The 69277-nt window shown below is 54.0% G+C and overlaps 3 long non-coding RNA genes across 3 annotated transcripts; all 3 read left to right on the top strand.

Moving 5' to 3' along the window:
* Window positions 1–16241: 16241 nt before the first annotated feature.
* LOC142028228 (uncharacterized) lies at window positions 16242–22326 on the top strand. The gene is made up of 3 exons (XR_012649484.1): window positions 16242–16697; window positions 17028–17086; window positions 19622–22326. It is a non-coding gene; the product is annotated as an uncharacterized LOC142028228 (long non-coding RNA).
* Window positions 22327–37529: 15203 nt separating this feature from the next.
* LOC142028231 (uncharacterized) lies at window positions 37530–43486 on the top strand. The gene is made up of 3 exons (XR_012649487.1): window positions 37530–37874; window positions 38205–38263; window positions 40779–43486. It is a non-coding gene; the product is annotated as an uncharacterized LOC142028231 (long non-coding RNA).
* Window positions 43487–58791: 15305 nt separating this feature from the next.
* On the top strand, window positions 58792–64572 carry LOC142028230 (uncharacterized). Its single transcript, XR_012649486.1, has 3 exons — window positions 58792–59136; window positions 59467–59525; window positions 62041–64572. It is a non-coding gene; the product is annotated as an uncharacterized LOC142028230 (long non-coding RNA).
* The last annotated feature ends 4705 nt before the right edge of the window (window positions 64573–69277 follow it).

Genomic DNA, 69277 nt, shown 5'->3' with positions numbered 1-69277 from the left:
AGGAAAATCAAATACTTTTATAGTATAAGTATTTTTATTGGATGTATATAAACATGGGCACACCTTTTTAGTGTAAAGTGAATGATTGAGATTTGTTCTTTATTTTTCATTTTGCTCTTTGAAGTTTTCCACTTCGCTTTCAGCTTTATTCACCAAACAAGCAAGATGCAAAGCAGCAGCAGCAGCAGCAGCGCAAGGGCTGTAGCTGTTGCGGTGGATCCGTAAGCGTAGATTCTGATTGTGTACGACCTCGTCCCGCAGCCTCCCGGGGTTATCTCCCTGCAGCAGTGCTGTAAGGAAGGGAGGAGACGTTTTCCAACACCGGCGAGAGTGTTTACTTGTATGCTAAGAAGGTGTTCAAAATGGTATCGATTAGCCTAAGTGCTGATTTTAAGTGTTCAAATCGCTCTTAACTTTTAAAGGTGGTGGTGTATTTCGAGCTGACCTGTTTACCTGGCATCCTCCTTTAGCTCAGCGACTCTTCTTGTGCACCCCCAGCCTCTGCTGGCAGGGCGGTATGAGAAGCTGGAAGGTCCCTGACTTAGTCTAAACGCTGCTTAGCAACAACTACAGCATCGGTGTGTTGTCAACATTGTTCTCATTCTAAATCCAAAATGGCCCTGTACCAGCTAGTCAGAAGAAAATGAACTTTATTCCAGCCGAAACCAGGACAACCCCAAACCCCCTGGTTCTGGGTCTGCAACGGAAAAAACCAAACAAATTTGGGACTCCTGGGAAAGCCAAATCCGCCTGGATTTGTGCAGCTGGAAAGCAAAAAACCCACCCCATTTTCATGCACAAAACCACAACCAAAAGATCACCCCTTTTTATGTTGTGGAAAAGCACTGAAACACACCCCAAACGGAGTATTTTGAAAAAGCAGAAAACTCCCCAGTTTGGGGAAGATTGGGGGTGAAGCACAGGCAGTTTGAGGGGTGTTGCTGGGGGTCCTCCCAGTGTGGATTATCTGGTGTGGATGCTCTGTTGCGGGTTATCCCAGGCGAGTTACCTGCTGTGGATCATCCTGGGTGGACTCCCTGGGGTAGGTCATCCCTACCCGTGTCCCCCCATGCACCTCTGTACCCTCACCTACCCCCCCCCCCCCCCCCCGCGTGTGTTTCTCCCCCATATGCCCCCTGCTGCTCCAGCCCGCCCCCTTCACCCATGCGAGTTTTTAACCCACGCGAGTTGTTTCCCCCCCGCATGCCCTGCTCTTCTGTCTCCTGTCCCGTCCCCCCTGTCGTCCCCCCCCGCTTCCTTTCCCTCTTCCATAATCCACACCACCACCACCACCCCCCCCCCCCCCCCCCCCCCCGCATCATCCATCAGGCTCCAGACCCCTGGCATGCTGCCTGCACCCCATTCTCTGTCATTTTTCCTTCTTCTTTTCCTTGCAAGTTGTTGTTGTTGTTTCTTTTTAATGATTAGACTGTTTTCGTTTCAAGCCACGAGTTTTCTCACTTTCGCCCTTCCGATTGTCTCCCTGTCCCACTGGGGGCGGGGGAGCGAGTGAGCGGTCGCATGGGGCTTTGTTGCTGGCTGGCGTTAAACCACGACACGAGGTGAGTTGCAAGCCCCGCCTGGCTAATGCTGGAGGCTCTCTATGTTCGTCCTGCCATCTTGACGGGCCGTCCTTGTTCTTCATTGCCGCTTTATAGCGAGCGCCTCTCGCTCTGTAAGCGGCAGTACTGGGGCCGTGCAGGTACTGCGTGTTGCAGGCGGCAAAGGGCAATTGTGTCGCTTGCTGGCGGGAGCGGCAAGGAGTGCGGAGCCACGCTCCTGTAGGGAGCAAAGATGGAACCTCGAGGGCTCTGCGGTCATCTGCTGAGGACTACTACTATCCCGACAGGCCTCTTTGCTATCCCTGCTTCACGGCTGATTCCTTTGCACGCCGGAGGGCGGGGCGGTAAGTAACACCGTGCAGCGTCTCTTCGATAAGAGACAAGCCCCGCACAAGAAGCCTTGTGTGCGCGCAGGATTGGGAGAGCAGAGTTCTGACAGCACGGAGGTGAGGAAAGGTGCGCCCACCCCAACTGAGCCCCAGGGTCGCCAGGGTATCGCTCGCTTGCAGGTGGGCCGCTGGCATCTGGTGCGCGGCGTTCCCTGCTGAACAGAGCTGCCCCTCTGGCACAGAGCAGCTTTGGGTCTCTTGTGGCCTGCCTTCAGGCTGTCAGCTGCACCAGGCGTTATGTTTTTGTTTTTAAAATCTGTCGCCAGCATCTGTTGACTGGCTGCTGTCACTCCCGCAACCCTGATGCCACATGCAGAGGGCTACAGCAGTCCCTGGGGGCTTGGTCCAGGGGACCACCCCCCCTCCCCCCTGCCGTTTGCAGGCTCCCTGTGCTGCTTCTCCTCTCTAGATAATGGGGTGGGGGGGCAGGGACAGAAGCGAGCACCCGAATGGTCTGTTCTTTGCACTTGACTGCTGTAAACGCTCCAGGCCCTCGGGTGCTTTTTGGAACGGAGGCGATGAAGATGACTGCCTGGGCTGCGAGTGGGGAAAGGGCAGGGCAACGTAAGCCCTGTGCCCCCAGTAAGTAGTTGCCGCCTGTGTCTGGTCTCTGCTGGGCTGAGCTGTCAGTCATCCCTCATCCAGCCGCTGCTCCGAAGAGGATCGTTGTGGGGATGCTGCTGCCCGGCGACCAAAATGGGGTCCTACAGCTCGGAGGCTGCAAAGGCGCGGTGGTGCCCCTGTAACGGCACCCGTGGTCCAACGGTAACGGCAGTGCGGCACGGGGGGAGAGTGCCGGCGCGCTCGTTGCTTCCTCCCGGTAAGGAAACGCCGCTGCCGCCCCCCGTGCGCGGTGTGGGCGGGCGCTCAGCGGGCAAAGCGCGGAACAGCAGCGCCGGCACCGCACAGGTGCGCAGCAGCGCCGCCGCCTCGGGTGCTGCCGCCTTGTGGGCAAAGTGTGGTACTGCAGCCCGGCGTTGGCGCGCCGGCTCTGACACCCCCCCCCCCCCCCCCCCCCCCCGGCGCGCCGTCGAGGGCGGGCGCATGCGCGGCGCCCGGGAGCACCGTGGCGGCGCGCAGGGCGCGGGTCTCGGCGGCAGCGGGCGAGCGCCGGGACCGCGGGTGAGGCGAGCGATCCGCTCCGGCGGGGGATGCCTCCTGGCCGCCCGGGGCTGGCGGGACGGGAAGCTGCGAAGCGGCCGCCACGGCAGGCTCCCGGTCCGCCGGAGGCGAGCCGGGCCAGGGCAGCGCTGGGCAGTTCCCCGAGAGCCGATAGAAGGGAAGAGGGGACGGAGGCGGGCGCCCCCCAGGCGCGGCCAACGGGCGCCTCCCCGAGTCGCCGGAGCTCCGACACGGCGTGGCGGCAACCGCGCATGCGCGGCGGCGCTCCTGGTGTTGCCCAGCGACCGGGACGCTTTACGGCAGCTCGGCATCCGCGCATGCGCAGTGCGCCTTTTACGGCGCTCGCCGCTGTTGCCTGGCAACCAAAGCGCGACACGACGCCTCGGCCACCGCGCATGCGCGGCGACGCGGTTTACGGCGCTCGTGCCGTTGCCCGGCAACCAGAGCGCGTTACGGCAGCTCGGCACCGCGCATGCGCGATGCGCCTTTTACGGCGCTCGCCGCTGTTGCCTGGCAACCAAAGCGCGACACGACGCCTCGGCCACCGCGCATGCGCGGCTGCGCGGTTTACGGCGCTCGTGCTGTTGCCTGGCAACCGAAACGCCGCACTGGCGTTCGGGAGCCGCGCATGCGCGGTGGCGGCCTTTGCCGCCCTCCTGCTGTTGCCTGGCAACCAAAACGCGGTACAGCGGCTCGGGAGCCGCGCATGCGCGGTAGCGGCGCGTTTCTCCAGCGCTCTCTTCCGCCACCTATTGAACAGAGTTCGGTACTGCAGCTGGGGTGCCGCGCATGCGCGCTGGCGCGTTGTGCCAAGCGCTCGCCGCTGCCACCCCGCGACCAATGTTCGGTACTGCAGCCCGGAGGCTGCGAGTGCGCGGGGCTGCCCCGGTCCTGCACGTGCCGTCCGACGGTAACGGCAATGCGGCACCGGCGGGAGGTGCCGCCGCGCTCGTTGCTTCCTCCCGGTAAGGAAACGCCGCCGGCAAGGAAAGCTGGCACGCGCTGTCTCTGCCCGGCCTCCCTCTCCTCGCGGCGCGGGAGCACGAGGGGACAGGCGGGGCGCTTACCGGCTGCGGGCAGGAGCTGCTGCGGCTGAAGCTGGAGAGGCCACAGAAAGGTAGAGAAGAAGAAATGGAAGGCCGGCCGGCCGGCAGCTGCCTCCCGCTGCAGGCAAGAGAGAGCCTGCCTCTCCACGTGTGGAAGGATCCCTCTTTGTAGTCCGCAGGGTCCGTATGCAGCACCGACGGCGCGGTACGGCCACGTAGTGTGCGAGCGAGCGAGCGAGGCTCCGTGCCTGGGAAGCCTCGTCTTGCAAGACCTACGAGGCGCGTGTTCTCCTAGGGGGAGGACGGCCGTGGCGCCGGAGTTACAGAAGAGGAGGGGAGCGGGAGAGGAGCGGAAAGAAGCGTCTGAACTGGCAAATTCTCCTGGCAGCGCCAAGAACAAGAGCTGTGGTGAGCCCCGGGCCCTCGGGGCCCTGACTCCCCTCTTCTGCGTTCTGGTCCCTCCCTGCCCCTCCCCTGGTCCCCTCTCTTTCCCACACCGCTGCCTGTTTTTTTTCTTTTTTCTTTTGTTTCTTTTTCCTTCCTCCCTTGTACCTCTGATACTGAAAAGCCGGTCGAAGAAACTCCCTAAGACTCGTTTTGGAGTTTTAGAAAGCAGGCATTCTTCATTGCAGCGCTGGATGCACGGGGGATAGTTCCACCTAGCGTGCATGCCACCGCTTTAGCACAAACAGGTTATATAGAATAAGTAATTGCATGTTAATCAGATTAGAATACATATACGTAAAAACGATGGCAACCGATTATCATAGTACTGCCTACATCCGATCACGCGCAATGAAGGATCCATTTGAGTCGAAGGGCTGCTTTTGCGACCACCGACCCATTTGAAGTTCTTGCTGGCTGTCCTCGAAGTCTTTATTCTTGTCCTTGTTCTTTGATCTTGAAGCTTAACGCAGTTTCAATCACGTGTGGTCAGTTTCAGCATTGTTCTCATCTAGCGTCCAGGAACATCTAGTCATAAGAGCAAAGAACTGCAAAACTTAGGAGTACCTACCTCTGCTAGTCGATTGCTTGGCTATACTTTTGTCTATTGTTTCAATGGTAGTGTTAGTATAAGATTTCTAATAATTATTTACCAAATCTCACTTTTGCAGTCACCTAGCAGCAAACCAGTTTCCACAGCTGGTACAAAATATTAAAACCATACCAATATTTAGACGTGCCATACAGAATGTATGGAAATAGGCTATCAGAGGTGTCTGAGGGGCAGGGGGAGCGCCGGGGGGCGCCCCGAGCCCCGGAGCAGACTCGCTGGCGGGACTCGATGGGCACGCGACTGACTGAATAAACGCTGGCCGTCCGTCCTCTTTGCCCTCCGGGCTGCGTTTGCGCTCCCTCTGCACGGGGTGAGGGGCCGTGAGGGAGCCCAGGGGAGGAGGAGGAGGTGAGGCGCTGGGGGGGTCGGGCCGTGCCCCCCCTGTTCCTGCTGGGCTCCGGCTGTTGCAAGTATTCTGGTAAAGAAATCAAAATTTAATCACATAGAAGAGTTAGGTTTGATTAAGAAGTAAAATTGTGAAGCATAACGTATAGGATTGTCAAGTTTGAAACGTAGCCATAGAAACTTTAGGAACTGTGTTACGCGTGACTCTAGGAACCTTAACATTGTTAAAGTTTGAAAGAGCTAACCCTAGAAACCTCACCAGGAAGTTACTGGCTTTTCTACGTTCTGTTTCAGGAAACCAAGGAAACTGTCGTGGACACCAGTTTGCTGCTTGGAAACCCCCTTACCCTTCCCATCTCGATTTGAGTATCGAAGATGCCAGTCAGCAGAGCTAAGTGTAACTGACCAATGATTGTTTTTAAATAAGAATATTGATAAGGTTATATAATCAAAGGACCGATCATTATAAAGGTTAAATTTAAGAACGAGCATAGTATGCATTTTTACAGAAGGAGCTTAGGTAACAATGACCTGACAGAAAAAGTCTGTGAAAACTGGTGGATTTTGATACTAAGTGGGGCACGCCTTTGGAGGAGCGATCCCCCGTGTCCCCAGCGCTGCGATAAACAAAGTGCCCGCTTCTTAACTTCACGTTGGTGTTAAGGAGTTTTATTCTGGATTTTGGTAACGGTTTTGGCGACCCAGATGGGACCTTGCGAGTGAGACTGGACGAGATCGAGTGTCGATCGAACTCCGGCCGGCACCGAGGTATTGTCGGGGAGAACCATCACCCTCGACTCGCAAAGCTCCTCGCAGCGTTCCCTGGAAAAAAGGTGAGGCGCCGCTGCTTTGGAATTTGTTTGGAAAGCCTGCCCGTGAGGCGTGGCGAAAGCTTCGCAGGGTTGGGGCTTGGAGGGTCCCCGTCTGCAGTGGAAGCCTAGGCGTCTGCCCGTAAGTCATAAGCGAAAGCTATTGCTGGGTTGGACTTTGTGTATTATTTGGGACGATTGTCATTTGCATTTGTTTGGTAGTTGGTATTTGAATGTATAGAAGTATAATGGCATTAGCAAAATTGTTTAAGAATAAGAGTGCAGGAAATGGAACTGCTGATGAAAAGATACCAAAAACATCAGCGTCGGGATGTTTATTGGCACGTTGGGGTGAGTTGCAGGAAAAATGGTAAACGAACAGAACTTTGAGTTACAATACTATATTGCAATTACTGTCGTTTTGTAGGAGAGAGAGTAACTGGAATAAAGTGCCACATGTAGATTTGTTCTTTTTAAGTGAACGTATCTGACGGGGACCGGAAGGGAGTCTCCCAGCAGAACCTCTGGTTACAGCTAAACTGGGAGAACAGAAAATTGAATTTGCATTGACACTAGAGTCACCTTTTCAGCTTTAAATACCTTAGAGGGAGAGTTAAGTTTTGAAGAAATTGGTGGTGTCGGTGCAACAGGTGAACGAGAAACTAGACCCTTCTTTAAGTCTTTAACAATGAAATTAGGAAAGCAACGGGTCACTCAGCAGTTTTTGTATGTGCCAAATTCTCCTAAACTCCTGTTAAGGAGAGATCTATTTGAGAACTTAGAGGCAGAAATTAAATTTAAAAATGGAGAGATTAAAATTTTAATTCCAGAAACTAAACGTATCGAAGCAGTGGCTTTGTTGTTAACAGGATGGTTACCGACAGCAGAAGATTATACCAGTCAAAGTCTAATGCTGTAATTCCAATCGTCTGGACTGGGAAGTTCCTGGTAAATCCGAAAAGCAGAACCCGTGAGAGTTGATTTAAAGCCAGGATGGAATCCGGTAAGAATTAAACAATACCCCCTAAAACCGGAAAGTCAGAAAGGGTTAGTAATGGTAATACAAAAATTTTTAAGATACAAATTGTTAATAGAATGTGAATCCAGATATAACACCCCGATCTTGCCTGTTAAAAGGCTAATGAAAAAAGATGATAGATTAGTTCAAGACCTCCTCAGAGCAATAAATCAAATAGTACAAGATATTCATCCGGTAGTAGCAAATCCTTATACTTTGTTAACGACCCTAACGGAGAAACAAGAATGGTTCACAGTGTTAGACCGAAAAGATGCCTTTTTCCGTATTCCCTTGGATCCCAATAGTCAAGAGGTTTTTGCTTTGGAATGGGAAAATCCTGAGACTGGGAGAAAAACACAATATACGTCGACAGTCTTGCCTCAAGGCTTTAAGAATAGTCTTACCGTTTTTGGAAATCAATTGGCACGAGACTTAGAGATTTGGAAGAAAGAAAGTAATCAAGAAATCTTGCCGGAATATATGGATGATCTGTTAATTGTAGCCGAGACGGAAGAACAATGCACAAAGTTAACTATTAACTTTTTGAACTTTTGGGGAATCGGTGGATATCGAGCGTCAAAAGAAAAAAACCAAATAACCCAGAAAGAAGAAACTTATGTAAATGAGTTTTAAAATCCTAAAAGGGCAGAGACAATTGGGAACTGAGAGAAAAGAGGCAATTTGTCGTCTCCCCGAACCTAAGACGAAAAAAATTAATGACGAGCATTTCCGGGAATGGTCGAGTGGTGTCACCTGTAGATGATAAATTGTGGCTTGCTGGCCTGACCTTTATAGGAGCAGCTCAAAACCTCAAACAATGGATTGGACCGATGCCCAGAAAGCTACTTTCCAAGAATTGAAACAGGCTGTAATAGGGGTGCCAGCCCTAGGCCTGCCAGATCTCACAAAGACACTTGAACTTTTTGCTTGTGAAAGAAGAGGTATAGCTCTGGGTATCCTGGCCCAATATTTAGGGCCAAGTGGGCGAGCTGTGGCCTACTTCTCGAAGCGATTAGGTAATGTGAGTCTGGGATGCTCTGGTCGTCCGAGAGCCGTCGCTGCAACTGTGCTACTGATCCAGGAAGCTCGTAAGTTTAACCTGAGGACAAAGGATTACTGTACGTTTCCCATATGATAACGGTTGTGCTAAAACAGAAAGGGGGGCATTGGTTATCCCCTAGCAGGATGCTGAAATACCAAGTGGTGTTGCTGGAACAAGATGATGTTTACCTAAAAACTACTACCACCGTTAACCCTGTTGCGTTTTCCACAACTGATCAAGTTAAAGGAGAACTGGAACGTGACTGCTTGCAGACAATCGAAAGAGTTTACTCCAGCCGACTGGATCTCTGAGATGTGCCGCTAGAAGAAACGGATTGGGAACTATATGCCGACGGAAGCGGTTCCATCTGTGAAGGAAAACGTTTATCAAGATAGACAATAACTACTGAGGAGGTAATTGCGTTGCCAACTTTGCCTTCGACGATATCTGCCCAAAAGGCTGAATTGATAGCTCTTATTCGAGCTCTGGAACTAAGTCAAGGAAAGCGAGTCAACACTTGGACAGACTCAAAGTATGCTTTTGGAGCAGTACGCGCACATGGAGCGATACGGAGAGAAAGAGGACTGTTACCTGCGCAAGGAACCACCATTCAGCACGCAGAACAAATACTGAAATTGTTAGAAACCATTCAAAAACCAACAGCAGTCACGATAATGCACTGTAAAGCACATCAGTTAGGTAAGACCGGTCCGAACGCAGGTAACCGACTGGCTGATAAAGCTGCTAAAGAGGCTGCAGAAAAAGGCATCCTAGCACTAGTTCCAGAGAAAAGTATAAAGTTGCCTAAAGAAACTCCAATGTATAATGAAAAAGATGAAGAATTAATTATTAGATGGCAGGCTAACAAAATGAAACAGGATAGGCTGTAACACCGACAGGTCAAATAAGAGTCCCACCCACAATAATAAGAGAAGTTGCCCGAGCTGAACATCACAAAGTATACTGGGGAACAGAAAGCGAAATACGACAAAGATTGCTTAAACAATTATAAGCGGATGTGAAATTTATATATAAAATTATCCCCGAATCAGTAATACGATCATCTTTGGGATTATTAAAGAAGGAAATTTTTTTAGGAGAATATTAGCAAATTGATTTTATAGAATTGCCTTGAAAAGAAGGATCTATCCTAGTTTTAGTTGATATCTTTACTGGGTGGCCCGAGGCTTTCCCTTGTCGCACCGAGAAAGCAAGGGAAGTAGTCAAAGTCTTGCTCAAAGAGATAATACCAAAATGTGGGGTGCCTGTAAGAATGTCATCTGACAATGGCCCTCATTTTATAGCAAAGATTAGGAGACAAGTTGAGCAAAGTATTATCTATAGATTGAGACTATCACACCCCACATAGACCACAAGCAAGTGGGGGGGAAAAAAAAAAAGAGAGAGAGAGAGAATGAACTATACCCTTAAGCAACAGTCGAGTAAAATTTGTCAGGAAACCTCTCACATGGGTTAGAGCATTACCCATGGCTCTATTAAGAATCAGAGTATAGCCAGAAGAGAAAGCAAATTGAAGTCACTATGAAATATTGTATGAAAGACCATATCAAGAGTCCTACGTTCTGAGTATCTTGAATGCCTTTGGAGATAGGTTTTTAAAAGGTGTTATGATTTCTTTAAGCAATTCTTTTCAGGAACTTTGTCAGTATGTCTCCACAGCTGGACCCTTAGAATTGGACGTAGCAGCGCATCCCTTCCGACCGGGAGATTAGATTGAATATATATAAAATCACGGAGAAGTGGAAAGGACCGTATCGAGTCATTTTAACAACCCTTATAGCAGTAAAGGTCTGGGAGAAGAACCTTGGCTTCATTATTCAAGAATAAAGAAAGCACCAACAAGAAATTGGAAGTCTAAAGAAACTGGCCCTTTAAACCTGAAAATCTATAAGTAAGTTTCACGTTATCTATTTGGGAAAACAGTTGTGTAAAGTTTATACGGTTGGGGTTGCTATTAGGAATATTGTCGAGGGCAGTAATCTTTTTGTGTGTGTATAGGGTTTATGTGGGTTTTTTTGAGGGGTTCTAAACATGAGATAAACAAAATGAAACAAGTATTGTTTGAGCTATTAATCTTGATGTTAACCGTTTTTGTAATTTGGATTAAAAAAAAAAAAAATCTAGTTTTGTAATTGATTCAAAGTTTGGTAAAGACACAAAATTGAACCTCAGTAACAGGCTGCCTTCCGATTCCAAAGTCAGATGAAAATCTAGTTCTGTGAAGAATATTGACATTGAATTTAACCAAAACTTGAGAAAAGATGCAGAACAATGAGAATCATTTTAGCAAATTAAATGGGATGGATTTAAAAGGCAATTATTTTTTTTTAAATTTGAAAGAAGGAATTAGAGCGTTGTGAATTATAACATTACCAAACCATCCACCTCGTGGACAAAAGAATTAATTTAATCGCCCTTCGGGAGACACTTGTACGGGCACCCCTTGGGGCTGTCAGTTGCCAAAACCGTAGAGACAAGTGCAAAAAGGAACTTGGCATCATATTTGAAATATAAAACGCTGTTTAGAATTTCCTGGAGTTCCAGGATCCTTGTTAGAGCCACCCAGAGTCGGGACCGTCTGTGGAAATTTAGACTGCTTTAGACAACCAGAGAAAAATCACACATCCTCAACAGAGCTGTATGAAAGTTTATACTTGCAGCTCCTCTGACCCCAAAACTCCAAAGACTTTCTCTAGTAGCTAAAGCTCTAAGATGGGGATGTATTTGTAGAAAGTATAATAATATTTTAAATGATCTTTGGTCCCCTCTTAATGACGGAAAAAATTTAGCTTGGAGTTGACTGTATTAAAGGACAGGTGAAAAGTTCAGGGTTAACTGTTTGGGTGACTAGTGATGATAAATGATCCACTCATCTTTTCATGAAGGAGAAAAGCAAATGGTGGACTTTAGACTTAATAACTCTATCCTCTCTCTGGAAGAAATCTCCCTTGTGGCCTCGCTGGTGGACCTGGGTAAATGGAAAAGATGATACCTGGCAATCGCCAAGTCTTAGAACTAAAATAAGATGGGTATTAAAATCTGTATTTTGACCCCAGTTAACACCTCTTCCAAATGAGATGACTCTTGCCATCTTTCATTCAATCGAGGAAGTGCCTGCTGCTTAACTTCCCATGGGTGTTGAGGAGTTTTGTTCCGGATTTCGGTCCCCCAGCTGCGGGCCGGGGCTGGAGGAGCCGCAGGTGCGGGCAGTGAGGCTGCTGGGGCCGGCCCCTCCCTGGAAAGGGGGGGCTGCCGGGGGAGGGGCCGGGGCGGGGCCGGTGGGAGCCCAGGCAGGAGCGGAGCGGGGTGGAGCGGTGGCCGGGCTGCGGCTGCCCCTCGGGAGAAGGTGAGCGGGGCCGGGCGCCCCTCGGACGGCGAACGTCGGAGGCGGGGGTGGCCCGGGGGAGGTGGGGTCGCCTGTGCCGAAGGCCGGGGGCGGGGGGGGGAGCTGGGGGCTCACAGGGGGGCTGGGAGCACGTGCGCGCGCGGGGGGGGGGGCGGCGGCTGGGAGCACGTGCGCGTGGGGGGGGGTGCTCACCGGGCCCCGTGGCGGGGCTGCGCAGTCGCCCGGCGGGTCCCGGGGAAAGCCCCGAGGAGGATGGCGGGGTCTGTGTCGCACGCACGGAGCGGCAGCGGGGCTGTGCCGTGCCGGGGCGGCGGCGGCGGCGGGCGCTGCCCGAAGCTGGAGCCGGGCGGGGGGGGGCCGCGCCGTGCCGCGGCGGCGGCGGGCGCTGCCCGAAGCTGGAGCCGGGCGGGGGGGGGCCGCGCCGTGCCGGGGCGGCGGCGGCGGCGGGCGCTGCCCGAAGCTGGAGCCGGGCGGGGGGGGGCCGCGCCGTGCCGGGGCGGCGGCGGGCGCTGCCCGAAGCTGGAGCCGGGCGGGGGGGGGCCGCGCCGTGCCGGGGCGGCGGCGGCGGCGGGCGCTGCCCGAAGCTGGAGCCGGGCGGGGGGGGGCCGCGCCGTGCCGGGGCGGCGGCGGCGGCGGGCGCTGCCCGAAGCTGGAGCCGGGCGGGGGGGGGCCGCGCCGTGCCGGGGCGGCGGCGGCGGCGGGCGCTGCCCGAAGCTGGAGCCGGGCGGGGGGGGGCCGCGCCGTGCCGGGGCGGCGGCGGCGGCGGGCGCTGCCCGAAGCTGGAGCCGGGCGGGGGGGGGCCGCGCCGTGCCGGGGCGGCGGCGGGCGCTGCCCGAAGCTGGAGCCGGGCGGGGGGTTGCCGCGCCGTGCCGGGGCGGCGGCGGCGGGAGCGCGCTGGAGCCGCCCGGACCGGCCCTGGGGGCTCGGCGGGGACTGCGGCTGCGCCGGCGTGGGGGTGGGCGGAAACGGAAGCGGCGTCCCCTCGGGGTCAGGCAGCAGGGCAGGCTGCCTCCCGGGGCATGCCGGGAGCTGTAGTTTTCGCGGACTCGGCGGCCGGGCAGCAGCGCGGCTCTCGGGCGCGGCGTAGTCCTCGCTGCCGCCGCGGCCCCCGGAGTCCGACCAGGTCAGACTCGGGAGCGTTGCCGGTTTCGCGTGGTTTTCCGCGGGCTTCCCGCCGCGCCCGCTCCCCGACCAGCCGTGCGGACGCGCCTCCCAGGCGCATGTGCCGTCCTGCGCGTGGGGCAGCCCGGCGTTCGCTCGCCGGCTCCGGCCCCTCCGGCGCATGCGCGGTGTCCGGGAGCAGCGTGGCGGCGGCGGGCGGTTGCCGAGACCGTGGGTGAGGCGAGCGATCCCCTCCGGCGGGGGCCGGGGCGGTGGCGGGGGGGTGCCTCCTGCCCGCCGGCCGCCCGGGGCTGGCGGGACGGGAAGCTGCGAAGCGGCCGCCGCGGCAGGCTCCCGGTCCGCCGGAGGCGAGCCGGGCCAGGGCAGCGCCGGGCGGTTCCCCGAGAGCCGATAGAAGGGAAGAGGGGACGGAGGCGGGCACCCCCCAGGCGCGGCCAGCGGGCACCTCCCCGAGTCGCCGGAGCTCCCCCGGCGCCTTCCCCCGGCCCCGCTCGGCCCGTGCGGCTGCCCCCAGCTCCAGCCCCTCCCCTGAAGCCCGTGCTGTAGCCGCAGGCAGCCCCCGAGCCCTGTCGTGAGGGCAGCAAGCTGGCTCTCCCATGTTCTCGAGTCTCCCTGAACGTGGGTGCCGTTAGCAGCGGCGCGGGGAACGAGCGGCGTCTGCGGAAGCCCCTGCGGAAGGAGGGGTTCCGGCCAGGGTCGAGCTACGGTAATAACGGTCACTGCTGCCTCTTTCCCTCTCCCAGAGGCCACGCTGTGAGTGCGGTTGTCCGCTCGTCCCCGGGGATGCCGTTGACTGCGGCAGCCTCAGGCTCGCGTGGGCTGTCTCTGCCTGGCCTCCCTCTCCTCGCGGCACGGGAGCACAGAGGGACAGGCGGAGCGCTTGCTGGCTGTGGACGGGAGCTGCTGAAGCTGGAGAGGCCACAGAAAGGTAGAGAAGAAGAAACGGAAGGCCGGCCGGCAGCTGCGTCCCGCTGCAGGCAAGAGAGAGCTTGCCTCTCTGGGTGTGGGAGGATCCCTCCTCGTAGTCCACAGCAGGTCAGACCGCCGGGGTCTGTATGCATGACCAGCAGCGCGGTACGGCCACGTAGTGAGCGAGCGAGCGAGGCTACGTGTCTAGGGGGCCTCATCTCGTAAGAGCAGCGAGGCGCTCGCGTGTTCCGTTATGTGGAGGACAGCCAGGCGACTGGAGTTACAGAAGAGGAAGGCAGGAGAGAAGGAGAAGGAAGATTCTGAGCTGGCAAGGCCTCCTGGCAGCTCCAAGAGCGAGAGCTGCGGTGAGTGCTGGGCCCTCGGGGCCCTGTCGCTCCTCTTGTGCGTCCCGGTCGCTCCCTCCCTCCCCCTCGCTTTCTCATGCTGCTGTGACATTTGGTTTTTGTTTTTTTTTTTAAATTTTGCTTCCCCGTACCTCTCCTCTTCTGTCTATTCTCTTGTCCTACTCCCTCTTCCTCCCCCCCCCCCGCCCCTCCCCGTCTTTGTCCTGCAGCCAGTTGCTGTTTTTTCCTTTTCCATCTCCTTGTCCTGATCTGCATCCGCCTCTTTCCCCGCCTCCCGATTTCTCTGGCCTGTTCTCTGGCGTTCTTTTCCTCTCTGTGCCTCTATGTGCTGCTCTGTGTCCCTGCCTTCCTATCTCTCGTCTTCCTACTTTCTGTTTCTCTCTCTCTCCCTTTGTCTTGCTCGCTGTTGCTGTTTATTTTTGTCATTCTGGATCTCACTGGCCCCGTCCTCCTTCCTGGTCATCTCTTACTCTCTGTGACCCTTTGTGCTGCTTCCTGCCCCTTTTTTATTCACCCTCCCTCTCTCTGCAGGGCTCCTGATACCTCGCTTTCTAATTCCCCACCGCCCCGTGCTTCTCACGGTCTTTGTCTTTCTCGCTTGCTCTCTCTCGTTGTCATCGTTCTTGTCTGTCGCTCTGTCTTGCTTCCTGTCCCGTCGTTTCTCGCTGTATCCCTTTGTCCTGCTCCCTGCTCGTATTCGTATTCCTCTCTGTCCTGAGGACCGTCCCAGTTTTTGATCTCCGTCCTGACGCTGTCCTGATTTTTCCTTCTCTGCCATGTTCCCTGTCCCTCTTTCTGTCTCTTTTCCTCTGTCCTTGCTGCTTATTTCTCCATCTCTGTCCAGACCCCTGTCCCTTCCCCCCTGCCCCGCCTTGCTGTCCCTCTGCCTTGCTTTCTTTCACTACCTTCTCTGTCTGTCTTTCTCTGCCCCGTTCCCTCTCCCGCCCTTTCTAACGGTGTCCCCCTGTCCAGCTAGCTGTCGCTGCTTTCTTTTTTCTGTTCCTCAGTATTTTTTTCTTTTTTCCGTATCTCTCTCCCACTGCCCATCGCAGTTGTTTTTTTTTCCCCTCCGATGCTGGCCTGCTCTTTGTCCCTTTTGTCTGTCTCCTCTCTGTCCTTCTGTCATGCTCCCTGTGTCTATTGAATCCCTTCATCTCTGTCCTGCAGCCCGTCGCTAATTTTTTTCCCTCTTCCGTCCCTTTGTCCTGCTCCCTGTCCTTGTCTCTTTCCCTTGGTTCTGCCTCCTGTCCTTTTTTCCTTTCTTGCTCCATCTCTCTGTCCTGCTCCCTATCCCTCCCGCGCTCTCTCTGTTTCTGTGTCCTTCTCCTTGCCTTTCCCCACGTTGTCTGTCTTGTTGTCCCTTCTTTGGTTTTCTTGTTTTCTGGGTGGCTGGGCCCGGCTACCCGCGGGGGTGCTTCGGCTGGGAGGTTTGGGGTGGGGGGCCTGGCCGTGCCGGTGATGGCGGGGAAATAAAGCCTGAAACGGCAATCGAGAAGCGACGCCCTGCCTGTGCTGGGGCTGCCCTGCAGAGGCGTGGGGCCGGGCCCTCTGCAGGTCCCGAGCACTCCCCGAAACTGCGCGTGGGGCCCCGGGGGTGCAGGGCTGTGGGGTGGCTACGCTCGGCGTCGCCCGTGGGCACTGCAGGGTCAGAAATGGAGAACAAGTTTTCTGTTCCTGGGGCTTGACAACAGGCTCGCGTGGCTGATTTGGGGGCTCGGAAACAGACCGAGCTGCGCGGCTTTGGGCCCAGAAACAGAGGTCCGGCCCTGCGTGTTTGGGCCTTGAGAACAGGCTCAGCAGCCGGGTTTTTTGGCTCCCAAATGGGCCCCGAGTCAGGTGGTGTGGGGGCCAAAAGCGGGAGCCGGCTTGGCTGGTTTTGCAGGCGGGTGGGAGGGTGTTGGGGGCTGCGGGGGGAAGCGGGGGGCGGGCGGGCAGGGTGCGTGGTCCCTCCCCGTAGATGGGGGTCTGGTTGTGTCGGACGCCGAAGTTCGGGAGGCCGGCACGCAGCCGGCCGAGCTCAACATCTGCGATGGTCTGTGGGGGGGGGAAAAGGCGCTTTTCAGACCCCACGTGCCCTCTTTGAGTCCAGCTCTTCTTTCTGCGCTGCTCAGAATAGTTATTAAGTAATTAATCGCCCAAACTTAACGAATATTTACTTGGCGTGTAACTCTGCTGTTTAATCCTAATGCTCCAGTTCTGACAGCAGTTGATACGCAACCTTATGGAAAGCCCAGACCGTTGCACGTAGCTGGAGCTTGTAAGGAGAAGCAGCTGAAATCAGGCGGAGCTTCAGTGCGGAGCTGGGGCTTCAACGAGCCAGAACTGTAGCAAGCGGGAGCTGGAACGAGGCGGGGTGTCCGCTGTCTGGAGCGTGCATTAGCCAGAGGCGAAAGTACCTGCGGCTGTAACCGAGCAGGGGGCGCGATTAGCTGGAGCGTCTTTTCGCTGGAGCGTCCGTCGGCCGGACTGCGCTCCCAGCACGGCGGAAGAGCGGCCGGGCGCGGGCAGGGCTGTCCGCAGCAAGCAGCTCCGAGCAGCAGGGAGGTGAGTTGTCCTTCTGCCAGCGGGGAGCCCGGCCTCTTCCCTCGGGCATGCAATCCACGCCACGCTCCTGTCTCTGCGTGGAGGGTCTCTCCCGGTCCATTCCCACGGGCAGAAGCGAGGTGGGGGTCCCCCGGCTCTCCCGGGGCAGCCTCCCCTGCGAGGGGGCGCGGGCGAGGTGTCGTCGTCCCCTCGGTACCGGGCAAAGGGGAGAGAAACCGGCTGGCGGGAGCTCCTGGGGTGCAGAGCCCTTCCGGCAGAATCCTCCCCTGTCTTTTCACCGTTGGCTGGGTGTGACAAGCAGGTTCATTTCTTTGTCTCCTCTTCTCCCAGCGTCACCTTCCGCGTCACACGAAGAAAATCCTGCCTGGTTAATTCCGCTTGCTGCTCAGGTAATCGCACGTATCGGGCTGGGGGAGCGGAGAGAAACACTTGCGAGTTCGAGGGCACTACAGATGCTCCACGTTAAACCCACAGAGAAGGCAAATTTGCTGCTAGTGCCGAAAAGCTGATGGAAAAATTGCTGTTAACAGATCGTGCCCTGTTCCTGAACTGGTCCCGTGATGTGTTTTTGTTTCAGGTGAAAGAATGAAATTTCCTGTCTGGTAAATTCAGAGCTGCCTGTTAGCTTCTTTAGGGGGTCGAGTGTTTCTCTTCTCTCTGTTCATACTGATTTTATGGGCAAGTTGGAAATAGCCTTTTACTTTTTTATGTATAACTGAATTTTTAGGAATATGTGGTGTCCCTGTAGTTCGTTTTTGAGCACCTAGATGCCAGTAGAAATGTAATGAGTGAAACATGATGGGAACTGGTACTTGATTTTTATTTGGTTGGTTTTTTTTTTTTTTTCCCTTCCCCATTAAGAGTGTTGATGGCATGTTGTCCCGTGGCACAATCCCCATTCCGTTCAGCGGAGTCTTCAGTCTAGGACTTTTAAGTGAAAAAGTTTGTCCTTCCAAAAAGGGACTAGTCATTCCTAGGACCGAGGCACAGCCTTGCAAGGAGAGTCGCTTAAGTACGTGATCGGAATGAAAGCCAACTTTCAGTTGATGTTGCTGCTGTTGGTCTTTGCTTTCATTGATTTCTCCACCACTCCCTCGTGGTTGGGAGCTCTGAATCGTAATGTTTTTCAGTCTCTAACACATTTCCACCCCCACCCCTCAAAAAAAGGAGAGGCAGTGTCTGAAAGTTAATTAGTTTCCTCACAAATGCGTGAGTAAATAAAATTTGAGTTATGATGATTAAAACCATAGAAATGACACCAGTCTTGCAGATCTGGACTATTTCTGAACAGGCATTCATCACACGCAAAAGTCGTCAGGGTACGGATCACCTGCGCTTCGTGCTCTGACAAGACAAAATGCTGAGGCAGGGATGAGCTCTGAAAGAAGAGGGGGGGGGGGGGGAAGGGAAAGAAGGATACAGGGTCACGGTTTTGTTTTGTTGTTGTTTGTTCTTCGAGAGTGCAATATTGACTGGTGCCAGCCTGCAGAGCTCTTCTGCTGCCTGACCTCTCCTTCTCTTTCATGGCTGTAATTGTCGTTTGGATAATTGTAGAAGAGCAAGTAAGTTATTTGCCTCTGTGAATGTGCTGGTAATACCAGGAAGGCAAATGCTTGAACCAGTAGTGAATAACTGGGCTACGAGTAGAATTTCTGAAGGAAGAACAGCAGCAGCAACAGGAAGCAAATAGCAAGTGACCAAAAACTTGCGTGTGTCAAAGGCATCAAAGCTTTCTTGCCGAATGTTGTTTGGCAATATGTTCCAAATGGCTTTTTTTGGTAAACGTAAATTTTCAGGAAGTTCAGGGCTTCGTGTGGCAAAACGTGTCCCTCTGCGTACGCGTCCTGCTACGTAAATAGCGTGGGTCAGCGGCAAGTCCAGCGGCAGGGCTGCTGTTCCCTGCTCTCGACGTTGCCGTAGTAGTGTTGCGGTATTTAGACCTTAACGGACGGGCTGAGGAACGGAAGGAGAATGCCCGTTTTCTGTAAGGGCTCAGAATGCCGACCCTTTTCTCTGCCTGCCGCTCCCCTGTGCGTGAGATGAAGCTGTTTTATTTTTCTCCCTTGTTCCTGGTCTAAATATTTCTGGAGCTGTTGCTGCTGTGGGTTTGCAATTGGTGTTACTGCGTTTTTGTAGCGTTGTGGCGATGGGTCGTTTCTACTGTGGCGAAGCGTCGAGATACGGTTTTCGGTTTAAAGCGTCAGAAACTACGTTCACCGGAACCGGTAACTCGCGGCGTAGGGGAAACCGATCTGGCGCGTGCAGCTGTGCTCGCAGGGATGCTCGGTGGCTCCTCATCAAAACGGCAGGGTGTGTGCGTGGACATCCGTAGGGTTGCGCTCTGGGTCCGAGAGCGTTAACGTATTTTTGCTGTTGGAAGATGGAATGGAGCGTGTGCCTGTTAAATCTCAGGGCGGTCAAAAGCTAGGAGGGACCCTGAGCGGGTTTGGTGGCACAACTGCGGTTTTAAAAGATCTTGCCCGTTTGGAGCAACGGCCTGGAAAAAATGATTCCTTTTTTGCAACGAGGCAGTTCACAAGGACAGATGTGTTGCTGTGCTCTTTAGCAAAGATACTCAACTTGGGACGTATAGGGTGATGAAGCCTCGGCTATACTAAGGCTTGAGAAAATGTCGGTAGGTCTCTATGTCTGTCACCTGCGTGTATCTAGGAAAGTGAGTTCTAGTGAAAGTAAAGTTGCCAGTGAGTCAAAAAAGAAAGGGGAAAAAAAAAAAAAAGGCACAGTCGTCTGAAAAATGCAAAAGCTCTAGTGGCCCGTGTCAACAACTGTACCGAAGATGACGCAAAAATAGTTTTTCCTCCGCTCAGTCGTACTGTCTTCACAAACCTTCACAAAAAAAAAAAAAAAGGCAGCTTTGGATTCCTACCCAGCTTTGTGCTAATGTTTTTTTTTTCTTCTCTCAGCTGGATGTCAGCTGGCACCGTTTCGCCGTGGTTGCCCTTTCTTCTGCCGTGACGGTACGAGACAGACGGAAAGATTCCGTAGTGGCCTGCAAGTACAAGGTACGCCTACGATGTGTGTCTGTGTTTTTCCAAAGGTACTTGCGGTACGGACTTTAATGTTGAGAGTGTGCCAACTCTCCTACTTTTTTTTTTTACATTAAATATTTTAACACAAATACTAAAAATAAGTTCTGTTCTGGAGCATGTTACACCTATACAAAGTTTACTTCCCTCAGTTTATCTTCTCTTCCTGAAAGCATAATCTTCTGTTTCTGTGTGCTTGCTAGTAAATGATACTGTGAAACTAATTTTGTCCTAAAAGAGGGAAGAAACTGTTCTTAAGAGTTCAGCTGTTCAGAAGAAACAGACTTTGTTTTCATGATAAAACCTTTATGCTTTTACAGTCAATGATTTTTTTTTTTTTTTAAATATCTTATAGTAGTGCTCAAAAACGTTACGGAGATAATTAGCATCTGTACTAAAAGCAGTCAAGGTCAAAGAAGAGACGTGGACAAAACAGGGCAAATGGGCGTCGCATCTGTGTGTTTTCCAGGCTTTCCCAGGAAGCATTAGCAGCCTTGTAACTAGTGACAGTGAGTCCTGAGGTGGTTTTGATGAGTTACTGCTTCAGTAATGTATTTTTTCCTTTCACCTACAGTGTGTAATTTTGACTTCAGTTGGAAAGAGATTTTCCAAAATGGAAGTCTTTCTCTCTCAAAGAAATTTTGTTTTATGAACTTCCCATCAGAGTGGATCTTCAGAGGTGATCAACTTGACAGTAGAAGTCATCAGTAATGAGACTTTTCACTCTCTTTAAAAAAAGAGAGGGGAAAAAAAAAAAGTCAATTTCCTTCCAAAGACCCAAGCACAGCCCATCTTCCTAAAGTTGATGGCATCACTGGTCTTTGGTTTCTCAGTTGTAACGGTCGAGATAACATGAAAAAGTGTTGCTCTGCATGCTTCAGTACTGCCAAAAGCATTAGGAAATCTGCCAGTCCTTTTTGGTAGTCTGAGGTATTGCAGCGCTGGGGATTTTACAAATTGACTTGCATTGTTTAAACTGTAACTGCCAGATAGCTGTAGTATATGATTTGTTAGGTGTATGTAAGCAGTTAGGTATTTGTCTAAACATTTAAAAAGAGAGGCAACTGAATGTTATGGGTTTTTTTTCCTGATGTTTTGACGGAGTGCTCTGAAGTACTTTCTTTCTGTCTGGCTTTCAATGGTGCGTTTCCCTGGCAGTTCAGTACACCTCTCTTGGGCAGCTCAGCTGACCAGGTGTCCCTCCGCGTTATGCAACACGCACAAAAACCCCTAGTCCCGTTATAACTGTGTACTTTGGAGAGAGATAATTTAATGGTATGAATTCAGAGCTGTGCAAGCTAAGGTAATGGAAAAGGAAAATCAAATACTTTTATAGTATAAGTATTTTTATTGGATGTATATAAACATGGGCACACCTTTTTAGTGTAAAGTGAATGATTGAGATTTGTTCTTTATTTTTCATTTTGCTCTTTGAAGTTTTCCACTTCGCTTTCAGCTTTATTCACCAAACAAGCAAGATGCAAAGCAGCAGCAGCAGCAGCAGCGCAAGGGCTGTAGCTGTTGCGGTGGATCCGTAAGCGTAGATTCTGATTGTGTACGACCTCGTCCCGCAGCCTCCCGGGGTTATCTCCCTGCAGCAGTGCTGTAAGGAAGGGAGGAGACGTTTTCCAACACCGGCGAGAGTGTTTACTTGTATGCTAAGAAGGTGTTCAAAATGGTATCGATTAGCCTAAGTGCTGATTTTAAGTGTTCAAATCGCTCTTAACTTTTAAAGGTGGTGGTGTATTTCGAGCTGACCTGTTTACCTGGCATCCTCCTTTAGCTCAGCGACTCTTCTTGTGCACCCCCAGCCTCTGCTGGCAGGGCGGTATGAGAAGCTGGAAGGTCCCTGACTTAGTCTAAACGCTGCTTAGCAACAACTACAGCATCGGTGTGTTGTCAACATTGTTCTCATTCTAAATCCAAAATGGCCCTGTACCAGCTAGTCAGAAGAAAATGAACTTTATTCCAGCCGAAACCAGGACAACCCCAAACCCCCTGGTTCTGGGTCTGCAACGGAAAAAACCAAACAAATTTGGGACTCCTGGGAAAGCCAAATCCGCCTGGATTTGTGCAGCTGGAAAGCAAAAAACCCACCCCATTTTCATGCACAAAACCACAACCAAAAGATCACCCCTTTTTATGTTGTGGAAAAGCACTGAAACACACCCCAAACGGAGTATTTTGAAAAAGCAGAAAACTCCCCAGTTTGGGGAAGATTGGGGGTGAAGCACAGGCAGTTTGAGGGGTGTTGCTGGGGGTCCTCCCAGTGTGGATTATCTGGTGTGGATGCTCTGTTGCGGGTTATCCCAGGCGAGTTACCTGCTGTGGATCATCCTGGGTGGACTCCCTGGGGTAGGTCATCCCTACCCGTGTCCCCCCATGCACCTCTGTACCCTCACCTACCCCCCCCCCCCCCCCGCGTGTGTTTCTCCCCCATATGCCCCCTGCTGCTCCAGCCCGCCCCCTTCACCCATGCGAGTTTTTAACCCACGCGAGTTGTTTCCCCCCCGCATGCCCTGCTCTTCTGTCTCCTGTCCCGTCCCCCCTGTCGTCCCCCCCCGCTTCCTTTCCCTCTTCCATAATCCACACCACCACCACCCCCACCCCCCCCCCCCCCCCCCCCCCGCATCATCCATCAGGCTCCAGACCCCTGGCATGCTGCCTGCACCCCATTCTCTGTCATTTTTCCTTCTTCTTTTCCTTGCAAGTTGTTGTTGTTGTTTCTTTTTAATGATTAGACTGTTTTCGTTTCAAGCCACGAGTTTTCTCACTTTCGCCCTTCCGATTGTCTCCCTGTCCCACTGGGGGCGGGGGAGCGAGTGAGCGGTCGCGTGGGGCTTTGTTGCTGGCTGGCGTTAAACCACGACACGAGGTGAGTTGCAAGCCCCGCCTGGCTAATGCTGGAGGCTCTCTATGTTCGTCCTGCCATCTTGACGGGCCGTCCTTGTTCTTCATTGCCGCTTTATAGCGAGCGCCTCTCGCTCTGTAAGCGGCAGTACTGGGGCCGTGCAGGTACTGCGTGTTGCAGGCGGCAAAGGGCAATTGTGTCGCTTGCTGGCGGGAGCGGCAAGGAGTGCGGAGCCACGCTCCTGTAGGGAGCAAAGATGGAACCTCGAGGGCTCTGCGGTCATCTGCTGAGGACTACTACTATCCCGACAGGCCTCTTTGCTATCCCTGCTTCACGGCTGATTCCTTTGCACGCCGGAGGGCGGGGCGGTAAGTAACACCGTGCAGCGTCTCTTCGATAAGAGACAAGCCCCGCACAAGAAGCCTTGTGTGCGCGCAGGATTGGGAGAGCAGAGTTCTGACAGCACGGAGGTGAGGAAAGGTGCGCCCACCCCAACTGAGCCCCAGGGTCGCCAGGGTATCGCTCGCTTGCAGGTGGGCCGCTGGCATCTGGTGCGCGGCGTTCCCTGCTGAACAGAGCTGCCCCTCTGGCACAGAGCAGCTTTGGGTCTCTTGTGGCCTGCCTTCAGGCTGTCAGCTGCACCAGGCGTTATGTTTTTGTTTTTAAAATCTGTCGCCAGCATCTGTTGACTGGCTGCTGTCACTCCCGCAACCCTGATGCCACATGCAGAGGGCTACAGCAGTCCCTGGGGGCTTGGTCCAGGGGACCACCCCCCCTCCCCCCTGCCGTTTGCAGGCTCCCTGTGCTGCTTCTCCTCTCTAGATAATGGGGTGGGGGGGCAGGGACAGAAGCGAGCACCCGAATGGTCTGTTCTTTGCACTTGACTGCTGTAAACGCTCCAGGCCCTCGGGTGCTTTTTGGAACGGAGGCGATGAAGATGACTGCCTGGGCTGCGAGTGGGGAAAGGGCAGGGCAACGTAAGCCCTGTGCCCCCAGTAAGTAGTTGCCGCCTGTGTCTGGTCTCTGCTGGGCTGAGCTGTCAGTCATCCCTCATCCAGCCGCTGCTCCGAAGAGGATCGTTGTGGGGATGCTGCTGCCCGGCGACCAAAATGGGGTCCTACAGCTCGGAGGCTGCAAAGGCGCGGTGGTGCCCCTGTAACGGCACCCGTGGTCCAACGGTAACGGCAGTGCGGCACGGGGGGAGAGTGCCGGCGCGCTCGTTGCTTCCTCCCGGTAAGGAAACGCCGCTGCCGCCCCCCGTGCGCGGTGTGGGCGGGCGCTCAGCGGGCAAAGCGCGGAACAGCAGCGCCGGCACCGCACAGGTGCGCAGCAGCGCCGCCGCCTCGGGTGCTGCCGCCTTGTGGGCAAAGTGTGGTACTGCAGCCCGGCGTTGGCGCGCCGGCTCTGACACACCCCCCCCCCCCCCCCCCCCCCCGGCGCGCCGTCGAGGGCGGGCGCATGCGCGGCGCCCGGGAGCACCGTGGCGGCGCGCAGGGCGCGGGTCTCGGCGGCAGCGGGCGAGCGCCGGGACCGCGGGTGAGGCGAGCGATCCGCTCCGGCGGGGGATGCCTCCTGGCCGCCCGGGGCTGGCGGGACGGGAAGCTGCGAAGCGGCCGCCACGGCAGGCTCCCGGTCCGCCGGAGGCGAGCCGGGCCAGGGCAGCGCTGGGCAGTTCCCCGAGAGCCGATAGAAGGGAAGAGGGGACGGAGGCGGGCGCCCCCCAGGCGCGGCCAACGGGCGCCTCCCCGAGTCGCCGGAGCTCCGACACGGCGTGGCGGCAACCGCGCATGCGCGGCGGCGCTCGTGGTGTTGCCCAGCGACCGGGACGCTTTACGGCAGCTCGGCATCCGCGCATGCGCAGTGCGCCTTTTACGGCGCTCGCCGCTGTTGCCTGGCAACCAAAGCGCGACACGACGCCTCGGCCACCGCGCATGCGCGGCGACGCGGTTTACGGCGCTCGTGCCGTTGCCCGGCAACCAGAGCGCGTTACGGCAGCTCGGCACCGCGCATGCGCGATGCGCCTTTTACGGCGCTCGCCGCTGTTGCCTGGCAACCAAAGCGCGACACGACGCCTCGGCCACCGCGCATGCGCGGCTGCGCGGTTTACGGCGCTCGTGCTGTTGCCTGGCAACCGAAACGCCGCACTGGCGTTCGGGAGCCGCGCATGCGCGGTGGCGGCCTTTGCCGCCCTCCTGCTGTTGCCTGGCAACCAAAACGCGGTACAGCGGCTCGGGAGCCGCGCATGCGCGGTAGCGGCGCGTTTCTCCAGCGCTCTCTTCCGCCACCTATTGAACAGAGTTCGGTACTGCAGCTGGGGTGCCGCGCATGCGCGCTGGCGCGTTGTGCCAAGCGCTCGCCGCTGCCACCCCGCGACCAATGTTCGGTACTGCAGCCCGGAGGCTGCGAGTGCGCGGGGCTGCCCCGGTCCTGCACGTGCCGTCCGACGGTAACGGCAATGCGGCACCGGCGGGAGGTGCCGCCGCGCTCGTTGCTTCCTCCCGGTAAGGAAACGCCGCCGGCAAGGAAAGCTGGCACGCGCTGTCTCTGCCCGGCCTCCCTCTCCTCGCGGCGCGGGAGCACGAGGGGACAGGCGGGGCGCTTACCGGCTGCGGGCAGGAGCTGCTGCGGCTGAAGCTGGAGAGGCCACAGAAAGGTAGAGAAGAAGAAATGGAAGGCCGGCCGGCCGGCAGCTGCCTCCCGCTGCAGGCAAGAGAGAGCCTGCCTCTCCACGTGTGGAAGGATCCCTCTTTGTAGTCCGCAGGGTCCGTATGCAGCACCGACGGCGCGGTACGGCCACGTAGTGTGCGAGCGAGCGAGCGAGGCTCCGTGCCTGGGAAGCCTCGTCTTGCAAGACCTACGAGGCGCGTGTTCTCCTAGGGGGAGGACGGCCGTGGCGCCGGAGTTACAGAAGAGGAGGGGAGCGGGAGAGGAGCGGAAAGAAGCGTCTGAACTGGCAAATTCTCCTGGCAGCGCCAAGAACAAGAGCTGTGGTGAGCCCCGGGCCCTCGGGGCCCTGACTCCCCTCTTCTGCGTTCTGGTCCCTCCCTGCCCCTCCCCTGGTCCCCTCTCTTTCCCACACCGCTGCCTGTTTTTTTTCTTTTTTCTTTTGTTTCTTTTTCCTTCCTCCCTTGTACCTCTGATACTGAAAAGCCGGTCGAAGAAACTCCCTAAGACTCGTTTTGGAGTTTTAGAAAGCAGGCATTCTTCATTGCAGCGCTGGATGCACGGGGGATAGTTCCACCTAGCGTGCATGCCACCGCTTTAGCACAAACAGGTTATATAGAATAAGTAATTGCATGTTAATCAGATTAGAATACATATACGTAAAAACGATGGCAACCGATTATCATAGTACTGCCTACATCCGATCACGCGCAATGAAGGATCCATTTGAGTCGAAGGGCTGCTTTTGCGACCACCGACCCATTTGAAGTTCTTGCTGGCTGTCCTCGAAGTCTTTATTCTTGTCCTTGTTCTTTGATCTTGAAGCTTAACGCAGTTTCAATCACGTGTGGTCAGTTTCAGCATTGTTCTCATCTAGCGTCCAGGAACATCTAGTCATAAGAGCAAAGAACTGCAAAACTTAGGAGTACCTACCTCTGCTAGTCGATTGCTTGGCTATACTTTTGTCTATTGTTTCAATGGTAGTGTTAGTATAAGATTTCTAATAATTATTTACCAAATCTCACTTTTGCAGTCACCTAGCAGCAAACCAGTTTCCACAGCTGGTACAAAATATTAAAACCATACCAATATTTAGACGTGCCATACAGAATGTATGGAAATAGGCTATCAGAGGTGTCTGAGGGGCAGGGGGAGCGCCGGGGGGCGCCCCGAGCCCCGGAGCAGACTCGCTGGCGGGACTCGATGGGCACGCGACTGACTGAATAAACGCTGGCCGTCCGTCCTCTTTGCCCTCCGGGCTGCGTTTGCGCTCCCTCTGCACGGGGCGAGGGGCCGTGAGGGAGCCCAGGGGAGGAGGAGGAGGTGAGGCGCTGGGGGGGTCGGGCCGTGCCCCCCCTGTTCCTGCTGGGCTCCGGCTGTTGCAAGTATTCTGGTAAAGAAATCAAAATTTAATCACATAGAAGAGTTAGGTTTGATTAAGAAGTAAAATTGTGAAGCATAACGTATAGGATTGTCAAGTTTGAAACGTAGCCATAGAAACTTTAGGAACTGTGTTACGCGTGACTCTAGGAACCTTAACATTGTTAAAGTTTGAAAGAGCTAACCCTAGAAACCTCACCAGGAAGTTACTGGCTTTTCTACGTTCTGTTTCAGGAAACCAAGGAAACTGTCGTGGACACCAGTTTGCTGCTTGGAAACCCCCTTACCCTTCCCATCTCGATTTGAGTATCGAAGATGCCAGTCAGCAGAGCTAAGTGTAACTGACCAATGATTGTTTTTAAATAAGAATATTGATAAGGTTATATAATCAAAGGACCGATCATTATAAAGGTTAAATTTAAGAACGAGCATAGTATGCATTTTTACAGAAGGAGCTTAGGTAACAATGACCTGACAGAAAAAGTCTGTGAAAACTGGTGGATTTTGATACTAAGTGGGGCACGCCTTTGGAGGAGCGATCCCCCGTGTCCCCAGCGCTGCGATAAACAAAGTGCCCGCTTCTTAACTTCACGTTGGTGTTAAGGAGTTTTATTCTGGATTTTGGTAACGGTTTTGGCGACCCAGATGGGACCTTGCGAGTGAGACTGGACGAGATCGAGTGTCGATCGAACTCCGGCCGGCACCGAGGTATTGTCGGGGAGAACCGTCACCCTCGACTCGCAAAGCTCCTCGCAGCGTTCCCTGGAAAAAAGGTGAGGCGCCGCTGCTTTGGAATTTGTTTGGAAAGCCTGCCCGTGAGGCGTGGCGAAAGCTTCGCAGGGTTGGGGCTTGGAGGGTCCCCGTCTGCAGTGGAAGCCTAGGCGTCTGCCCGTAAGTCATAAGCGAAAGCTATTGCTGGGTTGGACTTTGTGTATTATTTGGGACGATTGTCATTTGCATTTGTTTGGTAGTTGGTATTTGAATGTATAGAAGTATAATGGCATTAGCAAAATTGTTTAAGAATAAGAGTGCAGGAAATGGAACTGCTGATGAAAAGATACCAAAAACATCAGCGTCGGGATGTTTATTGGCACGTTGGGGTGAGTTGCAGGAAAAATGGTAAACGAACAGAACTTTGAGTTACAATACTATATTGCAATTACTGTCGTTTTGTAGGAGAGAGAGTAACTGGAATAAAGTGCCACATGTAGATTTGTTCTTTTTAAGTGAACGTATCTGACGGGGACCGGAAGGGAGTCTCCCAGCAGAACCTCTGGTTACAGCTAAACTGGGAGAACAGAAAATTGAATTTGCATTGACACTAGAGTCACCTTTTCAGCTTTAAATACCTTAGAGGGAGAGTTAAGTTTTGAAGAAATTGGTGGTGTCGGTGCAACAGGTGAACGAGAAACTAGACCCTTCTTTAAGTCTTTAACAATGAAATTAGGAAAGCAACGGGTCACTCAGCAGTTTTTGTATGTGCCAAATTCTCCTAAACTCCTGTTAAGGAGAGATCTATTTGAGAACTTAGAGGCAGAAATTAAATTTAAAAATGGAGAGATTAAAATTTTAATTCCAGAAACTAAACGTATCGAAGCAGTGGCTTTGTTGTTAACAGGATGGTTACCGACAGCAGAAGATTATACCAGTCAAAGTCTAATGCTGTAATTCCAATCGTCTGGACTGGGAAGTTCCTGGTAAATCCGAAAAGCAGAACCCGTGAGAGTTGATTTAAAGCCAGGATGGAATCCGGTAAGAATTAAACAATACCCCCTAAAACCGGAAAGTCAGAAAGGGTTAGTAATGGTAATACAAAAATTTTTAAGATACAAATTGTTAATAGAATGTGAATCCAGATATAACACCCCGATCTTGCCTGTTAAAAGGCTAATGAAAAAAGATGATAGATTAGTTCAAGACCTCCTCAGAGCAATAAATCAAATAGTACAAGATATTCATCCGGTAGTAGCAAATCCTTATACTTTGTTAACGACCCTAACGGAGAAACAAGAATGGTTCACAGTGTTAGACCGAAAAGATGCCTTTTTCCGTATTCCCTTGGATCCCAATAGTCAAGAGGTTTTTGCTTTGGAATGGGAAAATCCTGAGACTGGGAGAAAAACACAATATACGTCGACAGTCTTGCCTCAAGGCTTTAAGAATAGTCTTACCGTTTTTGGAAATCAATTGGCACGAGACTTAGAGATTTGGAAGAAAGAAAGTAATCAAGAAATCTTGCCGGAATATATGGATGATCTGTTAATTGTAGCCGAGACGGAAGAACAATGCACAAAGTTAACTATTAACTTTTTGAACTTTTGGGGAATCGGTGGATATCGAGCGTCAAAAGAAAAAAACCAAATAACCCAGAAAGAAGAAACTTATGTAAATGAGTTTTAAAATCCTAAAAGGGCAGAGACAATTGGGAACTGAGAGAAAAGAGGCAATTTGTCGTCTCCCCGAACCTAAGACGAAAAAAATTAATGACGAGCATTTCCGGGAATGGTCGAGTGGTGTCACCTGTAGATGATAAATTGTGGCTTGCTGGCCTGACCTTTATAGGAGCAGCTCAAAACCTCAAACAATGGATTGGACCGATGCCCAGAAAGCTACTTTCCAAGAATTGAAACAGGCTGTAATAGGGGTGCCAGCCCTAGGCCTGCCAGATCTCACAAAGACACTTGAACTTTTTGCTTGTGAAAGAAGAGGTATAGCTCTGGGTATCCTGGCCCAATATTTAGGGCCAAGTGGGCGAGCTGTGGCCTACTTCTCGAAGCGATTAGGTAATGTGAGTCTGGGATGCTCTGGTCGTCCGAGAGCCGTCGCTGCAACTGTGCTACTGATCCAGGAAGCTCGTAAGTTTAACCTGAGGACAAAGGATTACTGTACGTTTCCCATATGATAACGGTTGTGCTAAAACAGAAAGGGGGGCATTGGTTATCCCCTAGCAGGATGCTGAAATACCAAGTGGTGTTGCTGGAACAAGATGATGTTTACCTAAAAACTACTACCACCGTTAACCCTGTTGCGTTTTCCACAACTGATCAAGTTAAAGGAGAACTGGAACGTGACTGCTTGCAGACAATCGAAAGAGTTTACTCCAGCCGACTGGATCTCTGAGATGTGCCGCTAGAAGAAACGGATTGGGAACTATATGCCGACGGAAGCGGTTCCATCTGTGAAGGAAAACGTTTATCAAGATAGACAATAACTACTGAGGAGGTAATTGCGTTGCCAACTTTGCCTTCGACGATATCTGCCCAAAAGGCTGAATTGATAGCTCTTATTCGAGCTCTGGAACTAAGTCAAGGAAAGCGAGTCAACACTTGGACAGACTCAAAGTATGCTTTTGGAGCAGTACGCGCACATGGAGCGATACGGAGAGAAAGAGGACTGTTACCTGCGCAAGGAACCACCATTCAGCACGCAGAACAAATACTGAAATTGTTAGAAACCATTCAAAAACCAACAGCAGTCACGATAATGCACTGTAAAGCACATCAGTTAGGTAAGACCGGTCCGAACGCAGGTAACCGACTGGCTGATAAAGCTGCTAAAGAGGCTGCAGAAAAAGGCATCCTAGCACTAGTTCCAGAGAAAAGTATAAAGTTGCCTAAAGAAACTCCAATGTATAATGAAAAAGATGAAGAATTAATTATTAGATGGCAGGCTAACAAAATGAAACAGGATAGGCTGTAACACCGACAGGTCAAATAAGAGTCCCACCCACAATAATAAGAGAAGTTGCCCGAGCTGAACATCACAAAGTATACTGGGGAACAGAAAGCGAAATACGACAAAGATTGCTTAAACAATTATAAGCGGATGTGAAATTTATATATAAAATTATCCCCGAATCAGTAATACGATCATCTTTGGGATTATTAAAGAAGGAAATTTTTTTAGGAGAATATTAGCAAATTGATTTTATAGAATTGCCTTGAAAAGAAGGATCTATCCTAGTTTTAGTTGATATCTTTACTGGGTGGCCCGAGGCTTTCCCTTGTCGCACCGAGAAAGCAAGGGAAGTAGTCAAAGTCTTGCTCAAAGAGATAATACCAAAATGTGGGGTGCCTGTAAGAATGTCATCTGACAATGGCCCTCATTTTATAGCAAAGATTAGGAGACAAGTTGAGCAAAGTATTATCTATAGATTGAGACTATCACACCCCACATAGACCACAAGCAAGTGGGGGGGAAAAAAAAAAAGAGAGAGAGAGAGAATGAACTATACCCTTAAGCAACAGTCGAGTAAAATTTGTCAGGAAACCTCTCACATGGGTTAGAGCATTACCCATGGCTCTATTAAGAATCAGAGTATAGCCAGAAGAGAAAGCAAATTGAAGTCACTATGAAATATTGTATGAAAGACCATATCAAGAGTCCTACGTTCTGAGTATCTTGAATGCCTTTGGAGATAGGTTTTTAAAAGGTGTTATGATTTCTTTAAGCAATTCTTTTCAGGAACTTTGTCAGTATGTCTCCACAGCTGGACCCTTAGAATTGGACTTAGCAGCGCATCCCTTCCGACCGGGAGATTAGATTGAATATATATAAAATCACGGAGAAGTGGAAAGGACCGTATCGAGTCATTTTAACAACCCTTATAGCAGTAAAGGTCTGGGAGAAGAACCTTGGCTTCATTATTCAAGAATAAAGAAAGCACCAACAAGAAATTGGAAGTCTAAAGAAACTGGCCCTTTAAACCTGAAAATCTATAAGTAAGTTTCACGTTATCTATTTGGGAAAACAGTTGTGTAAAGTTTATACGGTTGGGGTTGCTATTAGGAATATTGTCGAGGGCAGTAATCTTTTTGTGTGTGTATAGGGTTTATGTGGGTTTTTTTGAGGGGTTCTAAACATGAGATAAACAAAATGAAACAAGTATTGTTTGAGCTATTAATCTTGATGTTAACCGTTTTTGTAATTTGGATTAAAAAAAAAAAAAATCTAGTTTTGTAATTGATTCAAAGTTTGGTAAAGACACAAAATTGAACCTCAGTAACAGGCTGCCTTCCGATTCCAAAGTCAGATGAAAATCTAGTTCCGTGAAGAATATTGACATTGAATTTAACCAAAACTTGAGAAAAGATGCAGAACAATGAGAATCATTTTAGCAAATTAAATGGGATGGATTTAAAAGGCAATTTTTTTTTTTAAATTTGAAAGAAGGAATTAGAGCGTTGTGAATTATAACATTACCAAACCATCCACCTCGTGGACAAAAGAATTAATTTAATCGCCCTTCGGGAGACACTTGTACGGGCACCCCTTGGGGCTGTCAGTTGCCAAAACCGTAGAGACAAGTGCAAAAAGGAACTTGGCATCATATTTGAAATATAAAACGCTGTTTAGAATTTCCTGGAGTTCCAGGATCCTTGTTAGAGCCACCCAGAGTCGGGACCGTCTATGGAAATTTAGACTGCTTTAGACAACCAGAGAAAAATCACACATCCTCAACAGAGCTGTATGAAAGTTTATACTTGCAGCTCCTCTGACCCCAAAACTCCAAAGACTTTCTCTAGTAGCTAAAGCTCTAAGATGGGGATGTATTTGTAGAAAGTATAATAATATTTTAAATGATCTTTGGTCCCCTCTTAATGACGGAAAAAATTTAGCTTGGAGTTGACTGTATTAAAGGACAGGTGAAAAGTTCAGGGTTAACTGTTTGGGTGACTAGTGATGATAAATGATCCACTCATCTTTTCATGAAGGAGAAAAGCAAATGGTGGACTTTAGACTTAATAACTCTATCCTCTCTCTGGAAGAAATCTCCCTTGTGGCCTCGCTGGTGGACCTGGGTAAATGGAAAAGATGATACCTGGCAATCGCCAAGTCTTAGAACTAAAATAAGATGGGTATTAAAATCTGTATTTTGACCCCAGTTAACACCTCTTCCAAATGAGATGACTCTTGCCATCTTTCATTCAATCGAGGAAGTGCCTGCTGCTTAACTTCCCATGGGTGTTGAGGAGTTTTGTTCCGGATTTCGGTCCCCCAGCTGCGGGCCGGGGCTGGAGGAGCCGCAGGTGCGGGCAGTGAGGCTGCTGGGGCCGGCCCCTCCCTGGAAAGGGGGGGCTGCCGGGGGAGGGGCCGGGGCGGGGCCGGTGGGAGCCCAGGCAGGAGCGGAGCGGGGTGGAGCGGTGGCCGGGCTGCGGCTGCCCCTCGGGAGAAGGTGAGCGGGGCCGGGCGCCCCTCGGACGGCGAACGTCGGAGGCGGGGGTGGCCCGGGGGAGGTGGGGTCGCCTGTGCCGAAGGCCGGGGGCGGGAGCTGGGGGCTCACAGGGGGGCTGGGAGCACGTGCGCGCGCGGGGGGGGGGGCGGCGGCTGGGAGCACGTGCGCGTGGGGGGGGGGTGCTCACCGGGCCCCGTGGCGGGGCTGCGCAGTCGCCCGGCGGGTCCCGGGGAAAGCCCCGAGGAGGATGGCGGGGTCTGTGTCGCACGCACGGAGCGGCAGCGGGGCTGTGCCGTGCCGGGGCGGCGGCGGCGGCGGGCGCTGCCCGAAGCTGGAGCCGGGCGGGGGGGGGCCGCGCCGTGCCGCGGCGGCGGCGGCGGCGGCGGCGGGCGCTGCCCGAAGCTGGAGCCGGGCGGGGGGGGGCCGCGCCGTGCCGGGGCGGCGGCGGGCGCTGCCCGAAGCTGGAGCCGGGCGGGGGGGGGCCGCGCCGTGCCGGGGCGGCGGCGGCGGCGGGCGCTGCCCGAAGCTGGAGCCGGGCGGGGGGGGGCCGCGCCGTGCCGGGGCGGCGGCGGCGGCGGGCGCTGCCCGAAGCTGGAGCCGGGCGGGGGGGGGCCGCGCCGTGCCGGGGCGGCGGCGGGCGCTGCCCGAAGCTGGAGCCGGGCGGAGGGGGGCCGCGCCGTGCCGGGGCGGCGGCGGGCGCTGCCCGAAGCTGGAGCCGGGCGGGGGGGGGCCGCGCCGTGCCGGGGCGGCGGCGGCGGCGGGCGCTGCCCGAAGCTGGAGCCGGGCGGGGGGGGGCCGCGCCGTGCCGGGGCGGCGGCGGCGGCGGGCGCTGCCCGAAGCTGGAGCCGGGCGGGGGGGGGCCGCGCCGTGCCGGGGCGGCGGCGGCGGCGGGCGCTGCCCGAAGCTGGAGCCGGGCGGGGGGGGGCCGCGCCGTGCCGGGGCGGCGGCGGGCGCTGCCCGAAGCTGGAGCCGGGCGGGGGGTTGCCGCGCCGTGCCGGGGCGGCGGCGGCGGGAGCGCGCTGGAGCCGCCCGGACCGGCCCTGGGGGCTCGGCGGGGACTGCGGCTGCGCCGGCGTGGGGGTGGGCGGAAACGGAAGCGGCGTCCCCTCGGGGTCAGGCAGCAGGGCAGGCTGCCTCCCGGGGCATGCCGGGAGCTGTAGTTTTCGCGGACTCGGCGGCCGGGCAGCAGCGCGGCTCTCGGGCGCGGCGTAGTCCTCGCTGCCGCCGCGGCCCCCGGAGTCCGACCAGGTCAGACTCGGGAGCGTTGCCGGTTTCGCGTGGTTTTCCGCGGGCTTCCCGCCGCGCCCGCTCCCCGACCAGCCGTGCGGACGCGCCTCCCAGGCGCATGTGCCGTCCTGCGCGTGGGGCAGCCCGGCGTTCGCTCGCCGGCTCCGGCCCCTCCGGCGCATGCGCGGTGTCCGGGAGCAGCGTGGCGGCGGCGGGCGGTCGCCGAGACCGTGGGTGAGGCGAGCGATCCCCTCCGGCGGGGGCCGGGGCGGTGGCGGGGGGGTGCCTCCTGCCCGCCGGCCGCCCGGGGCTGGCGGGACGGGAAGCTGCGAAGCGGCCGCCGCGGCAGGCTCCCGGTCCGCCGGAGGCGAGCCGGGCCAGGGCAGCGCCGGGCGGTTCCCCGAGAGCCGATAGAAGGGAAGAGGGGACGGAGGCGGGCACCCCCAGGCGCGGCCAGCGGGCACCTCCCCGAGTCGCCGGAGCTCCCCCGGCGCCTTCCCCCGGCCCCGCTTGGCCCGTGCGGCTGCCCCCAGCTCCAGCCCCTCCCCTGAAGCCTGTGCTGTAGCCGCAGGCAGCCCCCGAGCCCTGTCGTGAGGGCAGCAAGCTGGCTCTCCCATGTTCTCGAGTCTCCCTGAACGTGGGTGCCGTTAGCAGCGGCGCGGGGAACGAGCGGCGTCTGCGGAAGCCCCTGCGGAAGGAGGGGCTCCGGCCAGGGTCGAGCTACGGTAATAACGGTCACTGCTGCCTCTTTCCCTCTCCCAGAGGCCACGCTGTGAGTGCGGTTGTCCGCTCGTCCCCGGGGATGCCGTTGACTGCGGCAGCCTCAGGCTCGCGTGGGCTGTCTCTGCCTGGCCTCCCTCTCCTCGCGGCACGGGAGCACAGAGGGACAGGCGGAGCGCTTGCTGGCTGTGGACGGGAGCTGCTGAAGCTGGAGAGGCCACAGAAAGGTAGAGAAGAAGAAACGGAAGGCCGGCCGGCAGCTGCGTCCCGCTGCAGGCAAGAGAGAGCTTGCCTCTCTGGGTGTGGGAGGATCCCTCCTCGTAGTCCACAGCAGGTCAGACCGCCAGGGTCTGTATGCATGACCAGCAGCGCGGTACGGCCACGTAGTGAGCGAGCGAGCGAGGCTACGTGTCTAGGGGGCCTCATCTCGTAAGAGCAGCGAGGCGCTCGCGTGTTCCGTTATGTGGAGGACAGCCAGGCGACTGGAGTTACAGAAGAGGAAGGCAGGAGAGAAGGAGAAGGAAGATTCTGAGCTGGCAAGGCCTCCTGGCAGCTCCAAGAGCGAGAGCTGCGGTGAGTGCTGGGCCCTCGGGGCCCTGTCGCTCCTCTTGTGCGTCCCGGTCGCTCCCTCCCTCCCCCTCGCTTTCTCATGCTGCTGTGACATTTGGTTTTTGTTTTTTTTTTTAAATTTTGCTTCCCCGTACCTCTCCTCTTCTGTCTATTCTCTTGTCCTACTCCCTCTTCCTCCCCCCCCCCGCCCCTCCCCGTCTTTGTCCTGCAGCCAGTTGCTGTTTTTTCCTTTTCCATCTCCTTGTCCTGATCTGCATCCGCCTCTTTCCCCGCCTCCCGATTTCTCTGGCCTGTTCTCTGGCGTTCTTTTCCTCTCTGTGCCTCTATGTGCTGCTCTGTGTCCCTGCCTTCCTATCTCTCGTCTTCCTACTTTCTGTTTCTCTCTCTCTCCCTTTGTCTTGCTCGCTGTTGCTGTTTATTTTTGTCATTCTGGATCTCACTGGCCCCGTCCTCCTTCCTGGTCATCTCTTACTCTCTGTGACCCTTTGTGCTGCTTCCTGCCCCTTTTTTATTCACCCTCCCTCTCTCTGCAGGGCTCCTGATACCTCGCTTTCTAATTCCCCACCGCCCCGTGCTTCTCACGGTCTTTGTCTTCCTCGCTCGCTCTCTCTCGTTGTCATCGTTCTTGTCTGTCGCTCTGTCTTGCTTCCTGTCCCGTCGTTTCTCGCTGTATCCCTTTGTCCCGCTCCCTGCTCGTATTCGTATTCCTCTCTGTCCTGAGGACCGTCCCAGTTTTTGATCTCCGTCCTGCCGCTGTCCTGATTTTTCCTTCTCTGCCATGTTCTCTGTCCCTCTTTCTGTCTCTTTTCCTCTGTCCTTGCTGCTTATTTCTCCATCTCTGTCCAGACCCCTGTCCCTTCCCCCCCCGCCCCGCCTTGCTGTCCCTCTGCCTTGCTTTCTTTCACTACCTTCTCTGTCTGTCTTTCTCTGCCCCGTTCCCTCTCCCGCCCTTTCTAACGGTGTCCCCCTGTCCAGCTAGCTGTCGCTGCTTTCTTTTTTCTGTTCCTCAGTATTTTTTTCTTTTTTCCGTATCTCTCTCCCACTGCCCATCGCAGTTGGTTTTTTTCCCCTCCGATGCTGGCCTGCTCTTTGTCCCTTTTGTCTGTCTCCTCTCTGTCCTTCTGTCATGCTCCCTGTGTCTATTTAATCCCTTCATCTCTGTCCTGCAGCCCGTCGCTAATTTTTTTCCGTCTTCCATCCCTTTGTCCTGCTCCCCGTCCTTGTCTCTTTCCCTTGGTTCTGCCTCCTGTCCTTTTTTCCTTTCTTGCTCCATCTCTCTGTCCTGCTCCCTATCCCTCCCGCGCTCTCTCTGTTTCTGTGTCCTTCTCCTTGCCTTTCCCCACGTTGTCTGTCTTGTTGTCCCCTCTTTGGTTTTCTTGTTTTCTGGGTGGCTGGGCCCGGCTACCCGCGGGGGTGCTTCGGCTGGGAGGTTTGGGGTGGGGGGCCTGGCCGTGCCGGTGATGGCGGGGAAATAAAGCCTGAAACGGCAATCGAGAAGCGACGCCCTGCCTGTGCTGGGGCTGCCCTGCAGAGGCGTGGGGCCGGGCCCTCTGCAGGTCCCGAGCACTCCCCGAAACTGCGCGTGGGGCCCCGGGGGTGCAGGGCTGTGGGGTGGCTACGCTCGGCGTCGCCCGTGGGCACTGCAGGGTCAGAAATGGAGAACAAGTTTTCTGTTCCTGGGGCTTGACAACAGGCTCGCGTGGCTGATTTGGGGGCTCGGAAACAGACCGAGCTGCGCGGCTTTGGGCCCAGAAACAGAGGTCCGGCCCTGCGTGTTTGGGCCTTGAGAACAGGCTCAGCAGCCGGGTTTTTTGGCTCCCAAATGGGCCCCGAGTCAGGTGGTGTGGGGGCCAAAAGCGGGAGCCGGCTTGGCTGGTTTTGCAGGCGGGTGGGAGGGTGTTGGGGGCTGCGGGGGGAAGCGGGGGGCGGGCGGGCAGGGTGCGTGGTCCCTCCCCGTAGATGGGGGTCTGGTTGTGTCGGACGCCGAAGTTCGGGAGGCCGGCACGCAGCCGGCCGAGCTCAACATCTGCGATGGTCTGTGGGGGGGAAAGGCGCTTTTCAGACCCCACGTGCCCTCTTTGAGTCCAGCTCTTCTTTCTGCGCTGCTCAGAATAGTTATTAAGTAATTAATCGCCCAAACTTAACGAATATTTACTTGGCGTGTAACTCTGCTGTTTAATCCTAATGCTCCAGTTCTGACAGCAGTTGATATGCAACCTTATGGAAAGCCCAGACCGTTGCACGTAGCTGGAGCTTGTGAGGAGAAGCAGCTGAAATCAGGCGGAGCTTCAGTGCGGAGCTGGGGCTTCAACGAGCCAGAACTGTAGCAAGCGGGAGCTGGAACGAGGCGGGGTGTCCGCTGTCTGGAGCGTGCATTAGCCAGAGGCGAAAGTACCTGCGGCTGTAACCGAGCAGGGGGCGCGATTAGCTGGAGCGTCTTTCCGCTGGAGCGTCCGTCGGCCGGACTGCGCTCCCAGCACGGCGGAAGAGCGGCCGGGCGCGGGCAGGGCTGTCCGCAGCAAGCAGCTCCGAGCAGCAGGGAGGTGAGTTGTCCTTCTGCCAGCGGCGAGCCCGGCCTCTTCCCTCGGGCATGCAATCCACGCCACGCTCCTGTCTCTGCGTGGAGGGTCTCTCCCGGTCCATTCCCACGGGCAGAAGCGAGGTGGGGGTCCCCCGGCTCTCCCGGGGCAGCCTCCCCTGCGAGGGGGCGCGGGCGAGGTGTCGTCGTCCCCTCGGTACCGGGCAAAGGGGAGAGAAACGGGCTGGCGGGAGCTCCTGGGGTGCAGAGCCCTTCCGGCAGAATCCTCCCCTGCCTTTTCACCGTTGGCTGGGTGTGACAAGCAGGTTCATTTCTTTGTCTCCTCTTCTCCCAGCGTCACCTTCCGCGTCACACGAAGAAAATCCTGCCTGGTTAATTCCGCTTGCTGCTCAGGTAATCGCACGTATCGGGCTGGGGGAGCGGAGAGAAACACTTGCGAGTTCGAGGGCACTACAGATGCTCCACGTTAAACCCACAGAGAAGGCAAATTTGCTGCTAGTGCCGAAAAGCTGATGGAAAAATTGCTGTTAACAGATCCTGAACTGGTCCCGTGATGTGTTTTTGTTTCAGGTGAAAGAATGAAATTTCCTGTCTGGTAAATTCAGAGCTGCCTGTTAGCTTCTTTAGGGGGTCGAGTGTTTCTCTTCTCTCTGTTCATACTGATTTTATGGGCAAGTTGGAAATACCCTTTTACTTTTTTATGTATAACTGAATTTTTAGGAATATGTGGTGTCCCTGTGGTTTGTTTTTGAGCACCTAGATGTCAGTAGAAATGTAATGAGTGAAACATGATGGGAACTGGTACTTGATTTTTATTTGTTTTTTTTTTTTTTTTTCCCTTCCCCATTAAGAGTGTTGATGGCATGTTGTCCCGTGGCACAATCCCCATTCCGTTCAGCGGAGTCTTCAGTCTAGGACTTTTAAGTGAAAAAGTTTGTCCTTCCAAAAAGGGACTAGTCATTCCTAGGACCGAGGCACAGCCTTGCAAGGAGAGTCGCTTAAGTACGTGATCGGAATGAAAGCCAACTTTCAGTTGATGTTGCTGCTGTTGGTCTTTGCTTTCATTGATTTCTCCACCACTCCCTCGTGGTTGGGAGCTCTGAATCGTAATGTTTTTCAGTCTCTAACACATTTCCACCCCCACCCCTCAAAAAAAGGAGAGGCAGTGTCTGAAAGTTAATTAGTTTCCTCACAAATGCGTGAGTAAATAAAATGTGAGTTATGATGATTAAAACCATAGAAATGACACCAGTCCTGCAGATCTGGACTATTTCTGAACAGGCATTCATCACACGCAAAAGTCGTCAGGGTACGGATCACCTGCGCTTCATGCTCTGACAAGACAAAATGCTGAGGCAGGGATGAGCTCTGAAAGAAGAAAAAAAAAAAAAAAAAAAGAAGGATACAGGGTCACGGTTTTGTTTTGTTGTTTGTTTTTTAGAGAGTGCAATATTGACTGGTGCCAGCCTGCAGAGCTCTTCTGCTGCCTGACCTCTCCTTCTCTTTCATGGCTGTAATTGTCGTTTGGATAATTGTAGAAGAGCAAGTAAGTTATTTGCCTCTGTGAATGTGCTGGTAATACCAGGAAGGCAAATGCTTGAACCAGTAGTGAATAACTGGGCGACGAGTAGAATTTCTGAAGGAAGAACAGCAGCAGCAACAGGAAGCAAATAGCAAGTGACCAAAAACTTGCGTGTGTCAAAGGCATCAAAGCTTTCTTGCCGAATGTTGTTTGGCAATATGTTCCAAATGGCTTTTTTTGGTAAACGTAAATTTTCAGGAAGTTCAGGGCTGCGTGTGGCAAAACGTGTCCCTCTGCGTACGCGTCCCGCTACGTAAATAGCGTGGGTCAGCGGCAAGTCCGGCGGCAGGGCTGCTGTTCCCTGCTCTCGACGTTGCCGTAGTGGTGTTGCGGTATTTAGACCTTAACGGACGGGCTGAGGAACGGAAGGAGAATGCCCGTTTTCTGTAAGGGCTCAGAATGCCGACCCTTTTCTCTGCCTGCCGCTCCCCTGTGCGTGAGATGAAGCTGTTTTGTTTTTCTCCCTTGTTCCTGGTCTAAATATTTCTGGAGCTGTTGCTGCTGTGGGTTTGCAATTGGTGTTACTGCGTTTTTGTAGCGTTGTGGCGATGGGTCGTTTCTACTGTGGCGAAGCGTCGAGATACGGTTTTCGGTTTAAAGCGTCAGAAACTACGTTCACCGGAACCGGTAACTCGCGGCGTAGGGGAAACCGATCTGGCGCGTGCAGCTGTGCTCGCAGGGATGCTGGGTGGCTCCTCATCAAAACGGCAGGGTGTGTGCGTGGACATCCGTAGGGTTGCGCTCTGGGTCCGAGAGCGTTAACGTATTTTTGCTGTTGGAAGATGGAATGGAGCGTGTGCCTGTTAAATCTCAGGGCGGTCAAAAGCTAGGAGGGACCCTGAGCGGGTTTGGTGGCACAACTGCGGTTTTAAAAGATCTTGCCCCTTTGGAGCAACGGCCTGGAAAAAATGATTCCTTTTTTGCAACGAGGCAGTTCACAAGGACAGATGTGTTGCTGTGCTCTTTAGCAAAAATACTCAACTTGGGACGTATAGGGTGATGAAGCCTCGGCTATACTAAGGCTTGAGAAAATGTCGGTAGGTCTCTATGTCTGTCACCTGCGTGTATCTAGGAAAGTGAGTTCTAGTGAAAGTAAAGTTGCCAGTGAGTCAAAAAAGAAAGGGAAAAAAAAAAAAAAAAGGCACAGTCGTCTGAAAAATGCAAAAGCTCTAGTGGCCCGTGTCAACAACTGTACCGAAGATGACGCAAAAATAGTTTTTCCTCCGCTCAGTCGTACTGTCTTCACAAACCTTCACAAAAAAAAAAAAAAGGCAGCTTTGGATTCCTACCCAGCTTTGTGCTAATGTTTTTTTTTTCTTCTCTCAGCTGGATGTCAGCTGGCACCGTTTCGCCGTGGTTGCCCTTTCTTCTGCCGTGACGGTACGAAACAGACGGAAAGATTCCGTAGTGGCCTGCAAGTACAAGGTACGCCTACGATGTGTGTCTGCGTTTTTCCAAAGGTACTTGCGGTACGGACTTTAATGTTGAGAGTGTGCCAACTCTCCTTCTACTTTTTTTTTTACATGAAATATTTTAACACAAAAACTAAAAATAAGTTCTGTTCTGGAGCATGTTACACCTATACAAAGTTTACTTCCCTCAGTTTATCTTCTCTTCCTGAAAGCATAATCTTCTGTTTCTGTGTGCTTGCTAGTAAATGATACTGTGAAACTAATTTTGTCCTAAAAGAGGGAAGAAACTGTTCGTAAGAGTTCAGCTGTTCAGAAGAAACAGACTTTGTTTTCATGATAAAACCTTTATGCTTTTACAGTCAATGATTTTTTTTTTTTTTTAAATATCTTATAGTAGTGCTCAAAAACGTTACGGAGATAATTAGCATCTGTACTAAAAGCAGTCAAGGTCAAAGAAGAGACGTGGACAAAACAGGGCAAATGGGCGTCGCATCTGTGTGTTTTCCAGGCTTTCCCAGGAAGCATTAGCAGCCTTGTAACTAGTGACAGTGAGTCCTGAGGTGGTTTTGATGAGTTACTGCTTCAGTAATGTATTTTTTCCTTTCACCTACAGTGTGTAATTTTGACTTCAGTTGGAAAGAGATTTTCCAAAATGGAAGTCTTTCTCTCTCAAAGAAATTTTGTTTTATGAACTTCCCATCAGAGTGGATCTTCAGAGGTGATCAACTTGACAGTAGAAGTCATCAGTAATGAGACTTTTCACTCTCTTTAAAAAAAGAGAGGGGAAAAAAAAAAAGTCAATTTCCTTCCAAAGACCCAAGCACGGCCCATCTTCCTAAAGTTGATGGCATCACTGGTCTTTGGTTTCTCAGTTGTAACGGTCGAGATAACATGAAAAAGTGTTGCTCTGCATGCTTCAGTACTGCCAAAAGCATTAGGAAATCTGCCAGTCCTTTTTGGTAGTCTGAGGTATTGCAGCGCTGGGGATTTTACAAATTGACTTGCATTGTTTAAACTGTAACTGCCAGATAGCTGTAGTATATGATTTGTTAGGTGTATGTAAGCAGTTAGGTATTTGTCTAAACATTTAAAAAGAGAGGCAACTGAATGTTATGGGTTTTTTTTCCTGATGTTTTGACGGAGTGCTCTGAAGTACTTTCTTTCTGTCTGGCTTTCAATGGTGCGTTTCCCTGGCAGTTCAGTACACCTCTCTTGGGCAGCTCAGCTGACCAGGTGTCCCTCCGCGTTATGCAACACGCACAAAAACCCCTAGTCCCGTTATAACTGTGTACTTTGGAGAGAGATAATTTAATGGTATGAATTCAGAGCTGTGCAAGCTAAGGTAATGGAAAAGGAAAATCAAATACTTTTATAGTATAAGTATTTTTATTGGATGTATATAAACATGGGCACACCTTTTTAGTGTAAAGTGAATGATTGAGATTTGTTCTTTATTTTTCATTTTGCTCTTTGAAGTTTTCCACTTCGCTTTCAGCTTTATTCACCAAACAAGCAAGATGCAAAGCAGCAGCAGCAGCAGCAGCGCAAGGGCTGTAGCTGTTGCGGTGGATCCGTAAGCGTAGATTCTGATTGTGTACGACCTCGTCCCGCAGCCTCCCGGGGTTATCTCCCTGCAGCAGTGCTGTAAGGAAGGGAGGAGACGTTTTCCAACACCGGCGAGAGTGTTTACTTGTATGCTAAGAAGGTGTTCAAAATGGTATCGATTAGCCTAAGTGCTGATTTTAAGTGTTCAAATCGCTCTTAACTTTTAAAGGTGGTGGTGTATTTCGAGCTGACCTGTTTACCTGGCATCCTCCTTTAGCTCAGCGACTCTTCTTGTGCACCCCCAGCCTCTGCTGGCAGGGCGGTATGAGAAGCTGGAAGGTCCCTGACTTAGTCTAAACGCTGCTTAGCAACAACTACAGCATCGGTGTGTTGTCAACATTGTTCTCATTCTAAATCCAAAATGGCCCTGTACCAGCTAGTCAGAAGAAAATGAACTTTATTCCAGCCGAAACCAGGACAACCCCAAACCCCCTGGTTCTGGGTCTGCAACGGAAAAAACCAAACAAATTTGGGACTCCTGGGAAAGCCAAATCCGCCTGGATTTGTGCAGCTGGAAAGCAAAAAACCCACCCCATTTTCATGCACAAAACCACAACCAAAAGATCACCCCTTTTTATGTTGTGGAAAAGCACTGAAACACACCCCAAACGGAGTATTTTGAAAAAGCAGAAAACTCCCCAGTTTGGGGAAGATTGGGGGTGAAGCACAGGCAGTTTGAGGGGTGTTGCTGGGGGTCCTCCCAGTGTGGATTATCTGGTGTGGATGCTCTGTTGCGGGTTATCCCAGGCGAGTTACCTGCTGTGGATCATCCTGGGTGGACTCCCTGGGGTAGGTCATCCCTACCCGTGTCCCCCCATGCACCTCTGTACCCTCACCTACCCCCCCCCCCCCCCCCGCGTGTGTTTCTCCCCCATATGCCCCCTGCTGCTCCAGCCCGCCCCCTTCACCCATGCGAGTTTTTAACCCACGCGAGTTGTTTCCCCCCCGCATGCCCTGCTCTTCTGTCTCCTGTCCCGTCCCCCCTGTCGTCCCCCCCCGCTTCCTTTCCCTCTTCCATAATCCACACCACCACCACCACCCCCCCCCCCCCCCCCCCCCCGCATCATCCATCAGGCTCCAGACCCCTGGCATGCTGCCTGCACCCCATTCTCTGTCATTTTTCCTTCTTCTTTTCCTTGCAAGTTGTTGTTGTTGTTTCTTTTTAATGATTAGACTGTTTTCGTTTCAAGCCACGAGTTTTCTCACTTTCGCCCTTCCGATTGTCTCCCTGTCCCACTGGGGGCGGGGGAGCGAGTGAGCGGTCGCGTGGGGCTTTGTTGCTGGCTGGCGTTAAACCACGACACGAGGTGAGTTGCAAGCCCCGCCTGGCTAATGCTGGAGGCTCTCTATGTTCGTCCTGCCATCTTGACGGGCCGTCCTTGTTCTTCATTGCCGCTTTATAGCGAGCGCCTCTCGCTCTGTAAGCGGCAGTACTGGGGCCGTGCAGGTACTGCGTGTTGCAGGCGGCAAAGGGCAATTGTGTCGCTTGCTGGCGGGAGCGGCAAGGAGTGCGGAGCCACGCTCCTGTAGGGAGCAAAGATGGAACCTCGAGGGCTCTGCGGTCATCTGCTGAGGACTACTACTATCCCGACAGGCCTCTTTGCTATCCCTGCTTCACGGCTGATTCCTTTGCACGCCGGAGGGCGGGGCGGTAAGTAACACCGTGCAGCGTCTCTTCGATAAGAGACAAGCCCCGCACAAGAAGCCTTGTGTGCGCGCAGGATTGGGAGAGCAGAGTTCTGACAGCACGGAGGTGAGGAAAGGTGCGCCCACCCCAACTGAGCCCCAGGGTCGCCAGGGTATCGCTCGCTTGCAGGTGGGCCGCTGGCATCTGGTGCGCGGCGTTCCCTGCTGAACAGAGCTGCCCCTCTGGCACAGAGCAGCTTTGGGTCTCTTGTGGCCTGCCTTCAGGCTGTCAGCTGCACCAGGCGTTATGTTTTTGTTTTTAAAATCTGTCGCCAGCATCTGTTGACTGGCTGCTGTCACTCCCGCAACCCTGATGCCACATGCAGAGGGCTACAGCAGTCCCTGGGGGCTTGGTCCAGGGGACCACCCCCCCTCCCCCCTGCCGTTTGCAGGCTCCCTGTGCTGCTTCTCCTCTCTAGATAATGGGGTGGGGGGGCAGGGACAGAAGCGAGCACCCGAATGGTCTGTTCTTTGCACTTGACTGCTGTAAACGCTCCAGGCCCTCGGGTGCTTTTTGGAACGGAGGCGATGAAGATGACTGCCTGGGCTGCGAGTGGGGAAAGGGCAGGGCAACGTAAGCCCTGTGCCCCCAGTAAGTAGTTGCCGCCTGTGTCTGGTCTCTGCTGGGCTGAGCTGTCAGTCATCCCTCATCCAGCCGCTGCTCCGAAGAGGATCGTTGTGGGGATGCTGCTGCCCGGCGACCAAAATGGGGTCCTACAGCTCGGAGGCTGCAAAGGCGCGGTGGTGCCCCTGTAACGGCACCCGTGGTCCAACGGTAACGGCAGTGCGGCACGGGGGGAGAGTGCCGGCGCGCTCGTTGCTTCCTCCCGGTAAGGAAACGCCGCTGCCGCCCCCCGTGCGCGGTGTGGGCGGGCGCTCAGCGGGCAAAGCGCGGAACAGCAGCGCCGGCACCGCACAGGTGCGCAGCAGCGCCGCCGCCTCGGGTGCTGCCGCCTTGTGGGCAAAGTGTGGTACTGCAGCCCGGCGTTGGCGCGCCGGCTCTGACACCCCCCCCCCCCCCCCCCCCCGGCGCGCCGTCGAGGGCGGGCGCATGCGCGGCGCCCGGGAGCACCGTGGCGGCGCGCAGGGCGCGGGTCTCGGCGGCAGCGGGCGAGCGCCGGGACCGCGGGTGAGGCGAGCGATCCGCTCCGGCGGGGGATGCCTCCTGGCCGCCCGGGGCTGGCGGGACGGGAAGCTGCGAAGCGGCCGCCACGGCAGGCTCCCGGTCCGCCGGAGGCGAGCCGGGCCAGGGCAGCGCTGGGCAGTTCCCCGAGAGCCGATAGAAGGGAAGAGGGGACGGAGGCGGGCGCCCCCCAGGCGCGGCCAACGGGCGCCTCCCCGAGTCGCCGGAGCTCCGACACGGCGTGGCGGCAACCGCGCATGCGCGGCGGCGCTCCTGGTGTTGCCCAGCGACCGGGACGCTTTACGGCAGCTCGGCATCCGCGCATGCGCAGTGCGCCTTTTACGGCGCTCGCCGCTGTTGCCTGGCAACCAAAGCGCGACACGACGCCTCGGCCACCGCGCATGCGCGGCGACGCGGTTTACGGCGCTCGTGCCGTTGCCCGGCAACCAGAGCGCGTTACGGCAGCTCGGCACCGCGCATGCGCGATGCGCCTTTTACGGCGCTCGCCGCTGTTGCCTGGCAACCAAAGCGCGACACGACGCCTCGGCCACCGCGCATGCGCGGCTGCGCGGTTTACGGCGCTCGTGCTGTTGCCTGGCAACCGAAACGCCGCACTGGCGTTCGGGAGCCGCGCATGCGCGGTGGCGGCCTTTGCCGCCCTCCTGCTGTTGCCTGGCAACCAAAACGCGGTACAGCGGCTCGGGAGCCGCGCATGCGCGGTAGCGGCGCGTTTCTCCAGCGCTCTCTTCCGCCACCTATTGAACAGAGTTCGGTACTGCAGCTGGGGTGCCGCGCATGCGCGCTGGCGCGTTGTGCCAAGCGCTCGCCGCTGCCACCCCGCGACCAATGTTCGGTACTGCAGCCCGGAGGCTGCGAGTGCGCGGGGCTGCCCCGGTCCTGCACGTGCCGTCCGACGGTAACGGCAATGCGGCACCGGCGGGAGGTGCCGCCGCGCTCGTTGCTTCCTCCCGGTAAGGAAACGCCGCCGGCAAGGAAAGCTGGCACGCGCTGTCTCTGCCCGGCCTCCCTCTCCTCGCGGCGCGGGAGCACGAGGGGACAGGCGGGGCGCTTACCGGCTGCGGGCAGGAGCTGCTGCGGCTGAAGCTGGAGAGGCCACAGAAAGGTAGAGAAGAAGAAATGGAAGGCCGGCCGGCCGGCAGCTGCCTCCCGCTGCAGGCAAGAGAGAGCCTGCCTCTCCGCGTGTGGAAGGATCCCTCTTTGTAGTCCGCAGGGTCCGTATGCAGCACCGACGGCGCGGTACGGCCACGTAGTGTGCGAGCGAGCGAGCGAGGCTCCGTGCCTGGGAAGCCTCGTCTTGCAAGACCTACGAGGCGCGTGTTCTCCTAGGGGGAGGACGGCCGTGGCGCCGGAGTTACAGAAGAGGAGGGGAGCGGGAGAGGAGCGGAAAGAAGCGTCTGAACTGGCAAATTCTCCTGGCAGCGCCAAGAACAAGAGCTGTGGTGAGCCCCGGGCCCTCGGGGCCCTGACTCCCCTCTTCTGCGTTCTGGTCCCTCCCTGCCCCTCCCCTGGTCCCCTCTCTTTCCCACACCGCTGCCTGTTTTTTTTCTTTTTTCTTTTGTTTCTTTTTCCTTCCTCCCTTGTACCTCTGATACTGAAAAGCCGGTCGAAGAAACTCCCTAAGACTCGTTTTGGAGTTTTAGAAAGCAGGCATTCTTCATTGCAGCGCTGGATGCACGGGGGATAGTTCCACCTAGCGTGCATGCCACCGCTTTAGCACAAACAGGTTATATAGAATAAGTAATTGCATGTTAATCAGATTAGAATACATATACGTAAAAACGATGGCAACCGATTATCATAGTACTGCCTACATCCGATCACGCGCAATGAAGGATCCATTTGAGTCGAAGGGCTGCTTTTGCGACCACCGACCCATTTGAAGTTCTTGCTGGCTGTCCTCGAAGTCTTTATTCTTGTCCTTGTTCTTTGATCTTGAAGCTTAACGCAGTTTCAATCACGTGTGGTCAGTTTCAGCATTGTTCTCATCTAGCGTCCAGGAACATCTAGTCATAAGAGCAAAGAACTGCAAAACTTAGGAGTACCTACCTCTGCTAGTCGATTGCTTGGCTATACTTTTGTCTATTGTTTCAATGGTAGTGTTAGTATAAGATTTCTAATAATTATTTACCAAATCTCACTTTTGCAGTCACCTAGCAGCAAACCAGTTTCCACAGCTGGTACAAAATATTAAAACCATACCAATATTTAGACGTGCCATACAGAATGTATGGAAATAGGCTATCAGAGGTGTCTGAGGGGCAGGGGGAGCGCCGGGGGGCGCCCCGAGCCCCGGAGCAGACTCGCTGGCGGGACTCGATGGGCACGCGACTGACTGAATAAACGCTGGCCGTCCGTCCTCTTTGCCCTCCGGGCTGCGTTTGCGCTCCCTCTGCACGGGGCGAGGGGCCGTGAGGGAGCCCAGGGGAGGAGGAGGAGGTGAGGCGCTGGGGGGGTCGGGCCGTGCCCCCCCTGTTCCTGCTGGGCTCCGGCTGTTGCAAGTATTCTGGTAAAGAAATCAAAATTTAATCACATAGAAGAGTTAGGTTTGATTAAGAAGTAAAATTGTGAAGCATAACGTATAGGATTGTCAAGTTTGAAACGTAGCCATAGAAACTTTAGGAACTGTGTTACGCGTGACTCTAGGAACCTTAACATTGTTAAAGTTTGAAAGAGCTAACCCTAGAAACCTCACCAGGAAGTTACTGGCTTTTCTACGTTCTGTTTCAGGAAACCAAGGAAACTGTCGTGGACACCAGTTTGCTGCTTGGAAACCCCCTTACCCTTCCCATCTCGATTTGAGTATCGAAGATGCCAGTCAGCAGAGCTAAGTGTAACTGACCAATGATTGTTTTTAAATAAGAATATTGATAAGGTTATATAATCAAAGGACCGATCATTATAAAGGTTAAATTTAAGAACGAGCATAGTATGCATTTTTACAGAAGGAGCTTAGGTAACAATGACCTGACAGAAAAAGTCTGTGAAAACTGGTGGATTTTGATACTAAGTGGGGCACGCCTTTGGAGGAGCGATCCCCCGTGTCCCCAGCGCTGCGATAAACAAAGTGCCCGCTTCTTAACTTCACGTTGGTGTTAAGGAGTTTTATTCTGGATTTTGGTAACGGTTTTGGCGACCCAGATGGGACCTTGCGAGTGAGACTGGACGAGATCGAGTGTCGATCGAACTCCGGCCGGCACCGAGGTATTGTCGGGGAGAACCGTCACCCTCGACTCGCAAAGCTCCTCGCAGCGTTCCCTGGAAAAAAGGTGAGGCGCCGCTGCTTTGGAATTTGTTTGGAAAGCCTGCCCGTGAGGCGTGGCGAAAGCTTCGCAGGGTTGGGGCTTGGAGGGTCCCCGTCTGCAGTGGAAGCCTAGGCGTCTGCCCGTAAGTCATAAGCGAAAGCTATTGCTGGGTTGGACTTTGTGTATTATTTGGGACGATTGTCATTTGCATTTGTTTGGTAGTTGGTATTTGAATGTATAGAAGTATAATGGCATTAGCAAAATTGTTTAAGAATAAGAGTGCAGGAAATGGAACTGCTGATGAAAAGATACCAAAAACATCAGCGTCGGGATGTTTATTGGCACGTTGGGGTGAGTTGCAGGAAAAATGGTAAACGAACAGAACTTTGAGTTACAATACTATATTGCAATTACTGTCGTTTTGTAGGAGAGAGAGTAACTGGAATAAAGTGCCACATGTAGATTTGTTCTTTTTAAGTGAACGTATCTGACGGGGACCGGAAGGGAGTCTCCCAGCAGAACCTCTGGTTACAGCTAAACTGGGAGAACAGAAAATTGAATTTGCATTGACACTAGAGTCACCTTTTCAGCTTTAAATACCTTAGAGGGAGAGTTAAGTTTTGAAGAAATTGGTGGTGTCGGTGCAACAGGTGAACGAGAAACTAGACCCTTCTTTAAGTCTTTAACAATGAAATTAGGAAAGCAACGGGTCACTCAGCAGTTTTTGTATGTGCCAAATTCTCCTAAACTCCTGTTAAGGAGAGATCTATTTGAGAACTTAGAGGCAGAAATTAAATTTAAAAATGGAGAGATTAAAATTTTAATTCCAGAAACTAAACGTATCGAAGCAGTGGCTTTGTTGTTAACAGGATGGTTACCGACAGCAGAAGATTATACCAGTCAAAGTCTAATGCTGTAATTCTAATCGTCTGGACTGGGAAGTTCCTGGTAAATCCGAAAAGCAGAACCCGTGAGAGTTGATTTAAAGCCAGGATGGAATCCGGTAAGAATTAAACAATACCCCCTAAAACCGGAAAGTCAGAAAGGGTTAGTAATGGTAATACAAAAATTTTTAAGATACAAATTGTTAATAGAATGTGAATCCAGATATAACACCCCGATCTTGCCTGTTAAAAGGCTAATGAAAAAAGATGATAGATTAGTTCAAGACCTCCTCAGAGCAATAAATCAAATAGTACAAGATATTCATCCGGTAGTAGCAAATCCTTATACTTTGTTAACGACCCTAACGGAGAAACAAGAATGGTTCACAGTGTTAGACCGAAAAGATGCCTTTTTCCGTATTCCCTTGGATCCCAATAGTCAAGAGGTTTTTGCTTTGGAATGGGAAAATCCTGAGACTGGGAGAAAAACACAATATACGTGGACAGTCTTGCCTCAAGGCTTTAAGAATAGTCTTACCGTTTTTGGAAGTCAATTGGCACGAGACTTAGAGATTTGGAAGAAAGAAAGTAATCAAGAAATCTTGCCGGAATATATGGATGATCTGTTAATTGTAGCCGAGACGGAAGAACAATGCACAAAGTTAACTATTAACTTTTTGAACTTTTGGGGAATCGGTGGATATCGAGCGTCAAAAGAAAAAAACCAAATAACCCAGAAAGAAGAAACTTATGTAAATGAGTTTTAAAATCCTAAAAGGGCAGAGACAATTGGGAACTGAGAGAAAAGAGGCAATTTGTCGTCTCCCCGAACCTAAGACGAAAAAAATTAATGACGAGCATTTCCGGGAATGGTCGAGTGGTGTCACCTGTAGATGATAAATTGTGGCTTGCTGGCCTGACCTTTATAGGAGCAGCTCAAAACCTCAAACAATGGATTGGACCGATGCCCAGAAAGCTACTTTCCAAGAATTGAAACAGGCTGTAATAGGGGTGCCAGCCCTAGGCCTGCCAGATCTCACAAAGACACTTGAACTTTTTGCTTGTGAAAGAAGAGGTATAGCTCTGGGTATCCTGGCCCAATATTTAGGGCCAAGTGGGCGAGCTGTGGCCTACTTCTCGAAGCGATTAGGTAATGTGAGTCTGGGATGCTCTGGTCGTCCGAGAGCCGTCGCTGCAACTGTGCTACTGATCCAGGAAGCTCGTAAGTTTAACCTGAGGACAAAGGATTACTGTACGTTTCCCATATGATAACGGTTGTGCTAAAACAGAAAGGGGGGCATTGGTTATCCCCTAGCAGGATGCTGAAATACCAAGTGGTGTTGCTGGAACAAGATGATGTTTACCTAAAAACTACTACCACCGTTAACCCTGTTGCGTTTTCCACAACTGATCAAGTTAAAGGAGAACTGGAACGTGACTGCTTGCAGACAATCGAAAGAGTTTACTCCAGCCGACTGGATCTCTGAGATGTGCCGCTAGAAGAAACGGATTGGGAACTATATGCCGACGGAAGCGGTTCCATCTGTGAAGGAAAACGTTTATCAAGATAGACAATAACTACTGAGGAGGTAATTGCGTTGCCAACTTTGCCTTCGACGATATCTGCCCAAAAGGCTGAATTGATAGCTCTTATTCGAGCTCTGGAACTAAGTCAAGGAAAGCGAGTCAACACTTGGACAGACTCAAAGTATGCTTTTGGAGCAGTACGCGCACATGGAGCGATACGGAGAGAAAGAGGACTGTTACCTGCGCAAGGAACCACCATTCAGCACGCAGAACAAATACTGAAATTGTTAGAAACCATTCAAAAACCAACAGCAGTCACGATAATGCACTGTAAAGCACATCAGTTAGGTAAGACCGGTCCGAACGCAGGTAACCGACTGGCTGATAAAGCTGCTAAAGAGGCTGCAGAAAAAGGCATCCTAGCACTAGTTCCAGAGAAAAGTATAAAGTTGCCTAAAGAAACTCCAATGTATAATGAAAAAGATGAAGAATTAATTATTAGATGGCAGGCTAACAAAATGAAACAGGATAGGCTGTAACACCGACAGGTCAAATAAGAGTCCCACCCACAATAATAAGAGAAGTTGCCCGAGCTGAACATCACAAAGTATACTGGGGAACAGAAAGCGAAATACGACAAAGATTGCTTAAACAATTATAAGCGGATGTGAAATTTATATATAAAATTATCCCCGAATCAGTAATACGATCATCTTTGGGATTATTAAAGAAGGAAATTTTTTTAGGAGAATATTAGCAAATTGATTTTATAGAATTGCCTTGAAAAGAAGGATCTATCCTAGTTAGTTGATATCTTTACTGGGTGGCCCGAGGCTTTCCCTTGTCGCACCGAGAAAGCAAGGGAAGTAGTCAAAGTCTTGCTCAAAGAGATAATACCAAAATGTGGGGTGCCTGTAAGAATGTCATCTGACAATGGCCCTCATTTTATAGCAAAGATTAGGAGACAAGTTGAGCAAAGTATTATCTATAGATTGAGACTATCACACCCCACATAGACCACAAGCAAGTGGGGGGGAAAAAAAAAAAGAGAGAGAGAGAGAATGAACTATACCCTTAAGCAACAGTCGAGTAAAATTTGTCAGGAAACCTCTCACATGGGTTAGAGCATTACCCATGGCTCTATTAAGAATCAGAGTATAGCCAGAAGAGAAAGCAAATTGAAGTCACTATGAAATATTGTATGAAAGACCATATCAAGAGTCCTACGTTCTGAGTATCTTGAATGCCTTTGGAGATAGGTTTTTAAAAGGTGTTATGATTTCTTTAAGCAATTCTTTTCAGGAACTTTGTCAGTATGTCTCCACAGCTGGACCCTTAGAATTGGACTTAGCAGCGCATCCCTTCCGACCGGGAGATTAGATTGAATATATATAAAATCACGGAGAAGTGGAAAGGACCGTATCGAGTCATTTTAACAACCCTTATAGCAGTAAAGGTCTGGGAGAAGAACCTTGGCTTCATTATTCAAGAATAAAGAAAGCACCAACAAGAAATTGGAAGTCTAAAGAAACTGGCCCTTTAAACCTGAAAATCTATAAGTAAGTTTCACGTTATCTATTTGGGAAAACAGTTGTGTAAAGTTTATACGGTTGGGGTTGCTATTAGGAATATTGTCGAGGGCAGTAATCTTTTTGTGTGTGTATAGGGTTTATGTGGGTTTTTTTGAGGGGTTCTAAACATGAGATAAACAAAATGAAACAAGTATTGTTTGAGCTATTAATCTTGATGTTAACCGTTTTTGTAATTTGGATTAAAAAAAAAAAAAATCTAGTTTTGTAATTGATTCAAAGTTTGGTAAAGACACAAAATTGAACCTCAGTAACAGGCTGCCTTCCGATTCCAAAGTCAGATGAAAATCTAGTTCCGTGAAGAATATTGACATTGAATTTAACCAAAACTTGAGAAAAGATGCAGAACAATGAGAATCATTTTAGCAAATTAAATGGGATGGATTTAAAAGGCAATTTTTTTTTTTAAATTTGAAAGAAGGAATTAGAGCGTTGTGAATTATAACATTACCAAACCATCCACCTCGTGGACAAAAGAATTAATTTAATCGCCCTTCGGGAGACACTTGTACGGGCACCCCTTGGGGCTGTCAGTTGCCAAAACCGTAGAGACAAGTGCAAAAAGGAACTTGGCATCATATTTGAAATATAAAACGCTGTTTAGAATTTCCTGGAGTTCCAGGATCCTTGTTAGAGCCACCCAGAGTCGGGACCGTCTATGGAAATTTAGACTGCTTTAGACAACCAGAGAAAAATCACACATCCTCAACAGAGCTGTATGAAAGTTTATACTTGCAGCTCCTCTGACCCCAAAACTCCAAAGACTTTCTCTAGTAGCTAAAGCTCTAAGATGGGGATGTATTTGTAGAAAGTATAATAATATTTTAAATGATCTTTGGTCCCCTCTTAATGACGGAAAAAATTTAGCTTGGAGTTGACTGTATTAAAGGACAGGTGAAAAGTTCAGGGTTAACTGTTTGGGTGACTAGTGATGATAAATGATCCACTCATCTTTTCATGAAGGAGAAAAGCAAATGGTGGACTTTAGACTTAATAACTCTATCCTCTCTCTGGAAGAAATCTCCCTTGTGGCCTCGCTGGTGGACCTGGGTAAATGGAAAAGATGATACCTGGCAATCGCCAAGTCTTAGAACTAAAATAAGATGGGTATTAAAATCTGTATTTTGACCCCAGTTAACACCTCTTCCAAATGAGATGACTCTTGCCATCTTTCATTCAATCGAGGAAGTGCCTGCTGCTTAACTTCCCATGGGTGTTGAGGAGTTTTGTTCCGGATTTCGGTCCCCCAGCTGCGGGCCGGGGCTGGAGGAGCCGCAGGTGCGGGCAGTGAGGCTGCTGGGGCCGGCCCCTCCCTGGAAAGGGGGGGCTGCCGGGGGAGGGGCCGGGGCGGGGCCGGTGGGAGCCCAGGCAGGAGCGGAGCGGGGTGGAGCGGTGGCCGGGCTGCGGCTGCCCCTCGGGAGAAGGTGAGCGGGGCCGGGCGCCCCTCGGACGGCGAACGTCGGAGGCGGGGGTGGCCCGGGGGAGGTGGGGTCGCCTGTGCCGAAGGCCGGGGGCGGGGGGGGGAGCTGGGGGCTCACAGGGGGGCTGGGAGCACGTGCGCGCGCGGGGGGGGGGGCGGCGGCTGGGAGCACGTGCGCGTGGGGGGGGGTGCTCACCGGGCCCCGTGGCGGGGCTGCGCAGTCGCCCGGCGGGTCCCGGGGAAAGCCCCGAGGAGGATGGCGGGGTCTGTGTCGCACGCACGGAGCGGCAGCGGGGCTGTGCCGTGCCGGGGCGGCGGCGGCGGCGGGCGCTGCCCGAAGCTGGAGCCGGGCGGGGGGGGGCCGCGCCGTGCCGCGGCGGCGGCGGCGGCGGGCGCTGCCCGAAGCTGGAGCCGGGCGGGGGGGGGCCGCGCCGTGCCGCGGCGGCGGCGGCGGCGGGCGCTGCCCGAAGCTGGAGCCGGGCGGGGGGGGGCCGCGCCGTGCCGGGGCGGCGGCGGGCGCTGCCCGAAGCTGGAGCCGGGCGGGGGGGGGCCGCGCCGTGCCGGGGCGGCGGCGGGCGCTGCCCGAAGCTGGAGCCGGGCGGAGGGGGGCCGCGCCGTGCCGGGGCGGCGGCGGGCGCTGCCCGAAGCTGGAGCCGGGCGGGGGGGGGCCGCGCCGTGCCGGGGCGGCGGCGGGCGCTGCCCGAAGCTGGAGCCGGGCGGGGGGGGGCCGCGCCGTGCCGGGGCGGCGGCGGCGGCGGGCGCTGCCCGAAGCTGGAGCCGGGCGGGGGGGGGCCGCGCCGTGCCGGGGCGGCGGCGGGCGCTGCCCGAAGCTGGAGCCGGGCGGGGGGGGGCCGCGCCGTGCCGGGGCGGCGGCGGGCGCTGCCCGAAGCTGGAGCCGGGCGGGGGGGGGCCGCGCCGTGCCGGGGCGGCGGCGGCGGCGGGCGCTGCCCGAAGCTGGAGCCGGGCGGGGGGGGGCCGCGCCGTGCCGGGGCGGCGGCGGCGGCGGGCGCTGCCCGAAGCTGGAGCCGGGCGGGGGGGGGCCGCGCCGTGCCGGGGCGGCGGCGGGCGCTGCCCGAAGCTGGAGCCGGGCGGGGGGTTGCCGCGCCGTGCCGGGGCGGCGGCGGCGGGAGCGCGCTGGAGCCGCCCGGACCGGCCCTGGGGGCTCGGCGGGGACTGCGGCTGCGCCGGCGTGGGGGTGGGCGGAAACGGAAGCGGCGTCCCCTCGGGGTCAGGCAGCAGGGCAGGCTGCCTCCCGGGGCATGCCGGGAGCTGTAGTTTTCGCGGACTCGGCGGCCGGGCAGCAGCGCGGCTCTCGGGCGCGGCGTAGTCCTCGCTGCCGCCGCGGCCCCCGGAGTCCGACCAGGTCAGACTCGGGAGCGTTGCCGGTTTCGCGTGGTTTTCCGCGGGCTTCCCGCCGCGCCCGCTCCCCGACCAGCCGTGCGGACGCGCCTCCCAGGCGCATGTGCCGTCCTGCGCGTGGGGCAGCCCGGCGTTCGCTCGCCGGCTCCGGCCCCTCCGGCGCATGCGCGGTGTCCGGGAGCAGCGTGGCGGCGGCGGGCGGTCGCCGAGACCGTGGGTGAGGCGAGCGATCCCCTCCGGCGGGGGCCGGGGCGGTGGCGGGGGGGTGCCTCCTGCCCGCCGGCCGCCCGGGGCTGGCGGGACGGGAAGCTGCGAAGCGGCCGCCGCGGCAGGCTCCCGGTCCGCCGGAGGCGAGCCGGGCCAGGGCAGCGCCGGGCGGTTCCCCGAGAGCCGATAGAAGGGAAGAGGGGACGGAGGCGGGCACCCCCAGGCGCGGCCAGCGGGCACCTCCCCGAGTCGCCGGAGCTCCCCCGGCGCCTTCCCCCGGCCCCGCTTGGCCCGTGCGGCTGCCCCCAGCTCCAGCCCCTCCCCTGAAGCCTGTGCTGTAGCCGCAGGCAGCCCCCGAGCCCTGTCGTGAGGGCAGCAAGCTGGCTCTCCCATGTTCTCGAGTCTCCCTGAACGTGGGTGCCGTTAGCAGCGGCGCGGGGAACGAGCGGCGTCTGCGGAAGCCCCTGCGGAAGGAGGGGCTCCGGCCAGGGTCGAGCTACGGTAATAACGGTCACTGCTGCCTCTTTCCCTCTCCCAGAGGCCACGCTGTGAGTGCGGTTGTCCGCTCGTCCCCGGGGATGCCGTTGACTGCGGCAGCCTCAGGCTCGCGTGGGCTGTCTCTGCCTGGCCTCCCTCTCCTCGCGGCACGGGAGCACAGAGGGACAGGCGGAGCGCTTGCTGGCTGTGGACGGGAGCTGCTGAAGCTGGAGAGGCCACAGAAAGGTAGAGAAGAAGAAACGGAAGGCCGGCCGGCAGCTGCGTCCCGCTGCAGGCAAGAGAGAGCTTGCCTCTCTGGGTGTGGGAGGATCCCTCCTCGTAGTCCACAGCAGGTCAGACCGCCAGGGTCTGTATGCATGACCAGCAGCGCGGTACGGCCACGTAGTGAGCGAGCGAGCGAGGCTACGTGTCTAGGGGGCCTCATCTCGTAAGAGCAGCGAGGCGCTCGCGTGTTCCGTTATGTGGAGGACAGCCAGGCGACTGGAGTTACAGAAGAGGAAGGCAGGAGAGAAGGAGAAGGAAGATTCTGAGCTGGCAAGGCCTCCTGGCAGCTCCAAGAGCGAGAGCTGCGGTGAGTGCTGGGCCCTCGGGGCCCTGTCGCTCCTCTTGTGCGTCCCGGTCGCTCCCTCCCTCCCCCTCGCTTTCTCATGCTGCTGTGACATTTGGTTTTTGTTTTTTTTTTTAAATTTTGCTTCCCCGTACCTCTCCTCTTCTGTCTATTCTCTTGTCCTACTCCCTCTTCCTCCCCCCCCCCGCCCCTCCCCGTCTTTGTCCTGCAGCCAGTTGCTGTTTTTTCCTTTTCCATCTCCTTGTCCTGATCTGCATCCGCCTCTTTCCCCGCCTCCCGATTTCTCTGGCCTGTTCTCTGGCGTTCTTTTCCTCTCTGTGCCTCTATGTGCTGCTCTGTGTCCCTGCCTTCCTATCTCTCGTCTTCCTACTTTCTGTTTCTCTCTCTCTCCCTTTGTCTTGCTCGCTGTTGCTGTTTATTTTTGTCATTCTGGATCTCACTGGCCCCGTCCTCCTTCCTGGTCATCTCTTACTCTCTGTGACCCTTTGTGCTGCTTCCTGCCCCTTTTTTATTCACCCTCCCTCTCTCTGCAGGGCTCCTGATACCTCGCTTTCTAATTCCCCACCGCCCCGTGCTTCTCACGGTCTTTGTCTTCCTCGCTCGCTCTCTCTCGTTGTCATCGTTCTTGTCTGTCGCTCTGTCTTGCTTCCTGTCCCGTCGTTTCTCGCTGTATCCCTTTGTCCCGCTCCCTGCTCGTATTCGTATTCCTCTCTGTCCTGAGGACCGTCCCAGTTTTTGATCTCCGTCCTGCCGCTGTCCTGATTTTTCCTTCTCTGCCATGTTCTCTGTCCCTCTTTCTGTCTCTTTTCCTCTGTCCTTGCTGCTTATTTCTCCATCTCTGTCCAGACCCCTGTCCCTTCCCCCCCCGCCCCGCCTTGCTGTCCCTCTGCCTTGCTTTCTTTCACTACCTTCTCTGTCTGTCTTTCTCTGCCCCGTTCCCTCTCCCGCCCTTTCTAACGGTGTCCCCCTGTCCAGCTAGCTGTCGCTGCTTTCTTTTTTCTGTTCCTCAGTATTTTTTTCTTTTTTCCGTATCTCTCTCCCACTGCCCATCGCAGTTGGTTTTTTTCCCCTCCGATGCTGGCCTGCTCTTTGTCCCTTTTGTCTGTCTCCTCTCTGTCCTTCTGTCATGCTCCCTGTGTCTATTTAATCCCTTCATCTCTGTCCTGCAGCCCGTCGCTAATTTTTTTCCGTCTTCCATCCCTTTGTCCTGCTCCCCGTCCTTGTCTCTTTCCCTTGGTTCTGCCTCCTGTCCTTTTTTCCTTTCTTGCTCCATCTCTCTGTCCTGCTCCCTATCCCTCCCGCGCTCTCTCTGTTTCTGTGTCCTTCTCCTTGCCTTTCCCCACGTTGTCTGTCTTGTTGTCCCCTCTTTGGTTTTCTTGTTTTCTGGGTGGCTGGGCCCGGCTACCCGCGGGGGTGCTTCGGCTGGGAGGTTTGGGGTGGGGGGCCTGGCCGTGCCGGTGATGGCGGGGAAATAAAGCCTGAAACGGCAATCGAGAAGCGACGCCCTGCCTGTGCTGGGGCTGCCCTGCAGAGGCGTGGGGCCGGGCCCTCTGCAGGTCCCGAGCACTCCCCGAAACTGCGCGTGGGGCCCCGGGGGTGCAGGGCTGTGGGGTGGCTACGCTCGGCGTCGCCCGTGGGCACTGCAGGGTCAGAAATGGAGAACAAGTTTTCTGTTCCTGGGGCTTGACAACAGGCTCGCGTGGCTGATTTGGGGGCTCGGAAACAGACCGAGCTGCGCGGCTTTGGGCCCAGAAACAGAGGTCCGGCCCTGCGTGTTTGGGCCTTGAGAACAGGCTCAGCAGCCGGGTTTTTTGGCTCCCAAATGGGCCCCGAGTCAGGTGGTGTGAGGGCCAAAAGCGGGAGCCGGCTTGGCTGGTTTTGCAGGCGGGTGGGAGGGTGTTGGGGGCTGCGGGGGGAAGCGGGGGGCGGGCGGGCAGGGTGCGTGGTCCCTCCCCGTAGATGGGGGTCTGGTTGTGTCGGACGCCGAAGTTCGGGAGGCCGGCACGCAGCCGGCCGAGCTCAACATCTGCGATGGTCTGTGGGGGGGAAAGGCGCTTTTCAGACCCCACGTGCCCTCTTTGAGTCCAGCTCTTCTTTCTGCGCTGCTCAGAATAGTTATTAAGTAATTAATCGCCCAAACTTAACGAATATTTACTTGGCGTGTAACTCTGCTGTTTAATCCTAATGCTCCAGTTCTGACAGCAGTTGATATGCAACCTTATGGAAAGCCCAGACCGTTGCACGTAGCTGGAGCTTGTGAGGAGAAGCAGCTGAAATCAGGCGGAGCTTCAGTGCGGAGCTGGGGCTTCAACGAGCCAGAACTGTAGCAAGCGGGAGCTGGAACGAGGCGGGGTGTCCGCTGTCTGGAGCGTGCATTAGCCAGAGGCGAAAGTACCTGCGGCTGTAACCGAGCAGGGGGCGCGATTAGCTGGAGCGTCTTTCCGCTGGAGCGTCCGTCGGCCGGACTGCGCTCCCAGCACGGCGGAAGAGCGGCCGGGCGCAGGCAGGGCTGTCCGCAGCAAGCAGCTCCGAGCAGCAGGGAGGTGAGTTGTCCTTCTGCCAGCGGCGAGCCCGGCCTCTTCCCTCGGGCATGCAATCCACGCCACGCTCCTGTCTCTGCGTGGAGGGTCTCTCCCGGTCCATTCCCACGGGCAGAAGCGAGGTGGGGGTCCCCCGGCTCTCCCGGGGCAGCCTCCCCTGCGAGGGGGCGCGGGCGAGGTGTCGTCGTCCCCTCGGTACCGGGCAAAGGGGAGAGAAACGGGCTGGCGGGAGCTCCTGGGGTGCAGAGCCCTTCCGGCAGAATCCTCCCCTGCCTTTTCACCGTTGGCTGGGTGTGACAAGCAGGTTCATTTCTTTGTCTCCTCTTCTCCCAGCGTCACCTTCCGCGTCACACGAAGAAAATCCTGCCTGGTTAATTCCGCTTGCTGCTCAGGTAATCGCACGTATCGGGCTGGGGGAGCGGAGAGAAACACTTGCGAGTTCGAGGGCACTACAGATGCTCCACGTTAAACCCACAGAGAAGGCAAATTTGCTGCTAGTGCCGAAAAGCTGATGGAAAAATTGCTGTTAACAGATCCTGAACTGGTCCCGTGATGTGTTTTTGTTTCAGGTGAAAGAATGAAATTTCCTGTCTGGTAAATTCAGAGCTGCCTGTTAGCTTCTTTAGGGGGTCGAGTGTTTCTCTTCTCTCTGTTCATACTGATTTTATGGGCAAGTTGGAAATACCCTTTTACTTTTTTATGTATAACTGAATTTTTAGGAATATGTGGTGTCCCTGTGGTTTGTTTTTGAGCACCTAGATGTCAGTAGAAATGTAATGAGTGAAACATGATGGGAACTGGTACTTGATTTTTATTTGTTTTTTTTTTTTTTTTTCCCTTCCCCATTAAGAGTGTTGATGGCATGTTGTCCCGTGGCACAATCCCCATTCCGTTCAGCGGAGTCTTCAGTCTAGGACTTTTAAGTGAAAAAGTTTGTCCTTCCAAAAAGGGACTAGTCATTCCTAGGACCGAGGCACAGCCTTGCAAGGAGAGTCGCTTAAGTACGTGATCGGAATGAAAGCCAACTTTCAGTTGATGTTGCTGCTGTTGGTCTTTGCTTTCATTGATTTCTCCACCACTCCCTCGTGGTTGGGAGCTCTGAATCGTAATGTTTTTCAGTCTCTAACACATTTCCACCCCCACCCCTCAAAAAAAGGAGAGGCAGTGTCTGAAAGTTAATTAGTTTCCTCACAAATGCGTGAGTAAATAAAATGTGAGTTATGATGATTAAAACCATAGAAATGACACCAGTCCTGCAGATCTGGACTATTTCTGAACAGGCATTCATCACACGCAAAAGTCGTCAGGGTACGGATCACCTGCGCTTCATGCTCTGACAAGACAAAATGCTGAGGCAGGGATGAGCTCTGAAAGAAGAAAAAAAAAAAAAAAAAAAGAAGGATACAGGGTCACGGTTTTGTTTTGTTGTTTGTTTTTTAGAGAGTGCAATATTGACTGGTGCCAGCCTGCAGAGCTCTTCTGCTGCCTGACCTCTCCTTCTCTTTCATGGCTGTAATTGTCGTTTGGATAATTGTAGAAGAGCAAGTAAGTTATTTGCCTCTGTGAATGTGCTGGTAATACCAGGAAGGCAAATGCTTGAACCAGTAGTGAATAACTGGGCGACGAGTAGAATTTCTGAAGGAAGAACAGCAGCAGCAACAGGAAGCAAATAGCAAGTGACCAAAAACTTGCGTGTGTCAAAGGCATCAAAGCTTTCTTGCCGAATGTTGTTTGGCAATATGTTCCAAATGGCTTTTTTTGGTAAACGTAAATTTTCAGGAAGTTCAGGGCTGCGTGTGGCAAAACGTGTCCCTCTGCGTACGCGTCCCGCTACGTAAATAGCGTGGGTCAGCGGCAAGTCCGGCGGCAGGGCTGCTGTTCCCTGCTCTCGACGTTGCCGTAGTGGTGTTGCGGTATTTAGACCTTAACGGACGGGCTGAGGAACGGAAGGAGAATGCCCGTTTTCTGTAAGGGCTCAGAATGCCGACCCTTTTCTCTGCCTGCCGCTCCCCTGTGCGTGAGATGAAGCTGTTTTGTTTTTCTCCCTTGTTCCTGGTCTAAATATTTCTGGAGCTGTTGCTGCTGTGGGTTTGCAATTGGTGTTACTGCGTTTTTGTAGCGTTGTGGCGATGGGTCGTTTCTACTGTGGCGAAGCGTCGAGATACGGTTTTCGGTTTAAAGCGTCAGAAACTACGTTCACCGGAACCGGTAACTCGCGGCGTAGGGGAAACCGATCTGGCGCGTGCAGCTGTGCTCGCAGGGATGCTGGGTGGCTCCTCATCAAAACGGCAGGGTGTGTGCGTGGACATCCGTAGGGTTGCGCTCTGGGTCCGAGAGCGTTAACGTATTTTTGCTGTTGGAAGATGGAATGGAGCGTGTGCCTGTTAAATCTCAGGGCGGTCAAAAGCTAGGAGGGACCCTGAGCGGGTTTGGTGGCACAACTGCGGTTTTAAAAGATCTTGCCCCTTTGGAGCAACGGCCTGGAAAAAATGATTCCTTTTTTGCAACGAGGCAGTTCACAAGGACAGATGTGTTGCTGTGCTCTTTAGCAAAAATACTCAACTTGGGACGTATAGGGTGATGAAGCCTCGGCTATACTAAGGCTTGAGAAAATGTCGGTAGGTCTCTATGTCTGTCACCTGCGTGTATCTAGGAAAGTGAGTTCTAGTGAAAGTAAAGTTGCCAGTGAGTCAAAAAAGAAAGGGAAAAAAAAAAAAAAAAGGCACAGTCGTCTGAAAAATGCAAAAGCTCTAGTGGCCCGTGTCAACAACTGTACCGAAGATGACGCAAAAATAGTTTTTCCTCCGCTCAGTCGTACTGTCTTCACAAACCTTCACAAAAAAAAAAAAAAGGCAGCTTTGGATTCCTACCCAGCTTTGTGCTAATGTTTTTTTTTTCTTCTCTCAGCTGGATGTCAGCTGGCACCGTTTCGCCGTGGTTGCCCTTTCTTCTGCCGTGACGGTACGAAACAGACGGAAAGATTCCGTAGTGGCCTGCAAGTACAAGGTACGCCTACGATGTGTGTCTGCGTTTTTCCAAAGGTACTTGCGGTACGGACTTTAATGTTGAGAGTGTGCCAACTCTCCTTCTACTTTTTTTTTTACATGAAATATTTTAACACAAAAACTAAAAATAAGTTCTGTTCTGGAGCATGTTACACCTATACAAAGTTTACTTCCCTCAGTTTATCTTCTCTTCCTGAAAGCATAATCTTCTGTTTCTGTGTGCTTGCTAGTAAATGATACTGTGAAACTAATTTTGTCCTAAAAGAGGGAAGAAACTGTTCGTAAGAGTTCAGCTGTTCAGAAGAAACAGACTTTGTTTTCATGATAAAACCTTTATGCTTTTACAGTCAATGATTTTTTTTTTTTTTTAAATATCTTATAGTAGTGCTCAAAAACGTTACGGAGATAATTAGCATCTGTACTAAAAGCAGTCAAGGTCAAAGAAGAGACGTGGACAAAACAGGGCAAATGGGCGTCGCATCTGTGTGTTTTCCAGGCTTTCCCAGGAAGCATTAGCAGCCTTGTAACTAGTGACAGTGAGTCCTGAGGTGGTTTTGATGAGTTACTGCTTCAGTAATGTATTTTTTCCTTTCACCTACAGTGTGTAATTTTGACTTCAGTTGGAAAGAGATTTTCCAAAATGGAAGTCTTTCTCTCTCAAAGAAATTTTGTTTTATGAACTTCCCATCAGAGTGGATCTTCAGAGGTGATCAACTTGACAGTAGAAGTCATCAGTAATGAGACTTTTCACTCTCTTTAAAAAAAGAGAGGGGAAAAAAAAAAAGTCAATTTCCTTCCAAAGACCCAAGCACAGCCCATCTTCCTAAAGTTGATGGCATCACTGGTCTTTGGTTTCTCAGTTGTAACGGTCGAGATAACATGAAAAAGTGTTGCTCTGCATGCTTCAGTACTGCCAAAAGCATTAGGAAATCTGCCAGTCCTTTTTGGTAGTCTGAGGTATTGCAGCGCTGGGGATTTTACAAATTGACTTGCATTGTTTAAACTGTAACTGCCAGATAGCTGTAGTATATGATTTGTTAGGTGTATGTAAGCAGTTAGGTATTTGTCTAAACATTTAAAAAGAGAGGCAACTGAATGTTATGGGTTTTTTTTCCTGATGTTTTGACGGAGTGCTCTGAAGTACTTTCTTTCTGTCTGGCTTTCAATGGTGCGTTTCCCTGGCAGTTCAGTACACCTCTCTTGGGCAGCTCAGCTGACCAGGTGTCCCTCCGCGTTATGCAACACGCACAAAAACCCCTAGTCCCGTTATAACTGTGTACTTTGGAGAGAGATAATTTAATGGTATGAATTCAGAGCTGTGCAAGCTAAGGTAATGGAAAAGGAAAATCAAATACTTTTATAGTATAAGTATTTTTATTGGATGTATATAAACATGGGCACACCTTTTTAGTGTAAAGTGAATGATTGAGATTTGTTCTTTATTTTTCATTTTGCTCTTTGAAGTTTTCCACTTCGCTTTCAGCTTTATTCACCAAACAAGCAAGATGCAAAGCAGCAGCAGCAGCAGCAGCGCAAGGGCTGTAGCTGTTGCGGTGGATCCGTAAGCGTAGATTCTGATTGTGTACGACCTCGTCCCGCAGCCTCCCGGGGTTATCTCCCTGCAGCAGTGCTGTAAGGAAGGGAGGAGACGTTTTCCAACACCGGCGAGAGTGTTTACTTGTATGCTAAGAAGGTGTTCAAAATGGTATCGATTAGCCTAAGTGCTGATTTTAAGTGTTCAAATCGCTCTTAACTTTTAAAGGTGGTGGTGTATTTCGAGCTGACCTGTTTACCTGGCATCCTCCTTTAGCTCAGCGACTCTTCTTGTGCACCCCCAGCCTCTGCTGGCAGGGCGGTATGAGAAGCTGGAAGGTCCCTGACTTAGTCTAAACGCTGCTTAGCAACAACTACAGCATCGGTGTGTTGTCAACATTGTTCTCATTCTAAATCCAAAATGGCCCTGTACCAGCTAGTCAGAAGAAAATGAACTTTATTCCAGCCGAAACCAGGACAACCCCAAACCCCCTGGTTCTGGGTCTGCAACGGAAAAAACCAAACAAATTTGGGACTCCTGGGAAAGCCAAATCCGCCTGGATTTGTGCAGCTGGAAAGCAAAAAACCCACCCCATTTTCATGCACAAAACCACAACCAAAAGATCACCCCTTTTTATGTTGTGGAAAAGCACTGAAACACACCCCAAACGGAGTATTTTGAAAAAGCAGAAAACTCCCCAGTTTGGGGAAGATTGGGGGTGAAGCACAGGCAGTTTGAGGGGTGTTGCTGGGGGTCCTCCCAGTGTGGATTATCTGGTGTGGATGCTCTGTTGCGGGTTATCCCAGGCGAGTTACCTGCTGTGGATCATCCTGGGTGGACTCCCTGGGGTAGGTCATCCCTACCCGTGTCCCCCCATGCACCTCTGTACCCTCACCTACCCCCCCCCCCCCCCCCCGCGTGTGTTTCTCCCCCATATGCCCCCTGCTGCTCCAGCCCGCCCCCTTCACCCATGCGAGTTTTTAACCCACGCGAGTTGTTTCCCCCCCGCATGCCCTGCTCTTCTGTCTCCTGTCCCGTCCCCCCTGTCGTCCCCCCCCGCTTCCTTTCCCTCTTCCATAATCCACACCACCACCACCACCCCCCCCCCCCCCCCCCCCCCGCATCATCCATCAGGCTCCAGACCCCTGGCATGCTGCCTGCACCCCATTCTCTGTCATTTTTCCTTCTTCTTTTCCTTGCAAGTTGTTGTTGTTGTTTCTTTTTAATGATTAGACTGTTTTCGTTTCAAGCCACGAGTTTTCTCACTTTCGCCCTTCCGATTGTCTCCCTGTCCCACTGGGGGCGGGGGAGCGAGTGAGCGGTCGCGTGGGGCTTTGTTGCTGGCTGGCGTTAAACCACGACACGAGGTGAGTTGCAAGCCCCGCCTGGCTAATGCTGGAGGCTCTCTATGTTCGTCCTGCCATCTTGACGGGCCGTCCTTGTTCTTCATTGCCGCTTTATAGCGAGCGCCTCTCGCTCTGTAAGCGGCAGTACTGGGGCCGTGCAGGTACTGCGTGTTGCAGGCGGCAAAGGGCAATTGTGTCGCTTGCTGGCGGGAGCGGCAAGGAGTGCGGAGCCACGCTCCTGTAGGGAGCAAAGATGGAACCTCGAGGGCTCTGCGGTCATCTGCTGAGGACTACTACTATCCCGACAGGCCTCTTTGCTATCCCTGCTTCACGGCTGATTCCTTTGCACGCCGGAGGGCGGGGCGGTAAGTAACACCGTGCAGCGTCTCTTCGATAAGAGACAAGCCCCGCACAAGAAGCCTTGTGTGCGCGCAGGATTGGGAGAGCAGAGTTCTGACAGCACGGAGGTGAGGAAAGGTGCGCCCACCCCAACTGAGCCCCAGGGTCGCCAGGGTATCGCTCGCTTGCAGGTGGGCCGCTGGCATCTGGTGCGCGGCGTTCCCTGCTGAACAGAGCTGCCCCTCTGGCACAGAGCAGCTTTGGGTCTCTTGTGGCCTGCCTTCAGGCTGTCAGCTGCACCAGGCGTTATGTTTTTGTTTTTAAAATCTGTCGCCAGCATCTGTTGACTGGCTGCTGTCACTCCCGCAACCCTGATGCCACATGCAGAGGGCTACAGCAGTCCCTGGGGGCTTGGTCCAGGGGACCACCCCCCCTCCCCCCTGCCGTTTGCAGGCTCCCTGTGCTGCTTCTCCTCTCTAGATAATGGGGTGGGGGGGCAGGGACAGAAGCGAGCACCCGAATGGTCTGTTCTTTGCACTTGACTGCTGTAAACGCTCCAGGCCCTCGGGTGCTTTTTGGAACGGAGGCGATGAAGATGACTGCCTGGGCTGCGAGTGGGGAAAGGGCAGGGCAACGTAAGCCCTGTGCCCCCAGTAAGTAGTTGCCGCCTGTGTCTGGTCTCTGCTGGGCTGAGCTGTCAGTCATCCCTCATCCAGCCGCTGCTCCGAAGAGGATCGTTGTGGGGATGCTGCTGCCCGGCGACCAAAATGGGGTCCTACAGCTCGGAGGCTGCAAAGGCGCGGTGGTGCCCCTGTAACGGCACCCGTGGTCCAACGGTAACGGCAGTGCGGCACGGGGGGAGAGTGCCGGCGCGCTCGTTGCTTCCTCCCGGTAAGGAAACGCCGCTGCCGCCCCCCGTGCGCGGTGTGGGCGGGCGCTCAGCGGGCAAAGCGCGGAACAGCAGCGCCGGCACCGCACAGGTGCGCAGCAGCGCCGCCGCCTCGGGTGCTGCCGCCTTGTGGGCAAAGTGTGGTACTGCAGCCCGGCGTTGGCGCGCCGGCTCTGACACCCCCCCCCCCCCCCCCCCCCCGGCGCGCCGTCGAGGGCGGGCGCATGCGCGGCGCCCGGGAGCACCGTGGCGGCGCGCAGGGCGCGGGTCTCGGCGGCAGCGGGCGAGCGCCGGGACCGCGGGTGAGGCGAGCGATCCGCTCCGGCGGGGGATGCCTCCTGGCCGCCCGGGGCTGGCGGGACGGGAAGCTGCGAAGCGGCCGCCACGGCAGGCTCCCGGTCCGCCGGAGGCGAGCCGGGCCAGGGCAGCGCTGGGCAGTTCCCCGAGAGCCGATAGAAGGGAAGAGGGGACGGAGGCGGGCGCCCCCCAGGCGCGGCCAACGGGCGCCTCCCCGAGTCGCCGGAGCTCCGACACGGCGTGGCGGCAACCGCGCATGCGCGGCGGCGCTCCTGGTGTTGCCCAGCGACCGGGACGCTTTACGGCAGCTCGGCATCCGCGCATGCGCAGTGCGCCTTTTACGGCGCTCGCCGCTGTTGCCTGGCAACCAAAGCGCGACACGACGCCTCGGCCACCGCGCATGCGCGGCGACGCGGTTTACGGCGCTCGTGCCGTTGCCCGGCAACCAGAGCGCGTTACGGCAGCTCGGCACCGCGCATGCGCGATGCGCCTTTTACGGCGCTCGCCGCTGTTGCCTGGCAACCAAAGCGCGACACGACGCCTCGGCCACCGCGCATGCGCGGCTGCGCGGTTTACGGCGCTCGTGCTGTTGCCTGGCAACCGAAACGCCGCACTGGCGTTCGGGAGCCGCGCATGCGCGGTGGCGGCCTTTGCCGCCCTCCTGCTGTTGCCTGGCAACCAAAACGCGGTACAGCGGCTCGGGAGCCGCGCATGCGCGGTAGCGGCGCGTTTCTCCAGCGCTCTCTTCCGCCACCTATTGAACAGAGTTCGGTACTGCAGCTGGGGTGCCGCGCATGCGCGCTGGCGCGTTGTGCCAAGCGCTCGCCGCTGCCACCCCGCGACCAATGTTCGGTACTGCAGCCCGGAGGCTGCGAGTGCGCGGGGCTGCCCCGGTCCTGCACGTGCCGTCCGACGGTAACGGCAATGCGGCACCGGCGGGAGGTGCCGCCGCGCTCGTTGCTTCCTCCCGGTAAGGAAACGCCGCCGGCAAGGAAAGCTGGCACGCGCTGTCTCTGCCCGGCCTCCCTCTCCTCGCGGCGCGGGAGCACGAGGGGACAGGCGGGGCGCTTACCGGCTGCGGGCAGGAGCTGCTGCGGCTGAAGCTGGAGAGGCCACAGAAAGGTAGAGAAGAAGAAATGGAAGGCCGGCCGGCCGGCAGCTGCCTCCCGCTGCAGGCAAGAGAGAGCCTGCCTCTCCGCGTGTGGAAGGATCCCTCTTTGTAGTCCGCAGGGTCCGTATGCAGCACCGACGGCGCGGTACGGCCACGTAGTGTGCGAGCGAGCGAGCGAGGCTCCGTGCCTGGGAAGCCTCGTCTTGCAAGACCTACGAGGCGCGTGTTCTCCTAGGGGGAGGACGGCCGTGGCGCCGGAGTTACAGAAGAGGAGGGGAGCGGGAGAGGAGCGGAAAGAAGCGTCTGAACTGGCAAATTCTCCTGGCAGCGCCAAGAACAAGAGCTGTGGTGAGCCCCGGGCCCTCGGGGCCCTGACTCCCCTCTTCTGCGTTCTGGTCCCTCCCTGCCCCTCCCCTGGTCCCCTCTCTTTCCCACACCGCTGCCTGTTTTTTTTCTTTTTTCTTTTGTTTCTTTTTCCTTCCTCCCTTGTACCTCTGATACTGAAAAGCCGGTCGAAGAAACTCCCTAAGACTCGTTTTGGAGTTTTAGAAAGCAGGCATTCTTCATTGCAGCGCTGGATGCACGGGGGATAGTTCCACCTAGCGTGCATGCCACCGCTTTAGCACAAACAGGTTATATAGAATAAGTAATTGCATGTTAATCAGATTAGAATACATATACGTAAAAACGATGGCAACCGATTATCATAGTACTGCCTACATCCGATCACGCGCAATGAAGGATCCATTTGAGTCGAAGGGCTGCTTTTGCGACCACCGACCCATTTGAAGTTCTTGCTGGCTGTCCTCGAAGTCTTTATTCTTGTCCTTGTTCTTTGATCTTGAAGCTTAACGCAGTTTCAATCACGTGTGGTCAGTTTCAGCATTGTTCTCATCTAGCGTCCAGGAACATCTAGTCATAAGAGCAAAGAACTGCAAAACTTAGGAGTACCTACCTCTGCTAGTCGATTGCTTGGCTATACTTTTGTCTATTGTTTCAATGGTAGTGTTAGTATAAGATTTCTAATAATTATTTACCAAATCTCACTTTTGCAGTCACCTAGCAGCAAACCAGTTTCCACAGCTGGTACAAAATATTAAAACCATACCAATATTTAGACGTGCCATACAGAATGTATGGAAATAGGCTATCAGAGGTGTCTGAGGGGCAGGGGGAGCGCCGGGGGGCGCCCCGAGCCCCGGAGCAGACTCGCTGGCGGGACTCGATGGGCACGCGACTGACTGAATAAACGCTGGCCGTCCGTCCTCTTTGCCCTCCGGGCTGCGTTTGCGCTCCCTCTGCACGGGGCGAGGGGCCGTGAGGGAGCCCAGGGGAGGAGGAGGAGGTGAGGCGCTGGGGGGGTCGGGCCGTGCCCCCCCTGTTCCTGCTGGGCTCCGGCTGTTGCAAGTATTCTGGTAAAGAAATCAAAATTTAATCACATAGAAGAGTTAGGTTTGATTAAGAAGTAAAATTGTGAAGCATAACGTATAGGATTGTCAAGTTTGAAACGTAGCCATAGAAACTTTAGGAACTGTGTTACGCGTGACTCTAGGAACCTTAACATTGTTAAAGTTTGAAAGAGCTAACCCTAGAAACCTCACCAGGAAGTTACTGGCTTTTCTA

Source organism: Buteo buteo, unplaced genomic scaffold, assembly GCF_964188355.1.
Source record: "Buteo buteo unplaced genomic scaffold, bButBut1.hap1.1 HAP1_SCAFFOLD_195, whole genome shotgun sequence".
Taxonomy (NCBI): Eukaryota; Metazoa; Chordata; class Aves; order Accipitriformes; family Accipitridae; genus Buteo; species Buteo buteo.
This window is presented reverse-complemented; position numbering and strand designations above follow the sequence as displayed.